At 38.4% G+C, this 72,089-nt stretch overlaps 4 protein-coding genes across 4 annotated transcripts; 2 read left to right on the top strand and 2 right to left on the bottom strand.

The window, feature by feature from the left end:
• Positions 1 to 19,930: 19,930 nt before the first annotated feature.
• LOC104211825 (8-hydroxygeraniol dehydrogenase-like) lies at positions 19,931 to 23,320 on the top strand. Its single transcript, XM_009760952.2, has 5 exons — positions 19,931 to 20,113; positions 20,259 to 20,375; positions 22,084 to 22,594; positions 22,709 to 22,862; positions 22,962 to 23,320. Exons 1-5 carry the CDS (start codon positions 20,016 to 20,018, stop codon positions 23,162 to 23,164), a joined length of 1,083 nt encoding a protein of 360 aa, XP_009759254.1. The 5' UTR covers positions 19,931 to 20,015; the 3' UTR covers positions 23,165 to 23,320.
• A 12,009-nt stretch (positions 23,321 to 35,329) lies between these two features.
• Positions 35,330 to 36,255, bottom strand: LOC138869691 (uncharacterized). Its single transcript, XM_070147333.1, has 2 exons — positions 36,103 to 36,255; positions 35,330 to 35,686 (listed from the first exon to the last, which is right to left on the bottom strand). Exons 1-2 carry the CDS (start codon positions 36,253 to 36,255, stop codon positions 35,330 to 35,332), a joined length of 510 nt encoding a protein of 169 aa, XP_070003434.1.
• Positions 36,256 to 49,983: 13,728 nt separating this feature from the next.
• On the top strand, positions 49,984 to 50,876 carry LOC138869690 (tropomyosin-2-like). Its single transcript, XM_070147331.1, has 2 exons — positions 49,984 to 50,178; positions 50,349 to 50,876. The coding sequence occupies exons 1-2, from the start codon at positions 49,984 to 49,986 to the stop codon at positions 50,874 to 50,876; spliced, it is 723 nt and encodes a 240-aa protein (XP_070003432.1).
• A 14,711-nt stretch (positions 50,877 to 65,587) lies between these two features.
• Positions 65,588 to 66,655, bottom strand: LOC138869689 (uncharacterized). The gene is made up of 2 exons (XM_070147330.1): positions 66,434 to 66,655; positions 65,588 to 66,328 (listed from the first exon to the last, which is right to left on the bottom strand). The coding sequence occupies exons 1-2, from the start codon at positions 66,653 to 66,655 to the stop codon at positions 65,588 to 65,590; spliced, it is 963 nt and encodes a 320-aa protein (XP_070003431.1).
• Positions 66,656 to 72,089: the final 5,434 nt, after the last annotated feature.

Genomic DNA, 72,089 nt, shown 5'->3' with positions numbered 1-72,089 from the left:
GGACAAGTCTTTTACTCGATATAATACCGAAATAGTTTTTTGACATGATTGTTGTTGTTTTAAATATTCTTGATGTCACTAGATATGTTTTACCGTTACTTGAATTTATTGTTATCGAAATGAAATTACAAGATTTGATAAGAACGGAAATGCCCTATGTTGTTTTAAAAAGTTTCTACGAGTATATACGGATTACAAAGACAAGTATAAATGGGAGTAGACATTGAAGGATCCCGTAGCTAACGGTGGATTCCTTAGACCTGGTGCACCTTATATTTACCGATTACAGAGTACAGTTATAGCCCTCGCTAGTAGAAAGGTAGAACTAACATACCGTTACCGATTTCCCTCGAGTAGGGACTACCGTTATATATGACTTCTTGCAAAGAAGTCCACAGTTATACTGATTACATGATCCGATCATTGAAACCTCCCAAAATGTGAATACTGATATTATACAGTGGTTACCGAGCTTATTATTGAATTATTAATTATATTATACTACAAGAAAGCGTGATGAGACTAAAAATTATATATTGTTTCTAAAAGGGCATTTTTATGTTATTTTTTGTTTTCGATACTAATATGTTTTCTGACTTGTCCCCAATAAAAATGGTTGTGGTTAAGTGTTATTACTCACTGATCTAGTGACTCATTCCCCGCTATTTTTTTTTCAGAGATAGTAGTTAACGCGGGCGAGGATTTCGTTAATTAGAGCGCACAGGTTGATAGTTCTCGGTGAGCCTTTCGCGTGGGCAGAAATTTTTATTTATTTTTATGGTCTTTCTTTAAATTCTTAGAGTCACTCCATAGTTATTATTTTAGTATTTCTAGTGGTTAGTTGGTGGTTTAGTTATGGTGGAGACTTATATTGGCTAATTGACAAGTTGTCAATTGTTGGTATGATATTAGGATGTTTTGGTTGCTGATTTGAGATAGGAATTTTTTTGGGATAGTCGAAAATAGGGGAAACTCTATCCGATTTTCTGTAAAATACCGGCGAGGCTTGCTTTGGGGCACTTGCTCCAAGGTGCCAGTCATGATCCTAAATTGGGTCGTGACAAAGTGTAGAACTAGCATGCCGTTACCGATTTTCCTCGAGTAGGGACTATCGTTATATATGACTTCTTGGAAAGAAGTTCACAGTTATACCGATTAAATGATCCGTTCATTGAAACCTCCCAAAATGTGAATACTGATACTATACAGTGGTTACCGAGCTTATTACTGAATTGTTAATTATATTATACTACAAGAAAGCGTGATGAGACTAAAAATTATTTATTATTTCTTAAAGGGTATTTTTATGTTATTTTCTATTTGAGATACTAACATGTTTTCTGACTTGTCCCAAAAATGATTGTAGTTAAGGGTTATTACTCACTGAGCTAGTGACTCATTGCCCGCTAATATTTTTCCAGTCACTAGTTGACGCATGCGAGGATTTCATTAATTAGAGCGCACAGGTTGATAGTTCTCGGTGAGCCTCGCATTTGTTCGCGTGGGCAGAGATTTTTATTTATTTTCATGGTTTTTCTTTAAATTCTTAGAGTCGCTCCATAGTCATTATTTTAGTATCATGAGTATTCTTTTGTTATTATAGTCTTATATTGAGTATCATTCTCATTTATCAAAGTTGGAGAAAAATTAATATTTCTAGTGGTTAGTTGGTGGTTTAATTATGGTGGAGACTTATATTGGCTAATTGACAAGTTGTCAATTATTTGGTATGATATTAGGATGTTTTGGTTGCTGATTTGAGACAGGAATTTTTTTTGGCATAGTCGAAAACAGGGGAAACTCTATCCATTTTTCTGTAAAATACCGGTGAGGCATACTTTGGGGCACTTGCTCCAAGGTGCCAGTCATGATCCTAAATTGGGTCGTGACAAAGTGTAGAACTAGCATACCGTTACTGATTTTCCTTGAGTAGGGACTATCGTTATATATGACTTCTTGGAAAGAAGTCCACAGTTATACCGATTACATTATCCGTTCATTGAAACCTCCCAAAATGTGAATACTGATACTATACAGTGGTTACCGAGCTTATTACTGAATTGTTAATTATATTATACTACAAGAAAACGTGATGAGACTAAAAATTATTTATTGTTTCTGAAAGGGTATTTTTATGTTATTTTCTGTTTGAGATACTAACATGTTTTCTGACTTGTCCCAAAATGGTTGTGGTTAAGGGTTATTACTCACTGATCTAGTGACTCATTTCCCGCCAATATTTTTCCAGTCACTAGTTGACGCGGGCGAGGATTTCATTAATTAGAGCGCACATGTTGATAATTCTCGGTGAGCCTCGCATTTGTTCGCGTGGGTGGAGATTTTTATTTATATTTATGGTCTTTCATTAAACTCTTAAAGTCGCTCCATAGTCATTATTTTAGTATCATGAGTATTCTTTTGTTATTATAGTCTTATGTTGAGTATCATTCTCATTTATCAAAGTTGGAGATAAATTAGTATTTCTAGTGGTTAGTTGGTGGTTTAGTTATGGTGGAGACTTGTATTGGTTAATTGACAAGTTGTCAATTGTTTGGTATGATATTAGGATATTTGGTTGCTGATTTGAGATAGAGAAATGTTTTGGGATAGTCCAAAAACAGGAAAAACTCTGTCTAATTTTTTGTAAAATACCGATGAGGTTTACTTGGGGCACTTGCTCTTAGGTGCCGGTCATGATCCTAAATTGGGTCGTGACAGATACTGAATCCAGGCTCGGTTAAAAGCTTAACAATAGCCTGCCTTCGGTTCGGAGCCAAACACTTATGAACAAATTAAAGATAATAACTTTGAATAACTTTAGACATAGAGAAAACATATGTGTATTGCCTTGGTATGCATGTTGCAATGTGTGTATTGAATAATAATCCTCCCTTTATATAGTAGGAGAGTTTTACCCTAAGAACAATTTTAAGAAAGGTAAAGATCTTCATTTTTTCTAATCACTAATCAACTGTTGATATGTGTCGAGATTCATGCCATGATATTTTGTCTAGCACGAATATGACGACTCTTTGTTATTCGTGTGCGGACGTTTGGCAATGCTCTACAAGGTCTCGTTATTTGAATCGGGGTCCGGAAGTATGGTCTCGATGGCTTCGGGGCCAGGTGCTTTGTTCGAGCCTTGATACATGAGGTTTCCACCTTTAATTTTGATTCCTTATAGTTACGTTCTCGCTTCGTTTCCCCCACCAGAAAATCGGAGTGCTTCTTAGCCCCGATTTTACCTGTATACATCCATGGTTTGCTTATTTCTTCAAAAACAAATGAGGCTTGTGAGCACGTGATTTTTGCCCTACAAGAGCTACTCCCACAAAAATTCAAAATAAACTAGTTTTGTGTTATGTGTGATTTATTTGTATTTTTTGTCCGTGCATGTTTATTTCTACTTTAATTAAGAAAAATACAAAAATATGTGTTACGTGCGCATTTAGGATTTAATTTTATGATTAGGAATTAATTAAATTGGTTTGTTTTACAAAATGGAAAAATCACCAAAAAATATGTACTTTGCATTTAATGTCCGAATTGTGTGATTTTATATTTATTTGATGTTTAATTTCATGTGATTTCCAATTTTATAATTAGGATTTTTAGTTGGTAATTAGGAATTAAAAATGAAATAGAAGAAAAGGTAGAAATAAAGAGAAAGTCGGACTGGGCAAGTTTTGAATTAAGTAGACCAGGCCTAAACCAAAATAACCCCTTTGCAACCCAGTCCAAATACCCTGTTTACCCTGTCCAATTAGGCTAGCAACACGACCGTCCAAACGACGTCGTTTTTGCCAGTCTCAGTCCGGGCCATTGATCTCACTGGATCAACTATCCAGATCACTCCGCCCTTACCCATTCCCTGGCCCGACCCACTAGCATCCGGATCGACCCCGCCCCAGTACTACTCCAAAATGATGCCGTGTCTGTTAAATAAATTGATCCAGGCCGTTGATCGGGCTTGATCCAATGGCCAGGATTAACCCCCCACCCCCATATATAACCTTGATTCCTTACCCCCACGCCCCCCTAAACCAAAGCCGCCCTCTTTCACCTTCGTCTCTGAGCTTCAAAGACCAAACATGTCCGTCGCCGTCAACCACCATCCTCCACCCATCGGAAATCGCCTCACGGTGGTTCCGGTGGTCCAAACAGCCCCAAAATTACAGCATGGAACCCCCCTCACCATCCTCTTTCTGAATCCCCACCCCATCACCCTCGAATCATCCCCGAGTTCTTCGAATCTTAGATCGAAGAACTGGTCCCTAACCCTAGTTCATCCAAACAGCCCCAAATTTACACCACAGCTTCCCCTCGACCTCCCCAACCTAACCCCTATAACCGTCACCCTCGAATCCCAGCCGTTTGTTTTGAATATCAGATCGAAAATCGGACCAGAACCCTAGTTCATCTAATTAACCCCGAAGTCACACCACTGAACCACCTAGCTAACCCCGTCCCAAATCTCACCCAGGTTCTGTCCAAATCTTGTCAAAGCCTTTCGAATTTCAAATCAAAGGCAAACCCTAGAGGAACCAGCTTCAGGCTGTGTACGAGGTTAAAGGTTTGAGGTTTTAACCGACTTTAGTCGAGTGTTCTCAGTCGAAAACAGTATTTCATGCATCTTGTTTGATTTAGAATTGGTAACTTAGTTAGTCATCCCCCTGTATCTATGCCAATCATGGTCTAAAATTTGACCTTGGTAGTTCAATAGGATTTTGTTCACATGCATTAGTCTTTATGCTATTTGATCTGACCTGAGTTCTAGTTTGAATTGTTGATTGGATTATTAACTGATTTGAATTGGATATAGCTATGGTAGTTAGTTGGATTCAGTTTAGTTAATGGGTAGGTTTGAATAGGTTATAGTTGAAGGTTTCAATGCAGAGTGAAAGGGATTGGGTAGGATAGTGATTCCAGGGGCTTTAGGAGGGTATTTTGGGGATTGAAAAGTTCAGAAATTGGCTAGTTTAAGTGGGCTGTCAGTAAAATATTAAAGTACCATTAAACTAATGAATTGTTTAGTATTAGTGGGGAACAAAACATAATAGCATGAGGATTAGTGGAATATTATAAGCTATCCATGCCTTTGGTTCAAGACACATGATAATGGGCTGTAAGAGAATATCATGGGCAAAAGGATGGTGGTGGTATTAGTTTAATTGCTTTTGAGAAGGGGAAGGGTCTGTTTTTTGGCAGATAAATAGAGCAAGGTTTAGACATTGAAAGGGACTTTTTTTTGGGAGTTTTGGGAGAGGATAAGAGGATTTTCTGAAAATCTGGATGAGAATCTGAGAGAAGGGGGGAGAGCTAAAAGGCATTCAGAAACAGTGAAGTCCTAGGGAATTTGAAGTCCAATCTCAAGTAAATTTGGGTGAATTCGAGTTATTTGTGGTTAAATTCTCATCTTCGTTTGGTTTCAAACTCTTTCTGGGCTGTGCATCTGCTACTGTTTGATTGTCTCTTGGTCTGCTATTGTACTGCTACTGTTGATCTTTGCCTCTATTAAAATTCCATTTTTCAGGTACACGACTCGAGACTCTGACTGTAGCTTCGCATGATTGAAACATAAAAATCAATGGAAATTGCAAATGTATTCTGTCGTTTTTTTAATTGATTCGTTGTCTATGATTCGAACTTAGACTCTAGTTCAATTGTGGAACAAAATTAGTTTTGTAATCATATGAACTAGATTTGAACAGAACTGTTGTATAATTTGAACTGCAATTGGACTGTGTTAGCTATCATCTGGTACAGACTGTTAGGTAGTATGAGAACTTGTGTTCCTCATTAACTGGGGATTTGCATGTTCGATAGTTCTGTTATTCTGAAAGTTTTTCTGTGATTCGTTTATTGTACAGTAGATGTTAGTTACATTTTGTGGACTCAAATATGGATTTCTGTAGTTAAGGTAGTTGTACTGGCGATTCTGCTGGGGACAGAACCTAGAATCTCTAGTTCAGGGTTCAGAATTCGAGCTTAGATAAATTGTTATATTTGGCTTTGTTTATTATCTGTTTTTTACATGTTTGAGCCTAATGTGCTAAATGCTGCTTTTACCGCTTTGATATTATTTGAACTGTATAAACTGTGCCGAAACCCTTCTCTTCTTACCTCAGAGGATGTGCTTGCTGGTTGAGACTCCCTATTCTGTTAGTGTCATACCTTGTAATAAGAAAGAGGCCGGACAAGTTACAAAGCCGGACGATCCCGCGGGTCCCCGGTACGTAGCCTCTCCTCAACTCGAGTCGTCCGCTCGGGTACACAATCTAGAACAAATACCCAGGTTACGAACCTAGAATAACTCAGCTTCATGCCGGATCCCTAGTAGGAATGTTTGTTTGCATCATGTGCATTTGACTTTGGAGGCTCAACACAGGGGTTGGGTCTGTCTAGGACAGGTGTACCCAAACGACAAAAGACAATTCTGATGCATCCAACTTGCTACATGTGCATTTGTTTGCTTCGGACTTGCATGCTGACCGGCTTTTGAATACTTTGAGGAAAGATTGATAGAGGTAGTTAATCACCTGTTTTGAAAAAATCAATGTCCAAATAGCGTCGAAACTCTGTTGAATTTTTGAAAAAAAAAGGGGGTTTTATTTATGAAAAATGGTTTTATTTGCCATTGAAAAGAGTCTTGAAAAATGGTTTTATTTGCCCGAACTACGCCGGTTTGATTCTCACAGGATGTGAGATACGTAGGCAGCCCTTATCGGGTCCAACCTCCCCTTTTACAAAAATAGCCAAAAACAAATGTCAAATTTTAATTATCAACATAAATAAGTTGGGTGATGCCGTTTTTGGCAAGAATAGCCGAATGTTCCCGAAAGGGACGCCGGAAGGCTGACTTTGCATAAACGGCCACTTTTAGTCATTTTTTTGATTTTTTGACCGGTTGACTCACCCAGCTTTAAGATCTTCGTTCCCGAAGCGCTAAAAAGCCGTGCGCGGAACCGGATCTTCCTTTCAATCTGTGAAAAATTAAAAATAGTCAATTTGTTGAGTCAAATAAATTTTAATTCTTAATCACCCTAATAAATGTGCAGAATGAGCACAAGTCAGAATTTCTACGTAACAATAGTGACCAAGATCTCTTTGGAGTTGCATATGTGGTGGGATGATTCAGGCGGATCAGAGCGCGACACGGTCAAGCCATACCTGGGAGACCTCACTGGGTTGCTGAAGATTAATCCTAGGGGAATATCATAAAAGCTTTGGTTACATGTTGGGACACAGCCCACAATGTAGTCCACTTCTCAGATTTCGAACTCACCCCAAAAGAGGTAGCAGGTTATAGGGACATTACTGAGGGGCTAAGGCACAAATACTTGATTGTTCCAAGAGCCGTCGATACGCACCTGGTCATGGATCTACTAAAGATAAGCAAGGGAGACCCGTACTCTGAGTCGGATAAAGTTTCTCTATTCTACAGTTTATGGACATATAAGAGAGTTCGATGATCCAAAAAGAAGGGTTTGCAGCAAAGGGAATCGGACAAAATAGGATAAACATAGGCGGTTCGCCTTCATGGTAGCATTCTGGGGCATTATGGTGTTTCCACGGAAAGATAGAAATATTGATTTAAAGGTGGCGGGAGTCGTCAAAACCCTGATTGCCAACAATAAAAGCACACTGGCCCCTATGATGATATCCGATATGTACCGAGCTCTCACAGCTTGTAAAGCCGAGGCCGATTTCTTCGAGGGGTACATTAAGCGCGAGAAAAGCATACGTGGCGAATAAAGAGGGACTCCGAAGGGAACATCACTATATTGAGCAAAACAATATCCATTCTCAAAGAGAGGATCCTTAGACAAACCCAAGAGGCCAAAACAGATAGGAAGTGCTGCTATGATCCGATGGCCCGGATGGAGAAACAGATGAATGGGTTTCAGGATTAACTCTTTTACTACGCTCAAAGTGTTGGGGATATAGAATCAACAAATAGAGTGATTGCTTTTGGAAAGGGACAGAATCAAGGTAAGAATCGATGATATCAGGCACTACATCTCCATAAAGTGCCTAGCTTGTGAGGATATGTCTCGTACCACCTTCTTTGCTTCAAAAATGATTCATGTCTACCAGGTTATGGAAGATTTAAAAGATCTGCAAAGAGGCTGTGCACCAAAACTCGCGGCGAGGCCGAACGACGCCCCGCGGGCGCCAAAATTAAAAACTCTAAGACATTCACAGTTTGAAGTCTGTATTTTCTTTGTCTTCAAAGTTTGTTGTCCGTTGGAGTGTGTAATTTCCCTTTTGCATAAAGTCGTTAGTCTGTGTCAAATTCGTCAGTTTCCTTCCAAAAAGTGTTTTGCCTCGTAATAGATCGTTTTGCTAATAAAGATTGAAAAATTCAAAAAATGGTGTCTTTGTTTTTTTCGCACTTGTGGTCAAAACTACGCACGGTCTGATTCATGCGAGGACGTGATACGTAGGCAATCCACATAAGATTCGACCACCATTAAAAAGAAAAAATAGAAAAAAAAAGAAGAAAAAGAAAAAGGGAGCACAATTACAAGAAGCCGGAATGACACACGTAACTGAAGCAAATGCATGATAGAAAGGGTTAATTGCCTAGTCGCATTGCATCCTTAATGTGTATTTTCTTATCTGTTGAAAACCCTAACGCTAACAGGTTGCTTCTATTTTGTCCTATTTCAATAATCAGAAAGGTGGTTGGTTGTGATTCTAAAGTAACGCTTCCCTGCAACACAAAGGCAAAAGACAATGGCAGAGAGCAACAAAACTGAGCGGGTTGGTACCGATGCCTAAAAGCAGTTGGTTGAACAGGACTACGGGTTGGTAGAAGAGGTAAGAATGTTGAGACAACATGTGGCAGACATGTATCAGGCATGGATGACTGGGAAAGCACCACCCCCGCCACCGCCTAGCTTCTTGAACTCTGTCCTTACCCAAGAACCTAACACAATAATGGATGATCCCCCATACTCTCCATATCTACCCACTTATGATAGCTTTCCCAGCCACCCGAGTAGCTCCATCACTCATCATCCAACTATATTCTCCCAACGCTACTCCCCTCCCCAACGCTACTTCTTTCCATGGGACTCCCAAAAACATGCTTCACTTTCCCAGTACCCAGCTCCACAAAATGCCTATCCACCCTCACAAGCCTACCGAAAGCCCTCTAGATCAGGTTTTCAGCCCAATCAAGCATTTAAGAATGAGAGGTTGCTGAAAAAGAAAAGGCTTTCACCCCTTTGGGAGGATCATATGCTGGTTTGTTCCAAAAGTTGAAGCAATTGGACATGTTGAAGCCGATTCATATAAAAATGCCAAACCCTCTGTCAAAGAAGTTTGATTTTTCTTGAAGGTGCGCATATTGCTCATATGCACCGGGGTATGACACAGAGAAGTGTTGTAAGCTGAAGAAAACAATTCAGAAGCTTATTGATTGCAGATGACATTGTCATGCCAAATCCAGATGCAACAGACACTAGCCAAAGTCCATCGCCTATTCGTAATGAGATGCATATGTTGAATATGACTTGTTTTGAAAAGGAATATGAGAATTCTTCTGAGATCCTCGGAGGTCCGCGCGTTGCAAAGTTTTCAGTACTATCAGAGGTTGCTCTTAAGAACGAGCCCGCAAAGGGAACCCAAAAGCAATTTGTTAAGAACAATGAGACGGAAGTTGGTGGAGGTCCCAGTAATGTTGATGCCGAATTCAGTTGCTAAGATGCCGAGCTTGGCAATTGGAAAAACACTCCTTTCTTGGTTGGTCAGGGAGGAGTTTTGGTGGTTCATTTTGTTTTCATTTCTGTTGTTCGGGTTATTTGCAGGGTTCTAATCTAGACATTGTCTTGTGTCAAACCCTCTTATCCTTCCATTTTGTCATAGTGGTTTGTTTAGTGTTGTCTAGGATTGTTTTAGGTTTGTTCCAAGGTTGTACCCTAGTTGTTTTGTTTGTTTCGTTATACGAACCGTTTCACCACTTATCTAATGCAAATTCCGGTCTTTTGTTACATCCAGTCATCTTCTTTGTTTAGTTCTTTTTTATCCCTTTTTTTGTCTTTGTTCAACGCCGATTCTAGTGGCATGACATATGCGCACAGTTTGGGCCTAATCTTAAAAGTTAATTATAAAGCCATTGGGAGATGATCGGGACACTTAAGGGAAATAAGAACAGCTTGAGATCATTTGCTGCCCGAGCCACGTGAAACTGGGGTAAGTAAAACATAAAGAAAACCATAAAAGCAAGTTAGTCATATTGACAAGGGGGCCGTTCATGGTAATGAAAGTGAGAGTATTGCCCAACGGTGCTTTAAAAATGACAAATGAAAAGGCTAATGTGTGGATATGGTTATTAAGTCCGGCACAATCAGAAGATGTGGCGAATGTTTAATTATGTTGTTTGTGTTTGGCATGTTTTGAAGATTGGAATGACGAAGGCATTTTATTCTTCTATCTAAACATTTTATCCTTCGTTAACCCTTTGAGCCTTATTGGTTTTCTTTCATACCCCTCGTTCGGAATCAGTAGCTAAGATTAGAAAACACAAACATGGAAGATAAAGAAAAGGAAAAAGAAAAAGGAAAAAGAAAAGAAAATAACGGAAACAACAAAACAACAAAAGAGAAAGGAGAAAGGAGAAATGAGCAAAATAGAAGAAAAAGAAAAATAAAAGAAAATAATAAATAAGTGGAAAGGAAAACAAAAAAAGAAGTGGGAACTACGTTTGACCTGATTCCTCAAAGAGGATACGTAAGCGCTTCACGGCTCGGTCATAGTGTAACAAAAAATAAAAAATCATCAAGCAAGAAACTGGGGCAGAAGTTGTGTTTGATGTAAAGAAATCTGGTTCCGAAGGTTGTAAATTTTGAACCCAAATTGATTCGTTTTGAGACGCTAATACCCTTTCTTTATAGCCCTATCCAAAACCCCACGTTACGGTCCAAAGAAAGACCTTTTGACCAGTCTTCGAAAGATGCCAAGTCATGCAAATGGAAGTCGAGAATAACACTCTGATCCCCGACAGAAAAGTAATAAAATGAGAGAGTCTTATCGGTGAAAACCTTCACGGGCACCTTGAGGCGGCTATAAGTTGAGAGAAAAAACCAAAATGAGAGAGGCTTGATAGTGAAAACCCTTTGGGCACTACAAGTCGAATAAAGATTGAGAATCATATAGGAAAGCACCAAACGAAGATTGTGAAAGGCGATTAACGACGGAGGATAGGCCACGTGTGCATGTCATGGCCAATAGAGTTGGTATCCATGTCTGATAGGTTTTACTTTGTAGTTTTCTTGTTAGGAGTCATCTCTTTCTTTTGCCTTTTACTCTATTCCTTTTACCTTTGTCATTTCCTCTTCTCGAGTCTCTTTGGTTAGAACAAGCGAGTAATGATTTCAAAATTTGCCATCAGCTTTCCAATTATGCAAGACGAGATCTGACTAGTACATCAAAGTGGTATAAGTCAGGAAAGAACAAGCGCAATGAGATGGTAATAGTCAACGTGCTTTGAGGTTGCGCAAAATACCCAAGATTGGTCCATATCAATTCAGGGACAGTTCAACGGCTTGAACCGAGGGTATATTCGATGATGAGATTGTCAGAAAGATGGACAAGTGTAAAGAAGGACATCCCCCGCAGAAATCGAGGGTTATAAGGCCAAGGCCAGTGGAAAATCAAGAAAGAAAAACGCGGAAAGCAATGGAAATATTTGGGAAATTCATTAGGAGACTCAAAGGTTGGGGAAATGCCAGTTCACGGACAGTACCTCAAAGAAAGATATTGGGTTTGCACCGAAAAAAGGTATTTCAGTAACACAGACGATGGAGGGACTGGTTAATCAATGAACATGCAAGATCTTCAAGTGAAATCAGTTGTCATGAAAATACACGAGGTCATATAAGGAGACTGAGAAAATGGTTAAGAGGTTTGTGAATAAGGAATCGTCAAGAAGGTCGGAAGGTATCAGCCAAGCTTCAAGATGGTCAGAGAACGCATAGATGGGAAAATGGTTGATAGCATCCCCAACAGGAGTATCACAACCAACCACCATGTTTTAAACTGACCAAATTTTCTTTGATTTGAAGCAGGGACAGGGAATGTTTCTGATGACGGAAAGATGCGCCGCAAGAAAGATTGTCAAACTGGGGCAGAAAATTTTCGTTCATTTCGAAATTTTCGGGAAGTCTAACACAAGTTTGGTAAAAAGTGGTATCCCCAACGGTTTTTCGGGAGAAGGCAAAACAAGCTTTAAGAAAAGCAATGTCAGGAGGAAGATAACACGAGTTTTAAGGGAGGTAGTCTTTGAAGGAGTAAGATGACATATTTTGAAAAGTGTTATCTCAAGTAGTTCGCAGAGAAATGAGACACCAGTTTTGAGGGAAGTAGTTCTGAAGAAGGAAGACAGTACAAGTTTTGAGGGAAGTAGTTTTGAAGAAAGATAATTCAAGTTAGAAGGAAAAATGGGTCAGGAGCCCGCCTGAAGAAAGGAATGACGCTTTATTTTTCGAAGTTGTTGTTGAGGTCAGGATCCTGCATGAATAAAGGAATGGCGCTTTATTTTTAGAAGTTGTTGTTGAGGTCAGGAGCCCGCCTGAAGAAAGGAATGGCACTTTATTTTTCGAATTTGTTGTTGAGGTCAGGAGCCCGCCTGAAGAAAGGAATAGCGCTTTATTTTTCGAAGTTGTTTTTGAGGTCAGGAGCCCGCTTGAAGAAAGGAACGATGTTTTTATTTCCGAAGTTGTTGTTGAGGTCAGTAGCCCGCCTGAAGAAAGGAATGACAATTTATTTTTCAAAGTTTTTGCTGAGGTCAGGAGCCCGCCTGAGGAAAGGAATGGCGTTTTATTTTCGAAGTTGTTGTTGAGGTTAGGAGCCCGCCTGAAGAAAGGAATGACACTTTTATTTTCAAAGTTGTTGTTGAGGTCAGGAGCCCACCTGAAGAAAGGATTGGCGCTTTATTTTTCGAAGTTGTTGTTGAGGTCAGGAGCTCGCCTGAAGAAAGGAATGGTGATTTATTTTTCGAAGTTGTTGTTGAAGTCAGTAGCCCACCTGAAGAAAGGAATGACTATTTATTTTTCGAAGTTGTTGTTGAGGTCAGGAGCCCGCCTGAAGAAAGGAATGGCGATTTATTTTTCGAAGTTGTTGTTGAAGTCAGTAGCCCTCCTGAAGAAAGGAATGATGATTTATTTTTTGAAGTTGTTGTTGAAGTCAGTAGCCCGCCTGAAGAAAGGAATGACGATTTATTTTTCGAAGTTATTGTTGAAGTCAGTAGCCCACCTGAAGAAAGGAATGGCGATTTATTTTTCGAAGTTGTTGTTGAGGTCAGGAGCCCGCCTGAAGAAAGGAATGGCATTTTTATTTTCAAAGTTGTTGTTGAGGTTAGGAGCCCGCCTGAAGAAAGGAATTGCGCTTTTATTTTCGAAATTGTTGTTGAGGTCAGGAGCCCGCCTGAAGAAAGGAATGGCATTTTATTTTCAAGTTTTGAAGTTGGGAGCCCACCCATATAACAAGGGAATACATTGAAGTTTGAAGTCAGAAAAGCAGAGGGTTACAACAAAAATCCCCAGCATAGGTTAAAATTCAGAAGTCGGAAGAAAGGCAACACTAATCAGAAGATGGCAGTTCAAGCTTCGAAGGAAAAATAATTTGAAGCTCACAAGAAGGAAATAAGCCGTTCAAATTCGGCAATCAAGAGAGAATACGAGTCAAGGCAGAAGCAAAGAAACATCAGAGGAAACACAAGACAGCAAGACAGCAAAGCAACAAGGCAACAACAGTCACATGACCAAGTTTGAGAATAAATCTTTGTAATTCATAGACCATAGCTTAGTATAACTTCTTTATTTTTATCAAGGTGTAACAAGGAGGTCAAGTAAGTAGCGGAAGCAGCAACAACAACAGTAACAGTAAATCCATAGCTCCATGGTAGTCCCAGCTACCAAAACTTCCCGAACTACATTGACCTGATTCCCTTTTAGCGAGGGATATGTAGGAAACCTTTGAAGCAGAGGTTCGGTCAAATCTTTCAAAAATGCTTCACACGAAGTAGCCGAACGGGCAAAAAATCGCTCGTATCCGCTCACTTTATCTTTGCACGAAAACTCTTCGTGTTTTCGGACAAAGAGGGGAAGCTGTGGGCACATGATTTTTGCCCTACAAGAGCTACTCCCACAAAAATCCAAAATAAACTAGTTTTGTGTTGTGTGTGATTTAGTTGTATTTTTTGTCCGTGCATGTTTATTTCTACTTTAATTAAGAAAAATACAAAAATATGTGTTGCGTGCCCATTTAGGATTTAATTTTACGATTAGGAATTAATTGAACTGGTTTGTTTTACAAAATGAAAAAATCCCCAAAAAATATGTACTTTGCATTTAATGTCCGAATTGTGTGATTTTATCTTTATTTGATATTTAATTTCATATGATTGTCAATTTTATAATTAGGATTTTAGTTGGTAATTAGGAATTAAAAAGGAAATAGAAGAAAAGGAAGAAATAAAGAGAAAGTCGGACTGGGCCAGTTTTGAATTAAGTAGACCAGGCCCAAACCAAAATAACCCCTTTGCAACCCAGTCCAAATACCCTGTTTACCCGGTCCAATTAGGCTGGCAACACGACCGTCCAAACGTCGTCGTTTTTGCCAGTCTCAGTCCGGGCCGTTGATCTCACTGGATCAACGGTCCAGATCACTCCGTCCTTACCCATTCCCTGGCCCGACCCACTTGCACCCGGATCGACCCCGCCCCAGTACTACTCCAAAACGACGCCGTGTCTGTTAAATGAATTGATCCAGGCCGTTGGTCGGGCTTGATCCAATGGCCAGGATTAACCCCCCCCCCCCGTATATAACCTTGATTCCTTACCCCCACGCCCCTTAAACCAAACCCCCCTTTCACCTTCGTCTCTGAGCTTCAGAGACCAAACATGTCCGTTGCCTTCAACCACCGTCCTCCGCCCATCGGAAATCACCTCACGGCGGTTCCGGTGGTCCAAACAGCCCCAAAATTACACCATGGAACCCCCTCACCATCCTCTTTCCGAATCCCCACCCCATCGCCCTCAAATCATCCCCGAGTTCTTCGAATCTTAGATCGAAGAACTGGCCCCTAACCCTAGTTCATCCAAACAACCCCAAATTTACACCACAGCTTCCCCTCGACCTCCCCAACCTAACCCCTCTAACCGTCACCCTCGAATCCCAGCCGTTTGTTTCGAATATCAGATCGAAAATCGGACCAGAACCCTAGTTCATCTAATTAACCCCGAAGTCACACCACTGAACCACCTAGCTAACCCCGTCCCAAATCTAACCCAGGTTCTGTCCAAATCTTGTCAAAGCCTTTCAAATTTCAAATCGAAGGCAAACCCTAGAGGAACCAGCTTCAGGATGTGTACGAGGTTAAAGGTTTGAGGTGTTAGCTGACTTTATTCGAGTGTTCTCAGTCGAGAACACTCGATTAAGGTCCGTTTTGGCTTCAAAATTTCAAGACAAAGTGTGAGTGAGAACGGAGTTCATTTGGGTTTCTGATTTTTGAGGCATTTCTCCTCTTTTCCTTTTTCTTCTCTAATTATTGTTTGTTGTTTCCTAATTAGTTTTCCTTGCTACGTTTGTCAATTAATTCCCCTCCTCTTTTGAAACTTTTCTTGGTCCAGTTTCCTGCTGTTGATTAACATGTGTTTTAAATAGTTTCGTCGATTAATCTATTTATGCCTGTATTTTAGTAGTTCTCTTCTAGTTGATTGGTGTCGTTTGTTTTGTTTTCAGCCGTAGGGTTCCATTAAGTATATCCTCAGGGTCCTTACATTTTTGTGTTTAAGGCTAATTTAGAATCATGAATATTGGTTCGAATTGCTTCATTTCTGTGATGTCTGATTCCTTGTTTGTTTTGTTATTCGCCATTTTACATTATAAATGCAGTTGTGCCCATCCAGTGTGTGACATTATTTCATGCATCTTGTTTGATTTAGAATTGGGAACTTAGTTAGTCATCCCCCTGTATCTGTGCTAATCATGGTCTGAAATTTGACCTTGGTAGTTCAATAGGATTTTGTTCACATGCATTAGTATTTATGCTATTTGATCTGACCTGAGTTCTAGTTTGAATTGCTGATTGGATTATTAACTGATTTGAATTGATTATAGTTGTGGTAGTTAGTTGGATTCAGTTAAGTTAATGGGTAGGTTTGAATAGGTTATAATTGAAGGTTTCAATGCAGAGTGAAAGGGATTGGGTAGGATAGTGATTCCAGGGGCTTTAGGAGGGTATTTTGGGGATTGAAAAATTCAGAAATTGGCTAGTTTAAGTGCGATGTCAGTAAAATATTAAAGTACCATTAAACGAATGAATTGTTTAGTATTAGTAGGGAACAAAACATAATAGCATGGGGATTAATGGAATATAATAAGCTACCCATGCCTTTGGTTCAAGACACATGATAATGGGCTGTAAGAGAATATCATGGGCAAAAGGATGGTGGTGGTATTAGTTTAATTGCTTTTGAGAAGGGGAAGTGTCTGTTTTTTGGCAGATAAATAGAGCAAGGTTTAGACATTGAAAGAGACTTTTTTTTGGGAGTTTTGGGAGAGGATAAGAGATTTTCTGAAAATCTGGAGGAGAATCTGAGAGAAGGGGGGAGAGCTAAAAGGCATTCAGAAACAGTGAAGTCCTAGGGAATTTGAAGTCCAATCTCAAGTAAATTTGGGTGAATTCGAGTGATTTGTGGTTAAATTCTCATCTTCGTTTGGTTTCAAACTCTTTCTGGGTTGTGATTCAAGTTCCTGGGATGTGCATCTGCTACTGTTTGATTGTCTCTTGGTCTGCTATTGTACTGCTGCTGTTGATCTTTGCCTCTATTAAAATTCCATTTTTCAAGTACACGACTCGAGACTCTCACTGTAGCTTCGCATGATTGAAACATAAAAATCAATGGAAATTGACCAAATGTCTTCTGTCGTTTTTTTAATTGATTCGTTGTCTATGATTCGAACTTAGACTCTAGTTCAATTGTGTGGAACAAAATTAGTTTTGTAATCATATGAACTAGATTCGAACAGAACTGTTGTATAATTTGAACTGCAATTGGACTGTGTTAGCAATCATCTGGTACAGACTGTTAGGTAGCATGAGAACTTGTGTTCCTCATTAACTGGGATTTGCATGTTCGATAGTTCTGTTATTCTGAAAGTTTTTCTGTGATTCGTTTATTGTGCAGTAGATGCTAGTTACATTTTGTGGATTGAAATATGGATTTCTGTAGGTAAGGTAGTTTTACTGGGATGCACCAACTGAGCGAATTATTTGAATTGGTCATAGGTAATCTGGTTGTTAATATGAATATAGGTTGATCCACCTTCACCTAAAGCTAAAGCTTGTAATAGTTATATCAATCAGCCACTTAGTTAATTGTAACCTCATATGATTAATACCTTAAAGCATCAATTGATATATCAGTTTGAAGTAGTATTTTCAAGTTAGTACAAGAATGTTAGTAAACATCAGAATGTGCACGTCTATTGGATTTGTCCATTAAACTTGATAAGTTCCCCTTAGCTATTAAGGCGTTAATCTGATCAACAACATTTGAATAATGCATTAGAACAATTGTTAACTGGTCATTTGCTCAAATTTGAACTACCGTGTTTGGCTTAGTCACGTGGGCTTAACCATTTCTTTCCCCCCAAGAGGTGTAGTCTCCAGATAAATAAACGAGCAGCCCAGGTCCCATTTTATGACTGTATGCGCTTGGGCCTGGGCTGAGACATACGGATGGCCAGTTTCGAAGCCCGATGTTTGGCTTTGGTACATCATAACCAATTAGTCTGCACCAACCCCGTAACAAATCGATTAGGACCTTTTTTACTAGAGATCAACAAAAAATAGAAATCATAGTTACTTTAGGATTTTCCCTTTAAAATAAATAATAGATGAGACGAGCCTCGCCAAATAAATGAATAAATTGCGGGGCCCTCAATAAAGGGGTAAAATAAAACATTTAGAATTCGGGACGGGTCGTTTAGTGAATTTCACGGCCTCGACCAAAATAACAACGCGTTAATCGCTTTAGGCGCGCCTTTAATAATTTACTTTCTTAAACCCGGGTGCACATTTATGTGACCCAAATTCAAATCTCAACGGAGTCGAAATGTGTCGATAACCACGAGTACATTGATGTGACGTGGTTCGAGATGTGTTTTCACAAAGTTGCAAATCTCCGTTAAATAATAATGATAATGATAAAAGCGGTTAAAAGTTAAAATTTGCACATAGGTTCATAATTGTAAAAAAATCATATAATTAAGCCGAATATGACAGTTGAGCGACTGTGCTAGAACCACGGAACTCGGGAATGCCTAACACCTTCTCCCGGGTTAACAGAATTCCTTATCCGAATTTCTGGTTCGCAGACTGTAATACAGAGTCAATCTTTTCCTCGATTTGGGATTCAACCGGTGACTTGGGACACCACAAATCTCCCAAGTGGCGACTCTGAATTAAATAAGAAATTTTGTTTCGATTGTCCTTTAATTGAAAAAATTCCCTCTGCGCCCCTTTGAGGTGGCGCGGGTGAAAAAGGAGGTGTGACAAGGCTCTAAGTCATTTTGTTGCATTCATTAGCTTTGTTGAATCCTGAAATATCTTGCATGTGTTTCCCTAAACAGTATACGTGCAATATCACTTTACGATAGTGATTTTTCACGCTATCGAGATCGTTCTTGAATTCTATCTTTCTAACAATTATAAAAGTGGACTTGTATATGAACATTAAAATGACAAGTATATTTAAAGTTATTTTGAGGTTTGGATCATCAATTCAGAAGCTGAAAATCTTTTCCGAGGGGAAAAAAATATCCCACCGACAAGTGGTAGGGTCGACGCTGCATTTATTCATTTGACACACAGTTAAGTCATTATAGTAGTAGTTTGTTTTATTTGATTTTGATTATTGTTTGTCACTTTTTATTTCTGATTGGTTTTGGAAGTATATTATGTATAATATTTCCAACAGAGGAAGCTATTATATAATAAGAAGCGAAGAAGAGTTGGAAAATGATTTTTTTTTTTCAAATTCCTTCCCAATTTAGAAGGATCTATAGTGTTTTCATACCTCCCCTCCAGTGCGACTCGAACTCAGGACTTAACGGTCGTGGGGGGAGGTGCAAATAATTGATTGCATATCGCACAATTTTGACTTCTAAAAGCTGTGTAGAATTCAAAGTTGGTTAACCCTAATTCAGAGGCGTATCTAAGATTTTAAGAGTATAGGTACAATAATATCTTTAGCAATATATGATTCGATAATAAGATTTTTTTTTACGGTGACCTAATTTAACGAGCAAACTCTCATTAATATATAACAAGCTAAAAACTATTAAAAATTCTCCATTCATCCTATTACGTAAATCTTTTTATGTATTTTTATTTTCCCGTAAATACGTGATTTGCATTATTAATGAAAACTTTCTTTTTAAAGAATAATGCGCACTTGTGCATGAGTTCACACATGCTTATTTAAGAATAAAAGTAAAAAAATATAAGTGCTATACATAATTTAGGGAGGGGAGCATAGACTCACGTGAATCCATCACCTCCCATATAGGTCCGTCCCTGCCCTAATTAACTTATATAGAGGAATATAATCACCTTTTTCTCCCTTTTTGATATATGTTCGAATCCTATTAAAAAAAGAAGATCATATGATTACTTGTGTCACAATCCATGCTCATGACACGTATTATTCGATTTGATCCAATAGATTTCACGGACTTGTCTCTCTGACTACGCCAGCTTTAAGCCCAAAAGCGAGTGTATCACGAGAATTTATGATATATCTTATAAAGCTCTTCACGCATATATTTACACGTAGCACATTTGCCACACAGATCGAAGGAAGATTGTCCCTTAGGTGATATCAAAGGCCTATATATACATAATATCCACAGCCAACCACTCCACTATCTATCTATTTCCTACTGTAATTAATTACTACTCAATTTGTTGTCATCTCTCTAAAAAAACAAAAGTTAAGAAAATGGCAAAACTATATGAGAATGAACACCCAGTAAAGGCCCTTGGATGGGCAGCTAGAGATGCTTCTGGTGTTCTTTCTCCTTTCAACTTTACAAGAAGGTATTATTTGATTCTTTTATCCCAAATTTTAGTTAGCCTTTTTTTTTAGTTAAATTTATTCAGCTTCTCTGTTTTATGAGTGGTGTTATGGCTATAGAAAACTCTAAAATGGGGGTAATTTGGTTTGGATTAATTATGGGTGCAGAGCCACGGGTGAGAAGGATGTGCAGTTCAAAGTTATGTATTGTGGAATTTGTCATTCTGATCTTCAGCAGCTCAAGAATATTGAATGGAGCACTAGCATATATCCAATGGTACCTGGGTTAGTTTCCATTTTCTTACTTTTTATTTATTTCCTTGCATATGAATTTAAGTTGTATATGATGATGTATTAAGATGTCTAATCTAACTCGTGATAATGTGTGATAGGACACATAGCTTTTAGTGACGAGCTTCTGTGACGGCTACTGTAGTCACCACCAAAAGTCTATATCGCCGGTTGGAGCGGCGTCCTGTGGCACATTATTTACCTTTTGGCGAACTAAGGCCATCTCCAAGCTGCACCAATTTGGTGTTTTTTTGCTTCAATGGAACACCAAATCTTGCACCATTATAGAGTATGATAGTGTTGCACCAAATTTGATGCAACACTATTCATCACACCAAATTTGGTTTATTATTATTTTATTCATCTTTTTATTTTTTGGACTTTTAATTTATCATATACTGTGTATATAATTAATTTTTATATTAAGATTTTTATAATTTTAATTTTATATCCTATTTTTTGATATATTAATTTTTGTATATATTATATTTATATAAAACTATAAGTTAATTTTATTATTATATTATTATTATAATTGTATAAAAAGAAATATAACCATTATTTAAAAATAAAAAATGCAAATGTAAGATATCTAATGTTGCTAAAATTAAAAAGTGAAACCTAAAATTTAAAAAACAAAATTAACAATACATAAAATAAAAATACATTATAATTAAAGTACATAAAAGGAGGATACATTAAAATTGAAATTGCATTAAAAAACATAAAACATAAGTTTAGTAATCCCCGATTTAAGCAATTTTTAGCTCGACACAAAACAATTAAGGATAAAGATGCGCATTTCGCACTTTGTAATGCATTAATCGAGCATTTATGGGAGAATAGAGGCGAAAATTAAATATTTATGTGGTACTTAAATAAATTTGACTATGATGTAATATTTATTTAATTATCTTTTATCAATGATTTCATTTTTAGTTGATTTATCCTTTAAAATAATTTTGTAATAAATGATTATATAAGTTGTGAATGTGAATTATATATAATGATTATGGAAAAAAAAAGATAGTATTTGTCTAAAGGAAATAAAAAATGAAATGTAAATAGAAGATAATAATATAATATAGAAGAGAGAGAAGAAATATTATTTTTTTGGTGTAAAAAATGGTGTAATGGTTGGTGTAAATTTGATGTTACACCATTTTGGTATGAAATTTGGTGTTAGGGTTGGAGATAGTCTAAGCCGACACAATCTAATTTTCTTATTATTAGCTTTTTGGCGGCGACTAATCCTGCCACAAAAGGTAAACAAGTGCGTCAAAATATAGATTTAAGGTAGGTCTTCATATCGGGCAACATAGACTTTTGGTCACTAAAAAGATTATTTTCCTATAATGTATAGTTACATTATAATTGATCTATCGTGCATATATTTTTGACATCGTCAATGCATTGAAATTAAATTCTTGCAAAACTTGTACTTTTCCTTTTGTTGCATCTTCTTATAATTGACGTGAAGGTTTCTACTTAAGCCAAATCAAGGTTTATAGGAGAAAACTAAAGTGTCTGTCTTGGCAAATGGTTACGCTAATTCCATTTTAATAGTTCTTTAATGGAATGGGAAAGATTGAATCATAATTGAATTTGCATTTATCTTTTTCAAGAGATCAAATTGCAAGATAGATATCAATACAGTTCATATCTAATACGACTGATATTTTGAAATTGTAAATTGTTCCAGATATGAAGTTGTTGGTGTGGTAACTGAGATTGGTAGCAAGGTGGAGAAATTTAAGGTTGGTGACAAAGTAGGTGTTGGATGTTTGGTAGGATCATGTCGCCAATGTGAAAAGTGTGACAACAACCTCGAGATTTACTGTCCCGATCATATAATGACATACAATAGTATTTACACCGATGGAACCACCACGTATGGAGGTTACTCCGATATCATGGTAACGGACGAGCACTACGTGGTTCATTGGCCGGAGAACTTGCCAATGGAAGCTGCTCCATTGCTAAATGCTGGAATCACAACTTATAGTCCTTTGAAATATTTTGAACTTGACAAACCTGGAATGCATATTGGTGTTGCTGGTCTTGGTGGCCTTGGCCATATGGCTGTGAAATTTGCCAAGGCATTTGGAACTAAAGTGACTGTTATTAGTACATCTGCTAGTAAGAAACAAGAAGCAATTGAGCGTTTAGGTGCGGATTCATTTTTGCTTAGTCGCGACCCTGACCAAATGCAGGTGAATATTATAACTCATGACTTTAGTATACATCGATCAATCAATCAACTATGCTTCAATATTAAACGGGAGTTTGATATAAGAATAGTAATTTTCATTTATACATGTACGCAGGCTGCAACGGGCTCGCTTGATGGCATCATTGACACAGTCTCTGCAGCTCACCCTCTTCTTCCATTAATTAATTTGTTAAAAACTCATGGGAAGCTTGTAATAGTTGGCGCACCAGATAAACCACTAGAGTTGCCTGTATTTCCCTTGCTTTTAGGTACGTTTCTTGAATCAACTGTTTCTACATATCCATGCATTCTTTTTAGAACCAACAAAATTTGATATTGATACAAAAGTTATATAATTTGATAAACAGGAAGGAAGCTAGTAGCAGGGAGTGCCATAGGAGGGATAAAGGAGACACAAGAGATGGTAGATTTCGCGGCAAAGCATAACATTACACCAGATGTTGAAGTCGTGCCAATGGACTATGTGAATACAGCTATGGAGCGTCTTGCGAAATCGGATGTTAAGTACCGTTTTGTGCTTGACATTGGGAATACATTGAACAAGAGTTAAGACACTGGACTTCTTGTTGTCTCATATCTCTGTATATTGGGGCAAGAAAACTAGAATTTGGCCGACCATGTGTACTGTTTGTTAGTCTATTAAGAATCGGATTGCATAATGTATTTTGCCATATATATAGGCTTATGTATTTGTTTAGTATGCACCTATTGGTATTTATTTCTTTATGTTTTGTGTATCAAAGAAAGGAGTCAGAAGTTTTGACTCTCAAGATTCTCTTGAGCCACAAATCTGCAGAATCTGTAGATCTAAAAAAAATTAAAAAATTAACTAAGAAATCCCCACAGACGGAGCCAATCTGTCTGACAAAAAATATCGATCTTAGTTTAACAAATTAAATTTAAATGAAAAAGAGATAATCATAGTTAAAAATAATATTCTAAAGATAAAGTTAACGGGACCATAATAAATAACTAGCATATTTGATCGGATGGTAGTGAGTATAACATTCAATGATCCACAAAGGCGAAATATGGCATTAAATAGTAATAAATGACAATAAATGCATTTAAGTAAATAAAGCATGTGAGTCATCCGAAAAGGGATGAGATCAGTAGATATTTTTTCTAACAATGATGAATGATTGATGAGCCTTTGAACATTTAGGTTGTTCTTGGACCCGGCGAAAAATGCTAGACAAGAATCTTAGCAAAAAAGTTATTTTTGTATGTTTGCAGTAGGATCAGATTCCCTCTATAAAGTTAATGTGTTTTTTTTAAAATGAATATCTCATGTGCCCCTATCATTGTTCTCTTTCTATTTATAAGGAACATGTTTCTAGAAAACCCTAATAGTACATGTGCAGAGAATATTCACTAGAATATTCTCCTTTATGTCTTATCTTAGAACTAGCCGTTATAACTATATCTAAGATGCTCGACCTCGACCTTGATCCACGGTAACTTCGCGACCTTAATCTTCGCTGACTCTTTGACCAAATCCTTCATTGCTTTGAGGCTACTTCGCCTCGAGGCCGATCTTTGTGGGGACCTTAGTGAAAGCACATGACAGTCGACAAAGGCTATAATAATGCTGACGTGGCTTACCCATATCAAAGATATCTTTTGGCCATACAAATCCATTTCCAAATTTTTGGTTTTCTTTTTTGTTTTTGATGTTTTATACTTCAATACCACACAAGAGGGGGGTGATTTTTGGATGTTATGGTTTTGGACTCAAAATACGTTTCTACTGCTAAAAAAAGAAGTTACATTTCTATATATAATGCGGTATTACACCGCTCTATTTTAACGGCGTTTCTGTCGTTAAAGTATAGCGCAATATAATACCGCATTATATATAGCACGGTATAATACCGCGCAATACCTGTTCCTTAAAATGCCATTCTTCTTCCCCAAACGATAGAACCAGTGCCTTTTTTAAAAAAAAAAATGAAAACCGCGGTCCCCCCTATTTTTCTACAAAAAATAATCCGACTGGACCCCACCCATCATATAAAAAGATAAGATTGTAGGTCTTACACCCTACCCAAGCCTTCTATTATTGTGCTTTCCTCATTTTGGCTAAAAATTTTAATTTATCGACTTTTCTAAAAACATAAATGGAGGTATTCCGATTTAGTTTATGTCGAAACTCGTATAATAATGCATATTAGTTGTCTTGAATGTGTTTCCATGTTATTTTGTGTTTTATTTGCGATTAAACTAGTATGTTATTTTTATCCGGATTAAGATATTAGTGTTTTAAAAAAATATTTAAAAGTTGAGAAATCATTTTTTGTTAATAAAAATGTTCATAAAATTTCTTTTTTACTGTTTTATATGTAATTTCGTGAATGTTATGTAATTAAAATATATTTATTATTTTTATTTGGTTTAGATTTTTTTTTTTAAAGACTAGTGTCCTTTTAGCGTAGTAAAATGTAGAGCCTTTTAGCGTAGTAAAATGTAGAGTCTTTTAGCGTAGAATACCTGTAGTTTAAGTATCTATTATATTGATAGATAAAATAAAAATACAAAATTATGAAAATATTAAAATTGACACAAATAAGAATTCAGGATAGCTTGGTGCTACTAGGCCTCAAATATCGAGCCTGGAACCCATAGGTATATACTCTATCCAATTAAAATTAATTATTTAATTTACAAAACAAACACACAAAATTATAAAAATATTAAAATTGACACACATAAGAATTCAGGAAAGCTTGGTGCTACTGGACCTCAAATATCGAGCTTGGAACCTATAGATGTATACTCCGTCCAATTAAAAATTAATTATTTAATTTACAAAACAAACATACAAAATTAAAAAAATATTGAAATTGACACACATACGAATTCAGGATAGCTTGGTGCTACTGGGCCTCAAATATCGAGCCTGGAACCCATAAATATATACTCCATCCAATTAAAAATTATTTATTTATTTTACAAAACAAACAGACAAAATTATAAAAATATTAAAATTGACACACATAAGAATTCAGTATAGCTTGGTTCTACTGGGCCTCAAATATCGAGCCGGAACCCATAGATGTATACTATGTCCAATTAAATTAATTATTTAATTTACAAAACAAACACACAAAATTATAAAAATATTAAAATTAACACGCATAAGAATTCAGGATAGCTTGGTGCTACTGGGCCTCAAATATCACGCCTGGAACCCATAGATATATACTATGTCCAATTAAAAAATAATTATTTAATTTACAAAACAAACACACAATTAATATTGTTTAATTTACAGTAGACGAAATGGACGTGCCGCATGTGCATCCTGGACCTGTTTCCGATGAGCTATTAGTGTTACAGGGCGGTTATAGGTCCGCCTACGTATAGGAGGGAGAGCTACTGGCCCAGACTCTCCGCACCAGGAGAGTAGACGACTTGTGGGACTTTATGAGGGGCAGAGATTTCCATCCCCGGGATTCTATAGGATTTTTGAGATTGGGTGGCTGCATCTCGATTGGTCTCTGATCACGACCTCGATAGAGCGGTGGCGAACGGAGACACACATTTTCCACCTGCCCATTGGCGAGGCCACCATCACACTGCAGGATGTTGAGGTTTTATATGGGATGCTTGCTGATGGATTGCCCGTTGCACTACCTCAGGGTATGAGATATATGTCGTGTGTCCAGTATTTGGACTTGCTGCAGCAGCTCACTAGTTTCAGGCCACAGGATGAGACTGTACATTCAAGGGCCAGTCACATGGGTTTGACAGCTATTAGACAACATTTGGAGATATTGCACCTCGACATCACTGACGAGATAGATGATCTACATATTCACCGGTACACGAGGTTGGTGCTGCTCCTTCTTTTTTTTTGGGGGGGGGGAGGGTCTTGTTCCCAAACACTTCAGGAAATCTAGTGAGTTTGCGATTTCTACATCATCTTCAGCTGCTAGATGCTTTACCCCAGTACAACTGAGGTGCTGCTGTTCTCGCTTACATGTACAGGCATCTGTGTCGGGCGAGCATGGTCACCTAGAGCGACGTATATGGTTTTCTACCACTTTTACATATGACAACATATTCGAATACTCTGTTTATTACTTCCAATTTTATCTAGTCAAAATTTATCTTAAACTTTACGTCAACTTTGTATGTTAGGTTTGGGCCTGGGAGCGGTTCCTGCAGTTGTAGCCACCTCTACCACCATTACCTCTGGATGTAGCACATTTCTCCCTTTAGCTAGGAGGTGGGTTCTCCGACGTGGAAATTACCGATTTATGATGCTCATCATAATCTCCCCCTTGTGATGGATGTGTTGGATATGCTGGAGGGCGCACATAGAAATGTGTACGTAAACTTACTTGGTATAGATTCACTTGTATTACGCATACTCACTTTTATGTTCTTATTTGATAGTTCATCTAGACACCATACAACGACGACTTGATAGGTGGCCTGCCCGATTATTGCTCGGTCGGCCGACTGATTTGGAGCACTTCCGTCCCGCTGATGTGCCTCGATATTGTGGAGCATCATGCCATAGAGCGGGTACTTCGCCAGTTTGGCCGTCCGTAGTATCTACCGAGGGGGCCTATATGGGAGGCTATACATTATCAACGGGATGATTATTCAATGGCGGACGATGCATTTGTAGCATGGCTAGAGGCACAGGTCCATACTTGGGACAAGCAAGCTGACCTGATTCCACCCCCACCTTCACTGATATACGATGACTATTCAGCTCTATACGTCGTGGTACCGCCGCGTTAACAGACTTTTCATTGGGAACCCCATTCATCAACCTGTCGGTCGGTATAGACCATACGACGGGAGGCACGAGGCACTGGTATGTTTTTGGTATTCTTACTTATAACTGTGATATATCATTCTATAATTAATATTTTAAATGTTGTGCAGACTATTGGTCATCATTAATTCTGCCAGTTGGGACTACAGATGCAGCAACATGCTGGCGATCCTGCGGTAGCTGAGTATGGTCGGCAGGTGACAGAGCTAGATATCCGGACATTGCAGCGAGCCAGAGAGGGCGAGCGCTTAGATCACGATCCTGATTATGTGGTTCCAGAGAACTACCATCAGGGTAGTCCTGTCGCATGCCCGAGGGGACGGGGATGATGCAGGGTTGTCCCACGAGGTAGGGAAGCCCCACGGGGTCATAGGGGCCGGCGAGGAGGTGATCCCCAGCAAGGGGGCGTTGAGGCACCTGTTAAGGCACCTGATGAGGAGGTTGGAGCTGATCTGCCAGGTGACATTCTTCAGCCAAACGAGCATCCCAGCAGCATGTCGTCGTACAGCCTTCAGCTAGCGCTGCCAGCATCACAGGTGAGCCCATCAGATCCATTGTTGATTATGGGCAGGAGCTTCACCGGATATTAGGAGCAGTTCTTTTCAGGCCTATCGACCGCAGCTGAGGATGGGCTGATCCGAGACGCGGATGGTGGGCGCAGGTTGAGTTCTGGATCATTGTCGTCGGGTGTGGCGGATCTATCATAGGCACAAGTATGTTTGTAGTACTATTATATTTTAATTTGTTTTTTTTCATTGATTTTCCATAAATTAATTTTTAATTTTCTTATTAAGGCTTCATCCCAGCCCATCACGGATGCCACTTTCTGCTATGCTGAGGACACCGTGGATGCTTATATTCAGGTGCCCGACGAGACCATGGTAAGAAAATATTTTTTACTTAACTCGTACATTACTAATATACATTTTCATATACTGAGCTTACTTATTGTTTTATAGGTTGCAGATGGACCGACGACCCCTTCTACCGACCCTACCAGCCTAACTGAAGATCATGCTGCAGCGCATACTCATATAAAGAGGTGACCTGATAAGGATGATCCTGATAGTGTATCCGGGTGGGAGGGGATGCGCCTCAGGCCAGCGGCTGCATCGAAGCACAAAGATTGTGGGATAAATTGATTTTTTTTGTATTTTATGTAAATAATAACAATAATTTTTTATGCTTACATAATATGCACATTATGTTTTTATTACCCCGTTTCTTCTTTATTTTAACACTACAACACAAACACAGACATAGAAACTTAACATAACTTAAATTTAGTACAACTAATAAAAACACATGACACGGGAAACATAAAGATACACTATTATGTTCAATACGTACATGTCATTGTTTAGTCACCGCCGCCTTGTATTCTCTGCTCCAACCACTTAAATTTTCTTCCAGCTTATTTTTTTCTTCTTCTACCTCTTTGAGTTTCTCCTTCAACTCCGCAACTTCTCGTTTGGAATGTCGCTCTCTTTCCCAGTGTTTCAAGGTCAAATAATGAAGATGCTGCAACCTTTCTTTGTAGTATTCCTGCTGACAGGGTTCATCAATCCATACCTCAAAATTGCAAATAGGTTCATCAGGAACCCTATAAAACTTGTTCATACACGCCCAGTAGCAGCGTCCAACTTCACCATCATCCCAACAATCTTGCATCATGCATTTTTTCCGCACTCACACCTTGGTACATAAAGGGGTTCAGATTTATGGAAATATTTGCTATTGGTTATTGTTAAGCGTAGAAAATAACTAGAATGCGCCTGTTATTTATAGGCAAGGCATCATAGAAAATGTATTACTTAACCGCGCTATACATATTGACTTTTTCTGAAATGAAACAACTTTTTTGTAGTTGTTCAGCTTTTCAGACCGACAAGACAACACACAAAACGCAGTATTTAACCGCATTATACATATTGACTTTTTCTGACTCAGACCAGCTTTTTTGCAGTCGGTCAGCTTTTCAGACCGATAAGACAACACACAAAACGTAGTATTTAACCACGCTATATATATTGACTTTTTCTGAAATGAAACATCTTTTTCGCAGTCGGTCAGCTTTTCAGACCGACAAGACAACATACAAAACGTATTATTTAACTGCGCTATACGTATTCACACAAAACGTAGTATTTAACCATGATATGCTATGCTATCTTCAATGTGGATGTGAAGGGAGACGTATATCCTGTTTGTACTAATCCATTTTTTACTTGGTACTAGGATGTGCTTGTCTTGATTTATCCTTTTATTATCTTTTATTTTCATGTATGTTACTTTAGTTATGGTTGTTGTGCTTTTTTCTCTTCAAGTGTTATGTTATGAAATTTCAATCTTCATATTGGTCTTCTTTACTAACACTAATAAGCTGAATGTTGGAACTATCATATCATCATCCTAATTCAAAAGGTAAAGTTAGATAATAAGATGTAACAAGGCTGTGGAACATAATTTTATTTGATACATCTTGCAACATAAATAAGTACCGACACTTATTACAAAAAATATTATGAAAAGAAAACACTAGGTGTATCCTTAATAGTTGGGCACATTAGACGAACTTACACTAGGAGCTAGATTACCACCGCCATCCAAACTAGATGAATGACATTTACGACGGTCGTGTCCTGTTTGCGAGCATATGCCACATTTACCCGCATAAACGGTATCACCAACATCCATTTGGTTCCGTATATGCGTTCTCTTTTGCACTTGCAGCTTGCACAAATAGTCCTTGTTACACAACATTTTAAATGGTTCTGGTAGCCAATAATGCTCAGCACCCAATTGCTGCAACTACCCACTATATGTGTTTACGTATGCAACAACACTGCATTGCCTATCACATAGTTGCTTGCCCTTAAACCTGTTTTTTGAAAGCACTTCATGGCATGTTCGCACGACATATGGTAGATGGTCCATTTCCCACACAAACACAACCTGTTGGTTTTATTCACGGTGTGTAGATTATTCCCCCGGTGTCTGCGGATAGCGGTGCGAACTTCAAAAACACCCCGGTCGTGATCATACTGTAAATATGAATGCCAATGTGCTCACCTCCTATATTTCTCAAATCTTCTCATCGATATTGGCATAAATTCAACACCTTATCCATCAATTCTGATGAAACTATGTGCCTTTCAACAAACCTCTTCACCATCTGTTTGAATGTCATTTGGACCATGGCAGTGACAGGCAATTCACGCGCAGACTTCAATAAGCCGTTGGATGACTCTGACATATTTGTAGTCAAGTCTCCCCATCATCTGCCACCATCAACATGCAATGTCCACTTGTGAAGCTCATATCCCATCAGCTAATTATAGGCTCTTTCATCTAACTACCGGATCGCTTCCATGCGCATCTTGAATTTGCACTGCTGGTGCTAAGTTGCAGCCATCCACATTAAATCATGCAATTCCTTGGTGGGATATTTCTTCTGTAAATTAGCTTTTAGGTGACTCACATAGTAATGATGGTATACATAGGGTTCCTTCCATTCAAGCAAATGTTCTACAGAACTTAATATACCACCATGTCGATCAGATATTAGACAAATACCTGAACGTTGTTTGACATCGTGCTGCTTCAAGTGGTTCAAAAGTAGCATCCACGTCTGTTCGCTTTCATTGGTGCAGATGGCAAAAGCTAGTGGAAATATTTGTCCATTGGCATCTACTGCAACGGTGATCAATAGCTTAATATCATACTTTCCATAGATATGAGTACCGTCTATAGAAATTACCGGATGACAATGCATAAAACCATCTATTGCTAGTTTATATACCCAGAACACGTATCTGAATATATATTCCGGTATTCTCGGACTTCTCTTATGCCTCCATTCAACAACAGTCCAGGGTTAAAGTGTTTTAGTGCGGCTATGTACCTAGGTAGAGATGAAAATGACTTATCCCAATCACCATAAATAATTTCAAATGCACGTTTGCGCCCGAGATATGCCTTTCTTTTGGTTATAGTACACCCATATTCCTCGTAGACGGATATAATACACTCTTTGATCTTGTACCTAATGGACACTTTCAAATGTGGAATCAAGACAAGAGAAATCAAGTCTACATCCAAGTTGAAGTGATTCTCATTGAATATGTCTATTTCACATTTGTGGGTGCTAATATATTTACCCATTTTCCGCAACCCTGTTTCCTTCTTGATTGCACACAACATCCAGTTAAAACCCATAAAGTATCTACGTCATTTGACCTTGTATACCTCCAGAGTTTCCTCCCATACCCTCATCTCATAGCACTCTCTTATGCTATACATTTTTATAGCCCTAGTTAAGTGAGATTTATCGGGAAATACATGCCCTTTTCCAGCACCGTAGGTCTAGACTCATCCCATATTGCTGACCAAAATTCGTCAGCATCCCTTATGAGGTCATCCACATCCGTCATACTTGGCAAACTATCAAGGTAGGGAATATTCTACTCATAAAACGACACGTGAGACTCGTACACTCTTGATCTAATGCGGAGGTGGAGGAGCATGCTCCCTCGTCATCTCAGGTTCGACATTCACTTCCTTCTCATCATCACCCTCGTTAGGGAAGGGTGTGTCATCTCCAGACTCATCGACATTGTTGTCATAATCACTATTATCTTCCTTACTCTGCGCATCTGCCAAATCACGAGTAAATACGTCGTCTACGGGCAACTGAGTGAGGTCAGGACCATCAAGTTGCTCGCTTTCACTGAACAAAAAGAACAAAATGATAAGCTACTCAAATTGATCAATATTTCACATATAGCTATATCACTTCACTTACAACTCGTATTGTGTTGACATTCCATGATGGACATTTTCCTGTTGGTGATGACTCCCCGATGGACCACCGTGATCCAACATGCCAGAACTACGCATATTCTAACTGGGCGTGGGGGTCATAACTTGTAAAATTCATATCCTAACGGTACCCCTTATGGAAAATATGAGTGTTAATACAAATTCAATTCAAGAAAAAATAAACATCGTAACAGAAAGGAAAATTTAAGTTTACCAGTCGTCTTATGGATTATGTAAAATAGGAGAGAAATTATTTCCTCGCTTCACATTCGCCTATGGAGATAAGTTACGATTCGGCCAAACTCTTTCAGCCAGAACCTATTAGGCTAAAATTGCTCTAGAATAACCACCCAATGATTGGGGGCTAACCCTACTTTGCGCAATCTCATCATTGCGAACGTCTTCAGCCTTGACGTACATTTCCAACAATTTTATTACAATAAATTCCTTGTATTCATCCAGAATCCACAAAAAATCTCTAAGTGTTTCATCATCTTCGATGTTAAACTCAGAATAACAAGCAAACCCCTGAGGAGTCACAGAACAGGGATATCTACTGGTTACTTTAAGGTTCACCTAATCGAACGTTTCTTCACACTCATTTTTTTACGTAACAACGATACCAATTTATCATACTCCATTGTAAGCGGCAATTTAACATGACATTGTGGAGATAAACTATACCTCACAGAGTTATTCTCCACTACAACCTCACCCCCAATATAATAAAACCCTTATTTTTAGCTCTTTAGACATTATAAAAAATGCTTGATAACAAGAAGAAAAGTTTGGAAGTTAGAATATTTTTTTGAATGGATTTTCATAAAATTCTAATGCCTTTAAATAAGGCAATGCCTAGCTCGAGGGGCTGAATTTTTTGATGTATAGCGCAGTATTACACCGCGCTATACCCATTTAAATTATTATTATGTCAGTTAACTGTAGGAGACTTATTGGTGGGCCCACAAACAGGTATAGCACGGTATTACACTGCACTATATATATTTGAATTACTGTTATGTCAGTTAACCGTATGAGACTAATTGGTGGGCCCACAAAAAGGTATAGCACGGTATTACATCGCGGTATTATACCATGCTATACTTTAATGGTAGAAACACCTTTAAAGTATTGCGCGGTGTAATACCGCATTATATATAGAAATGTAACTTCGGGTTCGCACACTTGAATCACACACGAATTGTTTGCAAAAGGCCTTGCTATTTTGGTCTCAACTCATGTTTAACTTCAGTGTTTGTGTGTACCTGTAAATGAGAACATCCTGCAATTTATAGAGTTAGTAGAATAGGAAATAACTAGAGTTCTAATGCTATTATCTTCCATGGTGGAAGAGTTATAGTTATTTTTAACTTCTAACTTATCTCGTATCTAGGATAGAGTTCTCTTGAGTAAGGAGTCCTTCTCCTTATCAATTATGCAACCTTTTCATTCAGGAGATATCAGATATAACCGCTTAATCTTATCTCCTTCACATGCATGCCTTGTGCCCAAATTCTGCCTATGTCTGTGTACACTGTGTATGGACCTTATTCATGCTTGAGTTTCTTTGTCAATCATCAAAATAAACTTCACTTGGGACAAGAAATACTCCCTTTTTGATGATGACAAACTCAATTCTTTTGATAAGCATACACCCTGTTACAACTCAACTCAACATCAACACAATGTTAGAAAACTTTTCATTTTAAAGTCACTAATCATCAATGACCAGGTTCATTAGGTTATAAACATCACAATCCAATGTAAAAAGCACAACCTATCTTCCCCCTTTTAGAATCATCGAAAAGTTGCATAATTATGTTAGATAACCAGATTTTACTAGATATTACTCATGGCCACTGAGGCTACCTCAAATGCAATTTTGGAGTCAAGCATCATATATCAATCTAATGATATTAACTATCTAAGAAGCATCCACAAATGGTTAGATCACAAAAATAGTTGATTAACATTGATACTAGTCATCCACAAATCATACAGAATAATAAAGATACTGGATCATGAGCAAAAAGAACAAAAGAAATCCCATCAGGGTCACTAGTTTTTCTAACTAGGCTAGGAAGGTTTCAAGGTTGGGAAGGACCAGGTTCTTGGTTTCTGCCTGAAGTAGCTTCAGCATATCATGAAGAATGCCATCACTCTTCTCTTTCTCCTTTGTAATCTCTACCCTGAGAGCATCCCTCCCAGTTTCTACTTCAGCCAACCTCTTCTTCAACCTCTCAATCTCAGCATTCTTAACCCCACTCTCCTGCACTAAGGCTCACATTTTTTTGTTATAGGTACCTTCTTGGATGAACTAGGTTCTTTGGGAGTAGTGTGGACTTCATAGTCACATACAGTCAAAGCATTTGCCCCAAAGTGATCCTTGCTAGTACCAACTTCTCATTTCTTGAGGGGTACCTTGAAGTTAGCAAGTACAACCATGAGAATAAAACCATAGGGTATGGCATGAGTTTTGGTGCTAGTTATAACCCTATCAAGAAGCTGCATGATAAACTTAAGCCAGTTGATTTGCCTCCCACTGTCTAGACATTCCATAAAGACCAGGTCCATGAATGTGGCAATGTGCCTTCTTTCCTGGCTGGGCATCACAACTTTGTTAACAAGTTCAAACAACACTTTCTGAGGTGTCTTCATCTCACTTTTGTATACAGCCTTGGGCTAAAGCTCTTCTTCATTGTCACCAAACATCCTTGTAATGGCAAGTAAGGTGGGGAGGTTTTCTAGGCTTGGCCATTTTAACCTTTTGTAGTCATTGTACCCTTCAGCAAGCATTCCTAGAAAATCTTCCAACTCCTTGTCATCAAAGCTCATAGTCACCCCCTTTACCATACTAGTGACTACCATTTTTGGTCTCACAATTTGCTATGAACTCCATAATCTCAGTTCTGGCAAGCATTCCATCCATCTGAAGGACCATGTCTTTCCAACCCTGCATTTGTAGTTTTGCAGCAGCATCATCATGTCTTTATCCTCCAAGTCCCTGAGGAGTCTTCCTTTCAAGATGGTTCTTTTCCCAAACTTAACCATTTTTTCTTTCTCTATATAAGATTCTTCTTCTTCTTCTTTTTCTTTTTCTTCTTATTCTTCTTCTTCACTCTCTTCTTCCTCCACCACTTTCACTTTTCTAGATTTTATGGCAAACCTGGTTCTTCTTGCCAAGGTAGAAGGTTTTGCTGACTTTGTTTTCGACGGAGACTTCTTTTTGGAAGTCTTGATTTTCTTTGCTTTTGGAGTCACATCCTCCACCTCTTCTGCATCCTCTTTATCATGAAACACCAATTCCATCTCCTCAATTTCAACTACCTCAACAGGCTCAACCATCTTCTTATTTCCCTTTGCAATATTTTTTATTTTACTTTCTTTCAAGTCCTTCAATTTCAGCCTCACTCTGCATCTTTTTACTCCTTGTAGCTCTTCCTCTTGTGGGAGGAGTCTCTACAGAGATAGAAGAGGCAACATTTCTCTTCTTGTTTGCCATAGCAGTTCCAGGGATTTTAACTCCTAACTTTTCTTCCTTTTTGGATTATAGATGTCAAACACCCAGTTCCCCTTTTTTTCTCTCATTCTTTCTTCTTATCCAGCAGATTCCTCACTCCATACTACGAAAGCCCCTATTTTATCAGTCAAACTAGCAGGAGTGGGTGAAGATTCAGCCACTCTTTTTCCCATTCCCCTCACGTCGCCTTGATCACCCTCACTTTATTTTTCTTTTTTCTTTTTATTTTTACCACCAAATTTCCTAGACTTAGTTGTTTCAACCCCATCCATAGTTCCTACCAAAATAAACCTATTTCTAGATTTTTAGCAATCTCAAATATAGTCTCGGATGTAATATTTGGACCAGTTGTTACCTGCTCTATTTCAGATGAAACAGTTTCTTTACCCTTACCTGCAGACTTGAAAGAATCTAGAGATTTGTAGGGTTCATCTGCCTGACTTGCCTTCAGTTGCTCATTGATTTTCTTGATTTGTTCTCCTTCAATGACTACTTTACGAGCAAGCATCTTGAATCTTCCTTTCTTAGAGATAAGTGTGGTTGAAGGAGTGGATGTGGATTCTTTGGGTAGTGATGGGGGATTTTAAGATGTGTTAAACATTGATAGTTAGAGGATGAGAAAAGATGATTATGTGTGTTTAGAAGATGAGAGCATACAGAGAGAATTGTTTGGTAGTTGTAAATTAGAAGTGAAGAAATGACTATGGCCAAATCAATTTAAAGAGGGATAATTTGATTGGGTAATGGCAGCTTTTTCGAAAGCTCAGGAGTCTATCAAACTGGGAGTCAGTTTGAATAGACGTTGAGGACTCTCCATAGAATCTGAGAACTTATTGCATTTTGGGACTCTCTTTGGGTGAAACTGGTACATTTCGTAACGGATAAACTTGAGGAGGTTAGGATTAAATAGGACTCTCCTTTTGATCATGATCCAAATATAATTATTCCAAAATATGCAGAGTGGAGAGTATGTACCATGCAATCTTGATGAACCATGTTCTTCACTAAGGAAATCCCTTGTGTAAGTCTAAAATTTCCAAGAAAATAAAGATAATATCATTAGAGATTAATGAGAGATTTTAGCACACGAGACAAGAGTATACTGATGAACGTATGACACTGAACAAAATCTAATCTAATTATGTCCAAAATTCACAGATATTCTAACAAATTTTCGAGCTAGAACTAGTTCCTTTTAGGTGATCTTAATCATACATAATTCTAGAATGTCCTTTCAAAGTGATCTGTACTTAGAGCTTTGTGAATATGTTAGGTAGTTGCTTGAAAGTATCACAAAATTCCACAGTGATCAAACCTTTTTCATAGTTGTTCCTCAAAAAGTGATGCCTAACATCTATGTGCTTAGTTCTTTTGTGATGAACTGGGTTCTTGGTCATACTAATTGCACTAGTAGTATCACAAAAGATAGGGATACAATCTACATCAATTCCAAAGTCCATTAATTGCTATTGGATCCATAACAATTGGGCACAACATGAGGCAGTGGCAACACACTCAGCTTCAACGGTAGATAAGGCCATGGAATTTTACTTTTTGGTGGCTCAAAACACAAGACATGAGCCAGTAAAGTGTGCCATACCCAAGCTGTTCTTTCTATCCACAAGAAAACCTACATAATCAGCATCAACATATCCCACTAAGTTGAAATTACTGCATTTTGGATACCATAAACAAAGGTCAGTGGTGCCTTTATCTCAAGATCTTCTTGATAGCAGTCAAGTGAGACTCCTTTGGATTTGCCTTAAATCTAGCACAAAGGCCTACACTGAAAACAATGTCAAGTCTGCTAGCAGTAAAATATAACAAAGAGTCAATCATTCCCCTATATAGATTATGATCAACAGATGAACCAGGTTTATCTACATCCAATTTTGTGGTTGTTGCTATAGGAGTGTCGATTTCTTTGGAATCTTCCATTTAAAATCTTTTAAGCAACATTTTTACATACTTCTACTGATGGATCATAGTTGTATTTAAATTTTGTTTAATTTGTAATCCTAAAATCAAATTAAGCTCACCCATCATACTCCTTTCAAATTCACTCCTCGTTATTTTAGCAAATTCTTTATTTAACTTATCAGTAGTTGATCCAAAGATTATATCATCAACATATATCTGAACTACCAAGAGATCTTTACCTTTTTCTTAAGAATACAGTATTGTCAATTTTACATCTCTTGTAGCCATATTCAAGCAAGAATTTTTATCATCTTTCATAGCATGCTCTTGGAGCCTGCTTGAGCCCATAAACTGCCTTGTCAAGCTTGTACACATGATTAGGACATTCGTCGCTTTCAAAGCCCGGAGGTTGCTTAACAAACACTTCCTCCTTTAGATAGCCACTGAGGAAGGTACTCTTTATGTCCATCTAATGGAGAGTGAATTCCATGTAAGCAACAAAGGGTATAAGGAGTCTAATTGCTTCCAATCTTGCAACTGGAGAAAAGTTTCATCATAGTCTATGCCCTCCTCTTGACTATATCCTGAACCACCAATCTTGCCTTGTTTCTTGACCCATTTTGTGCCAATTGCTGTTCTTTCCTTGGGTCCTGGTACCAGATGCCAAACTTAACTTCTTTCAAACTGGTTGATTTCATCTTGCATTGCATTCACCTAGTCTGCATCCTGCAAAGTCTCAACAATATTTTTAGGTTCACTAAGAGATAGAAAAACATCAAAATCACAAATATTTTTTCAAGAAATATTTGGTTTTGATTCTAGAGGTTGGATTAGTAATTATGTTTTCAATGGGATGAGAACTTTGATACTTGCAAGGTTTCATAACCAGCTGGTTTCCCCTAGATGTTACTTCAATGTTTTGTTACTGAGGAACAAGTTCATGGACAGGTTCCCTTGATGTTTGAGAATTAGTTCCTCTTTGTTCATTTCCCCTCTATCAAGTTGTCCTGGGTGAAAGGACATGTTCCATCACCTGTTCCTTCCTCTAGTGCAGCTTCAGTCTAGGTTGTGGTTTCATTTGAGTTTCTTACTAGCCCAATTGCTTCATCATCATGTTCCTGCCTCTCAGAAAAAATGCCAGTTTTGTCAAAAATCACATGTACACTTTCTTCTAAGCTTTACTATGTGAATAATATCCCAAGAATACTCTCTCATCACTTTTGGGATCAAACTTACCTAGGGAGTCCTTACCGTTATTGTGCACTAAGCACTTGCATCCAAATGTCCTAAGATGGGGTATATTTGGCTTTCTCCCTTTAAGTAACTCATAGGGAGTCTTTTCAACAAGAGGTATGGTCATACACCTATTTATGATGTAGCATGCAGTGTTCACAGCTTCTACCCAAAACTATGGGGCAGTTTACTAGAAAGAAACATAGTCCTAGCCATTTCTTCCAATGTCCTATTCTTTCTTTCAACTACGCCATTTTGTTGTGGAATCCTAGAAGCAGAAAAATTATAATTTATACCATGCTCATCACAAAATTCAGCAAATTTAGCATTTTCAAATTCAGTAACATGATCGTACCTAATTGATGCAAGTTGATTATTGAGTTATTTTTGAGTTTTTCTAACAAAAGAAGTGAACATGTCAAATGCTTAATTCTTAGATGTTAAAAATAATGTCCAAGTAAACCTAGAGTAATCATAAACAAGAACCATAACATATTTCTTACCACCTCTACTCAATGTTCTCATTGGTCCACAAATATCCATATGGACTAGTTCCATCGTCCTGGTGGTGCTTACCATTTTCTTGGTTTTAAAAGAGGATCTTACCTGCTTCCCCTTGCACAAGCCTCACAAACTTTATCTTCCTTGAACTTATTGTTAGGCAGCCATATCACTAAGTCCTTAGAGACTAGTTTGTTGAGTTGACTTAGACTGGGATGTCCAAGTCTCTTATTCCAAATGAAGGGATAATTATCCAACACACTTAAGCAACTGAGTTCATTATCTGAAAGTGTGGACAGATCAACAACATATATGTAATGACTCGATCGGTCATTTTGGAAATTTGCACCTCGTTCGGTAGCTTAAGGTCTTAAGAAGCTTCATAATGTGTATTATGACTTGCACGTGTGGTCGAGATTGGTTTTAAGATGATTTGGGATTTAATTGCTAGAACAATTCTTATTTTTGAAGCTTAAGAGTTGACCAAAATTTGAATTTTGTATAAACTACTTCAAAATGACATTTTAATGATTTCAATAGCTTCGTGTGGTGATTTTGGAGTTAGGCGTGCGTTCGGATTTGGATTTGGAGGTCAGTATGGTAATTTGATGCATTTTGGCGAAAGTTGGAAAAGTTGAAGCTTTGGACGGTTAAGAGATTTGATTGGGAGTTGACTTTGCTGATATTGGGCTTGGATTGCGAGTTTTGGTGCGTAGGTGCATGACCACTTCTGCGAGATTCTTGGTCGCTTCTAGGATGTTGGTATAGGTCATGTTGTGCCGCTTCTATGGAGAGGGGAGCACAGGTGCAAGCTCGCATCTGCGGAAGACCGATCGCAGATGCGCGATATTTGTTCTAGGTGGTCGTCCACTTCTACGGTGTTTTTCACGCTTCTGTTCAATTGCAGGTTCGAGCTCTGGGCTCTCAATTGGAAACCGCAGGTGCAGTGTTTTCCTAGCAAAAGAGAGGCTGCAGGCGCGACATTTTTTGTGCGCAAATGCGAAGAGCGCTCGACAGAACACATATACGTCCAGGGTTTGATATTTTCAACTTATTTTGAATTGTAGAGCTCAGTGTTTGGAGATTTTCCGTGGGTTTTTGAAGAAACTCATTGGGGTAAGTATTCGCTACCCGAATCTTGTTATATTTCATGAATCCATTGTTATTTTCATCATTTAATTAGTGAATTAAGTTGGAAAATTGGGAAATTCTTTAGAAATCTTTCAAAATATAAAATGATGATTTGAAGGACGAATTGCTATTGGAAATTGGTAATTTTGGTATGGTTGAACTCGTATCGAAATAAGTATTTGGGTTTTGTAAATTTTATCGGGTTCCGAGGTGCGGGCCCAGGGATTGATTTTTGGGTTGACTTTTAGTTCTTATTAAAGATTGAAGCTTTATTATCCGAAATTGTTTTCTATGAGTTTTATTTATGAATTGAAGTTATTTTGGTTAGATTTGAGCCGTCCAGAGTGTGTTTCACTCGAGAAGGTTATTGTAGAGTAACGATCTAGCTTCTTTGAGGTAAGTATCTTACCTAACTTTGTGTGGGGGAACTACCCCTTAGGATTCCAGTGTTTTGTGCTAATTTTGTCTCTGAAGGTCGAGTATGCGAGGTGAAGAGTATGTGCTTAGACTTATTTGTGGAAATTTGACTGTCTAGTGCTCTTAGGTTCTTATATCCATTAAATATGAAGTTGTTTTGTCATGTTAAATTACTCATTTACTAAATTCATCCTTATGTGTCTTAATTGGAATTAATTGCTTCATGTCCTACCCTTATTGTCGATTAAACTCATATGTTCTTTAACTGAAGTTGTTGCCTCTTGTATTGTCATGCTATCCTTTCTGTAATTGCTTAACCTTAATTGAAATCATTATTATCTCTTCTGTAATTGCTTAACCTTAATTGAAATCATTATTATCTCTTCCGTAATCGCTTAGCCTTAATGGAAGTTTGTTACCTCTTTCATTGTTGACGTATTCTCATTTGGGCTCATTGATTCATGATATCTCTCGTGCTGTCGAATTGCACTTTCATGGAATCCTTGTTACACATTACATCCTCCTTGTTGAACTATTCTCGTTGAGACTATTATTTCCTTATTATGTTTTTCTTTGTAAGTTCGTTCTTCCATTTTTTTGTGTTCTGAAGTTCTTATGTTGATTTACTTGCAAAATTCTCGTGTTATTGTTGTTGTTGCCATTGTATTCAGTGTTGTTGAGCCGAGGGCTATACGTGGGTTTGAGATTGAAACTATGTTGAGGAAATGTTGTGAAATTCAATTATTTGAGTTGTTATGTTTTTGGCATACATGTTTTGTTGAAAATTGTTATGTGTTTGCATGAGGTTTCTGTCGTGCAGTTATTATGTGTTTGCACGAGGTTTCTGTCGTATGGTTGTTATATATTTGCATGTGGTTTCTGCCATGCGGTTGTTATATGTTTGCACAAGGTTTCTGATGTATGATTGTTATTATGTTGCACGAGGTTTCTGTCGTACGATGGTTATTAATACGCATGTGATGGTATAAGGTATGGGTGTTGAAATGCATGCAGTGATATAAGGTGTGCTTGAAACGTGTGGCTAGTAGGAGAACTACAAGAAGTCATGCGGTGTGATAAGGTGGGCTAAAATACGGGATGCTCTTTTAAAAAAAATGATTTTCAAAAACTAAATATAAAAGCTCCCGCGGTGATATAAGGAAAGTTGTGATTCATTTATGATTTGAGACTACGAGGTAGTACCTCGGGAGTGCTCTTGTTGTCATTTCCTCTTTTCTGTCACTTGTGTTTGATTTTTGTTTTCCTTAGCATACTATTAATTATTTTCCTCCATGTTGCACTATTTACTCAGCTCTGTGTAGCTAATCTTGTTATGCTGGCTGCTGCTTCAAACTTCATTGTTGCTTCTGTTTCACCGTACATTTCATGGTGATTGTTGCTTATATTCCATTCATTGACTCTACTCTTATTTGTTGACTGGAATTATGATAGAACAAGAGGGGTTGCTCTGATGGTAAGCAACCCCCACTTCCAACCAAGAGGTTGTGAGTTCGAGTCACCCCAAGAGCAAGGTGGGGAGTTCATGGTGGGAAGGATGCCGATGGTCTATTTGGAAACAGCCTCTCTACCCATGGTAGGGGTAAGGTCTGCGTACACACTACCCTCTCCAAGCACCACTAGTGGGATTATACTGGGTTGTTGTTGTTGTTGTTGTTGTAATTATGATAGAACACTTGCACAAGCATACACATAAATAAATCACCCATATCTGTTTTAAAAGATGAATCCTGATGAGATTAACCATTATACATACTCTTGTCTTCTGGCCTTCTGTGTGAGGATTGTTCTATTGGCATGTGAGTCATCTATGCGATTATGAGTTGTAATGTGGGCACAAGATGTCAAGTGATTAGGGTCAATGAATGGGACCCGTGAGCTGTGATTATGAGGCTAGGTACCTCGTGAGAATGCTTGAACAAATTTTGTATGAAAGAGGTTGTTCCTATTGAGTTGTTGCTGGTTTTCCCTTTATTTGGTTTCCCCGAACTTAGACTGTTATTAGTTACTCTACAACATTATTACCTGATTGCTTCCTACTGAATATTGTTGTTACTAGTGTATAATTGCAAGTATTGTCTTGTATTCCTTATCCTGCTTAGCTTTATATTAATATTGTTTCTCTGTTAGTTCATCTACACACTTGTTCAGGTTGTTTAGTTTGGCATCTGTCTTGAATGTTCTTTATCACTACTCCACCGAGGTTAGTCTTGATACTTACTGGGTACCACTGTAGTGTACTCATACTATGCTTCTGCACTTTTTTGCAGATCTAGGTGCCTCAGTTGTTGTTGATTATTAGCTGGCTGGTCGAGCGGTGGAGACTCAAGGTAAACCTGCCGTCGCATTTGCATTCCTCGGAGTCACCTTCTGATATTTTCTTTGTACTGTTTAATTCCATCTGAATAGTTGCATTTAGAGATTTTCTAGCAAACTCTGTAGGGCTTATGATTTGTACAACCGTTTTTGGGAATTGTAATTTGTATAAGATTTTTATCTCGTATTTATCATTTGATGGTTGAATTCTTCTAATTATTTAAGTGTTATGCTTACCTAGTCTTAGAGACTAGGTGTCGTCATGATATCCTACGAAGGGAAATTAGGGTCGTGACAATTTATGTTATTCACTCTTTTTCCCTGCAAAACTATCTTGTTAGTGGTAAGGTTAATCACAAAGCATTTTGTAGAGATAAATGCTACCATGTTACCTCTATCACATAATTGTGATACACTTATTAGACTGTACTTCAGTACATCTATCAAGTAGACACTCTCAATAGAGTGAGAATCAGTCTTACCTACGTTTCCAATCCCAATGATCTCAACTTTCTTTCCATTTCCAAAGGAGATATTACCTCCTTTAAGGTCCTCAAGAGAAAGGAACTGGTTTTTGTTTCCTGTCATGTGCTTTGAGAAGCCACTATCCATGTACCATATTTGCTTGTTCCCCTTCATTTGGACCTGCAAAGGGAAATTAGGGATTAGTCTTAGGAACCCAAACTAGTTTGGGTCCTTTTTTATAAGCAAAAGGATGAATCATATTGTTTTTAGCCCAAGGATGAATTATATTCTTTTTAGCCCAACTTGGTAGCCTATTCTTCCCTTGAACAAATTCTTTATTCTTTTGACTTTCCTTTTCTTTTGCAGTGCATTCACGTTTATAGTGACCTATTTTATCATAGTGTATGCAAATCTTGTTCTCACAAAGTGTGAAATACTTGCTTTTGGGATCCCACTTAGGTGTCAGGTTCCCAAAGCCAAGTCCTCTTATGTTGCTACTATGGTGTTCTTGTAGCCATGAAAGTGCATCGGAGGACCTGTTCCATTTACAGGTTCTGTCTAGCTTATGCTTGACCTTGCTTAGATCCTCCTTTAGAATTCTTACCTGTTCATCCCTTTTGTACAACTCATCATTCATTCTTCCTACATTTTCTTCTAAAATGATTTGTGCGTGATCAGTTGTATTTTTGCTTGTTCCTTGTTTCAATTTTAGATTTTCATATATAAGCTTCAGGACAATTGAGTCAAGTACATGAACCTGGTTCTTCAACACAGTATTTTCACTTACAGTTTCACTAACCCTAAGTTCCAGGTTTTTGCACTTAGCCTTCAAAATCACACATTCTTTCGACAGATATTCCTTTTCGTTACTTACATCCTCAGATTCATCAATTAGCTCTAGTAGTAACTCAGTTAACCTTTCTTTAGACAAAAATTTAATCTTGTCTTTGAGATGAAGGAGACTTACCTCAGTTTCTTCATCAGATTCTCCAATGGCAATAAGTGCTCGTTCATTATCATCATCATCATCTAAGCTTTCTCCGCAAGCAATGACCATAGCCTTGGTTGATCCTTTGTTGTTTCTTTTCTTGGGTTGAACATGTTCCTTCTTCTTGTTTCTTCATTCAGCTCTTTCCTTCTTTCATTCAATTTCCCACAAATGATAGTTCTTGATGTGGTGATCAGTCTTTCCACACTTGTAGCAGCCATCATTGGTTTGTTTCTCATGAGCTTTTAACTTGTTATAGCTTCTACTTCTTCAAGAACCCTTTCCTCTCCTCAGTTACTCCTTAAAGTCCTTGGTGATCATATCTATTTCATCATCTTCCATATCAGAACCTTCAGTGATTCTTAGTGCCAAGCTCCTTTCCTTCTTAGGCACATCCATCTTCATGGTTAAGTCCTTGGTGATCATATCCATTTCATCATCTTCCATATCAGAACCTTCAGTGATTCTTAGTGCCAATCTCCTTTCCTTCTTAGGCACATCCATCTTCATGGTTTGTCTCCTTATAATTTCATAGGTAGTGAGCTTTCCAGTTAATTCACCCAGTGGGAGAGTGGCAATATTCTTTGATTCCTGGATGGCAGTGATTTTGCTCTGCTAAGTGATAGACAAAATCCTAGTCAGTATCTTCTCGACTCTATTTTCTTCAGGAATAATCCTTCCAAGAGATTATAGCTCATTTGTTAGTGTAGTCAACCTTCTTTACATTTCTTGAATGGTTTCTCCTTCCTTCATAACAAAGTTCTCATACTGATAGTACAATAGAGTTCCTCTAGATCTCTTCACCTGAGGTGTTCCTTCGTGAGCCACTTGCAGTGTGTCCCAAATTCGCTTAGCAGTGGCACAACTTTGGATTCTGTTGTACTCATATGGACTAAGTCCACAAATAAGTCATTTCTTGGCTTTAGAATTCTTCTCCCACTTTTTCAAGTCTTCGGCATTGCAATCTGCTTTTGTATTTGGCACATCTATTCCTTCAGCATTTTTCTTCAAAGTAGCCAGTAGACCATCGGTGACCATGTCCCATAACTCATAGTTCTCTCCTATAATGTGATCTATCACCCTGTTTTTTCACCCAGAATAGTACTGGCTATTAAAGAGTGGTGGCTAGCAGTGGATTGTCCTTCCCAGTTTTCAGGTGGTGCACTCATGTTGATCTTCTCCTAAGGTGTAAGCCTCTTCAAGGATAACCTGCTCTAATACTAATTGATGTATGGTGTCCAATTTTTCGCGTGCATAGATTATTGAAGGACATGGTTCTTCTATATGTTCCTTATACTACTGTTGCAGAATAATAAATGCAAAAAGTAAAGAACACAAGGATTTAACTTGGAAGACACCTGACACAAAAGGTGAAAAAACTACGACCTACTACAATGAAACTAGAGTAAAAGGCAAACACTTGGAATTGATTCTTCTATCTGGTTTATGTAGCTTCAGGTTCCCGCACTTGAATCACACAAGAATTGTTTACAAAATGCCTTGCTATTTTGCTCTCAACTCACGTTTAATTTCAGCGTTTGTGCATACTTGTAAAATGAGAACTTCTTGCAATTTATAGAGTTAGTAGAATAGGAAATAACTAGAGTTCTAATGCTATTCTCTTCCATGGTGGACGAGTTCTAATTATCTTCAACTTCTAACTCTTTCCTTATCTAGGATAGAGTTCTCTCGAGTAAGGAGTCCTTCTTATCAATTATGCAACCTTTTCGTTCAGGAGATATTAGATACAACCACTTAAGCTTATCTCCTTCATGTGCATGTCTTGTGCCCAATTTATGCTTGTGTATGTGTACACTGTGTATAGACCTGGTTCATGTTTGAGTTTCTTTGTCAATCACCAAAACAAACATCACTTAGGCCAACAGCTTTCTTTCTAAAAATTTAATTCTGAAGTGCCATTGGATTATGTGAATATAGCTTTAGAGCGTCTTGTGAAATTAGAAGTGAAGTACTGCTTTGTGCTTGGAATTGGCATTACATTGAACAAGAGCTAAGATGAGATTTCTTGTTCTTGCCAGTCTTTATTTTTTTAACACTAGTAGAAAATTGGCATTTTTCATCCAAGGCATACTGACCGAAATCGGTCGAAAATTAAGTATCTGATTGCAAAAGTCAAAAAAAATAATTTTGACAACGAAAATAGTGGCCTCATAGCAAAACAAAAAAAATCTGACCTATTTCGGTCGAAAATTGAAAATTAAAATAAAATAATTGGTACCGATCGAATTCGGTCGAAAATTGAAGTTTGACAGTCAGTCAATGCTTTGAAATTTCTGACCAACTTCGGTTGGTACACGTTAGCAATGATCATTTTTCCGACTAATTAAAAATGGTCAAAAATTGGTCGATTTTTATTAATTTTTGACCGATTTCGGTCGGTTTTGGTGGACGAATTTACACAGTTTTTTAGTAGTGTAATTTGGGCAAGAAAATGAAGAGTTTGGCTTGATGATGTATGTTTGTTATTCTAAAAAAAACAGAATGCACCATACACTTTGCCGTAAGTAGATGATTTATCTTAAGCTGCAACTATGGTGTCTACTTCTTATGTTATGTGTGTATAAAAAAAAGAGCTAGAGAGTTAAATACATTAATGTGTTTTCTAGTTTTGGCTCTCAAAATTCGTGTAATATTATGTAATTTCACCCACGTACTTGGACACATAAAATAAATATTGAATTCTGAGTGTGACTTATAGGTCACAGGTTCGAGCCGTAAAACCATGTTGTATTAGGGTAGGCTACCCATATCACACCCCTTTGTTTAACCAGAAAATAGGGATTTTGGTCAAAGTGTAGTTTTAGAAAAACTCAGGTTACTGATAATCAGATAAGAAAATAATTATGTAACCAGAGAAGAAAAATTGGACTGAGAAGTAGCTGAGTAGTCAATTTAAAGCAATGTAAATAAGTATTCCAATACTAAGCAGTGTATCCTATACAAATGTCATTTCTCTCCTTTCATAGCTATTTCTAAGTACTACATTTCTTTCCTCTCATAATAGAGTCATTATGAGCAATTAATGACATTAATAAAATGTTATAATTGGCAATCGTAACTGTTTCATGAAGATTCTATAACGTTCCCCATCATTTATGCTCATTAATTGCAGATATTACGTATTTGTACTTTTTGCTGTCTTGGTTTATTCTATCGATGTCTCTTTAAATTATCAAGAGATTCAAGTAACTGTTCCTTCTTGTTTTCTTAAACCTTTGCTCGTATCTATTAAGACCTGCATCTCTTTGCATACTCTTTGCCAACTGTCAGTCTTTTATTAATCCACGTGTCTTGACATGTCAGCCACATAATTAATTTCAAATGTTAACTTGATTTTCCCCTATACAGATAGTCTCCCCACTTGCTATTTATTGATAAATTGAATATTTGGGAAGTGGATCTCATTAAAGTGGGAATTTTTGCCGCCATTCCCACATATCATTATACCTTTCTAGAACTGACGCTTTGCATATCACTTCCATTTAATGCATGTGACATGTGGTGGCGTTTGATTGGTTCTGCAGTTCCTCAGCGTCTTTTAGGGCTTTTTACTGCTACATCAATCAGGAAGTGACAGTTTTCATTATGACGTTTCCATCATTACCTTTTAGTTTGACGGTTGCTTCTGAGATAAATATATACCTTGTCTTTTCTTTCATGGAAAAGTTTTCCATCTTTGGCCATTCAATTTTCTCTTCTTCTTCGTACAACTATGTCTTCTTCAAACCCTGATCCTCAAAAGGCTCTTATCGTAGATGAACTTCCCCTTGCTCCTACTAGAAGCAGGAGAGGGGGTAGGATGTGTAGTTTAGGGTCAGTTTCCATTCGAGTGTCTTCTTCTTCTCAACCTAGTTCCACTCCTCCTTCATCTTCTAGAACTAGGGCATCTCTTCCACATAGGTCTTCTGCTAGAAGTAGAGATTCCAATGAGCCAGTCCGTGAACCTACAGTTGACGAGATTATACCTTTTGAACTTTCTTTTTATACTAATAGAGAATTGATTAGAAACCAGGTTTCTTCTATGTCCTCTCATGATCGTGCTGATGTTTACCCTTCACAGACTACTAAAGGTTTGATCTCTGTTGTTCGTAGAGATTGTCATTGGAAGTTTGATTTCCCAATTCTGATCCCTAATGCAAATCAAAGGATCACTTCTTTCAAAGCTGGTTTTTCTTTTGTGTATACATATCCCTTTACATTGAACTTTATACCCCCTATTGATCCAGTCATTATTGAATTCTGCCGCTTCTTCAATGTGTGTTTATGACAAATTGTCCCTATTGTATGGAGGTTTGTTGCATGCTTATGATATTTGGCTTATTTGGCTCAATTTCTCTTTCACCTTTTTTCATCTAATTCATCTCTACTCTGCTAAGTTATTCCGGCATGGGGTTTTTACTCTGGTGGCGAGGAGCAAGAGAGTTTTAGTCAGCCCTGAGAACGATAAAGATCGTTGCTGGTATGCCCGATTAATTTGTTGTTGCTCCTATGATAGGGTTAGTAGGTGAAGAGAATATGCCTTTCCCTGAAAAGTAAAATTTTTCACGTAAGTTTTCTTTACAACTTTCTCTCTATCTCTTTTTTTAAAGAGTTTGTACTTCCCGTGACTGTTTCACTTTTCCTTTTTCAACAACTTGGGAACTCTTGAAGAGATTCCCAACTTCCGTTGTTGGGTAGAAAAATTGTTGACCATTGTTCCGATGGAAGTTAGATCTTGGAAGCACCTCTCAAATAGGTTTGGTTGGAAGGTTAAGACTCACGGTAAAAAATTTATTCATTCCCTTCTATTTTTTATTCATTCTTTTATTAGAATTTATTTAACCCTTCTTTTTATCAGGGTTTCCTATTTGTGGCATAAGTGCTGAGTCAATCGTAGCTTCTAGACTTTCTTTGGCGAGAGCTCAGGAGATAATCTTGAGTTTTTCAACTAAAAGAAAAGCTGACAGACCCCAGGATTCTGAAGATGAAGAGGATTGGGATGGAAGCTCTTTGGTTAGAAAGTCGCGGGCTAGAAGATGCGTCATTTCGGATGACAAAGTTATTCCTTCTCCTTGTTTTGTTCCTGTGACTGAGCCTGTTGAAGCCACTTTAGTGAGTTCTGATGAATAGACACCCATAGCACATCGTGACTCTTTTGACCACCTCTTTTCACGTAGGTTTGATAATGAAGGCTTTGACTTGGTGTCTGAGGAAGTACCTCTTGCCTCCTTCCCTGTATCTGTCCCAATGGAATGCCATTTGCATATTCTTACTGCTGCTATTTCTGCTCTGCCTGAAGCCATTATGACTTCTTCTATTGTCCCTGCTGCCAATATTCCTCGTACTGAAATTGGTTCTTCAAGTGGAAGAAGGGTAATGAATCAAATTACCATTGAAGTTCTTGCTGATGGAAATCTTCTAAAGAAGTCAGGCCAGTCTGGCGTATGGTTAAAGCCCTTGATTGGCCAGGCTGAAAAGTCCAAGTTAGAAAGTCGTAGTTCTTTGACTTAGATGAATGACATCGTGCAATCATCATTGAAGGTATAGACTTCTTTCTATATCTTATACCATTTTCCTTCTATTAGGATTCTTATCCTTTTCTCTTTATGTAGATCAATTTCATCGGCACAGAGATGATGAAAAGGGTTTTCCATATGGAGAAATTGATGCATGATTACCAGATTGAGGTAGATAATTGGAAAGAGCAGTATGAAAGTCTCCAGCTTGAGATGGAAGTTTTAGAAGAGAACAAATGTACCTTGGAGCAGCAGCTAAGAGTCATGGCAACAGAGCTAGCTGATGAGAAAGCTTCTTCCAACCACACGGGCAAGGATAAGAACCTTCTCGAGTCGTCTTTTGCTGAACAACTCTCCAAAGCTACAGAAGAGATCAGAGCTCTGAAGGCCCTGCTGAATGAGAAAGAAGTTTATGCTGGTGAGCTTGTTCAAACACTCACCCAGACCCAAGAAGATCTCCGAGTATCTCCCGATAAGGTCAAGTTTTTGGATATTTCACTTACCCCCTTACAGACTTCTTACGATGTTGTTTTAGCTGAGAGGGAGGAGCTCAAGAGGGAAACTAATCATTGGGAAAGAGACTATGAAGCTCTTGAGGACAAAGCCGTTGTTGAAGCAAATTAGGCCATTTTGAACACGCGCTATGATACTCTTATGGAGGTAAGCCAGGAAGGTTTTAGCTTGGATGCTGAGTTAGCAAAGATTAAGGAGACAATTGAAAAAACTCAACAGAGCCAAATTTTTTCTTCACCCATGGCTGATACTCCCGAAAATGTTGAAGCTAATCCTGGTGCAGTGGATGTCTCAGCTCCTTCTGATCAAGTCGAACCTTCTGTTGCTAATAGTGCCATCTTGAATACTGGTTCAGAACCTGCTCCATAGTGAAAGTTTGATTGTGAAGTTAACTAGTTTTTTTTGGTTTTGTTGATGAAAAATTGGTGGTTTTACCCTTGAACCCATTTAGAGGTAATGTTTTTTGGTAATAACATATCCCCAGGTCTTTTAGGGGATTTCTATAATGATAATCAAGTTAGGACTAAGTTCATACTTAGTTTTAACTAAATATTTTAGAATATTATAAAGTTTTTGTTTCAACTTTTTGTGATGCCTTTGACTTGAGTTTCTGTTATACTCTTTTAATGATTTGCCCTTACCTTGTTTCTTTATAAGTTTAGGGTCTTGCTTCCACTTCAATTTTAATATGTGGCTTTTTGTTTTACCCTTTTAACTTTTGTATTTCAAAAATGCTTAGTTAACTTCATGGATTTTTAATCAAGCATGAATTATAAAAGAGCCCATTTTTATATACGACACTTAATGAAAAAGACGTCTCAACTTCATAATGGTATAAACATACGAAATGATAAATAGGAACAAACATGTTTCTTGGAATAACTTTGAGAAAAGTTTTATTCAAACATGTCAAGCTAAATAATACCTTACATGTATTTAAATATCTTCTATAACTGTTCCGTAACTGTTTTCTTTACAACAGGATTTGTAAAAAAGAAAATCTAAGGGTTTCTTTATGACACATGACTAAATGTTGCATTTAACCTAAACATTCGTAAGATTTTGAAATTTATATCCACGAGTGTATTCTTCACAGGTTTTTAAATCAGGCTTGCGTTTTTGGCTCATGACTTTGCTCTGAACTTGATATTTGCTGAGTAGACTTTAGGCTTAACTTGAAATTTAATTGTTTCAGCCTTCTTTGCCTTCCTTATACATATATTATATGTATATTATATAGTCCCCCAAGTGTTTGAGCTTTGAAGTATGAAATCTCGAGCACTTAATTATTCTTTCCATGCAGTCCTTTTCTTGTAAAGGACAAACATACTATACTCTAAGGTATAATTTAGATGAAAACTGCTTAACTCGTTACATTTCCATCAGAATAGTTGTAACCCTAGACCGGGAATTATGTTTCTTTCACGTGTCTTTCAGGTCTAAATTCATCATTTGGTGTGAGCTAGCTTTTTTCTATCATCTAAAATTGATAGTATAACTTTAACAATTCAAAAATAAAAATGGTAAGTGGGGATGCATGACCGTTGGTATTTCCTTCCCTTAGAAATATTACTTCTTCACATGAACAACATTCCAACTTGAATGTAGAATCTTGTCATCCATGGTTTCAAGCTCATATGCACATTTTCCTGCGATACCATGAATCTTGTTAGGCCCTTCCCAATTTGCACTTAACTTTCCCACATTGGTTGCTCTTGTGGATTGGAAAACTTTCTTGAGTACATATTCCCCAATAATGAAGTTTTTGAGATGAGCTTTTCGATTATAATATCGCTTAATAACTTATTTTTTCATTGTCATTCTTATTAGGGCAATTTCCCTCCTTTCTTCAAGCAAATCCAGATTTACTCGCATCTCTTCTTCATTTGACTCTTCAGTAGCTTGAGTATATATTGTACTTGGTTCCCTTATTTCAGCTGTAATTAAGGCTTCAGCACCGTATACAAGTGAAAATGGTGTCTCTCCCGTACTTGTTTTTGATGTTGTTCGGTAAGCCCACAAGACTTCAGGTAGTACCTCTGGCCACTTGCTGTGATGACCCGGCCGGTCGTCTTAAGAATTAATGCACCGATCCCCTATTAACTTATTTCCCTGAGTTTATTTCTGCTATTTTGATTTTCTGGAATGTTCGGTTTTGAGTTTCGGAGAGTTTTGGGACACTTAGTCCAAGATGAGAGCTTAATTGTTAGAAAGTTGACCGTAGTCGGAACAATGTGAAGACGGCCTCAGAATGGAAAACCGATAATTCCGTTAGCTCCGTTGGGTGATTTTGGGATTAGGGACATATTCAGATTGTGTTTTGGAGGTTTGTAGCTAATTTAGGCTTGAAATGTCGAAAGTTGAATTTTTGAAGTTTTCGGTTCGATAGTGAGATTTTGATCAAAGGGTCGGAATGGAATTCCGAGAGTTGAAGTAGTTTCGTTGTGACATTTGGGATATGTGTGCAAAATTTCAAGTCATTCGTTTTTGGTTTGGTTGGATTTTGATCAAAAGCGTAATTTAGAAGATTTTGGAATTCTTAGGCTTGAATCCGATGCGAATTTGGTGTTTTGACATTGTTTTGAGCGTTCCGAAGGTTGGAACGAGTTTGAATAAGGTTGTGGGGTATGTTTGGTTGAGGTCCCAGGGGCCTCAGGTGAGTTTCGAGTGGTTAATCAGACCATTTCATGATGTTTGGAGTTGCAGAAAAATTGCAGATCAATGCTGCAGAGAAATGACATTCGCATTCGCGAGTGGGTCCTCGCGTTTGCGAAGGGTCAGCTGATGAAGCTGGGAATTTAAGCCTTCGCATTCATGAGGAAGGCTACGCGTTTGCGAAGGGCTGGGCGTTTGGTCATCGCGTTCGCGTAAGGTGGATCGCGTTCGCATAGAGGAAAAATGGTCAGCTGGGTTTGAGGTATTTTATTCATCGCGTTCGCGAGATGGGGAACGCGATCACGAAGGGTGGTCTGAGTAACGAATCCGGTTTGCAATTGGAAGGTCGCGATCGCGAAAGAGGAAATTTGGTAAAAGTTTTTTTGTGCTTCACGAATGTGAGGCTTTGACCACGTTTGTGAAGAAGGATTTTAGGCCTAGGCAGAAGGTTTAAATAGTCGTTCATAACTCGTTTAGTAAACGTTTTTTTGTACTTCATAACTCGTTTATATGTGATTAAAGACCTAATTAGTAGTGAAACATTTGGGGAAAAGGGTAATTAGAGCTTGAGATTAAGAGACCTTAAAATGGGTCTTTGAGAGACCGATTGAGGTCTGATTTTGGTAATTTTAGTATGCATGAATTCGTGAGAGCATGAGGATTCTGAAAACATAAATTTTACCAGATTCTGAGATGTGGACCTGTCGGGTATTTTGGTTATTTTTACCCAATTTCACGTATTAGCTTATAATTTCTTTGTAGAATCAGTTGCTTCAAGTGTTATATACATTATGCAATTGAATTGAATAGATTTGGGTCATTTGGAGTCGAGTACTCGTGGCAAAAGTGTGGTTTCGGGTTGATTTTGAGCCGGTTAGAGATAAGTGGCTTGTCTAACCTTGTGTGGGGGACCTTCCCCTTAGGATTGGTATATTTGGTAATTGAGATGCTTTGTACGTGAGGTGACGAGTGCATACTTTTGCTAATTGTTGGAAATCCAGTTTTCATTAAGTAATAACTAGTATGTTTCCTTTTCTATTTTTATTACGTGCACTGTTAAGCCTGTTGTTAGCTTAGAAAAGCATGTCTAAGTGACTTAATAGCCTTATTTGCTCAACCTGCCTTACTTGAATTCGGTGCAACATGCTAGGCTAGAATCACTTGTTGCCTTAATATGAAATTTTGCTATTTCTGTATTTTTTCATGTTGCTGCTGTGTATTTATTTTGGGACTACGGATGTGGCATTCCGGTAGCGCCCCCTTGTCTGTTTATTTTGGGACTACGGATGTGGGATTCTGGTAGATCCCCCTACACATTTATATGGAACTACGAGAATGCACCTGGTAAATTCCCCCAGTACTGGGTATTTATATTTGGAACTACGGAACAAGATTTCGGTAGATCCCCCCGTACTATGAGTTGGACTATGGGACGGGATCCCGGGAGATCCATTGGATATGTACATATGGGACTACAGGACGATATCCTAGGAGATCCCCGGTTGTTATTTTTGTGCTAAGTCGCATTTTTTTCTGTGTTTTGCCTTGTCTCTATAATTGTTGTTGTTGCCCTTTTTATATCATGTGTTACTTTTACCGCTGTATTCATTTATACTGTTCTATTTTACACTGTCGAATTTTATATTTTCTTTAACCTCAGTAGGGCCCTGACATTCCTCGTCACTACCCGACTGAGGTTAGGCTTGGCACTTACTGAGTACTGATGTGGTGTACTCATGCCCATTCTGCGCATGTTTTTCATGTTCAGATCCAGGTACGGTGACTCAGTTCTATCACCCTTGAGGCGAGGCGATTGCTCCAGCGACTTTGAGGTATATCTGCCGCATCCGCAGATCGAAGAGTCCCTTTCTATTCTAGCTTTTAAACATTTGCTCTTCTGTATTTCTTTCTCTTGTTAGATATTCTGGAGTTAGACATTGTAGATATCTAAAGGCTTGTGGTTCCGTGAGTTTCTGGGTTTTGGGATAGTGTACTTGATTTTGAGAATGTTGTGTGGTATATGTCGAGCAGCACTTTTAAACACTATTTTATCATTCTTCATTCTGTTTTTATTCCGCACTTTGGTTATCTTCCGCAATTTAGGCTTACCTAGTCGTAAAGGACTAGGTGCTGTCACGATGGTTCATAGAGGGCGAACTGGGGTCGTGACTAGTTGGTATCAGAGCTCTAGGTTCATAGGATTCATGTATCACAAGCCGGTTTATTAGAGTCTCACTAAACGGTACGAAGACGTCTGTACTTATCTACGATAGGCTATGTAACCTTTAGGAAAATCCCACTTCATTTGATTTCCCTGTCGTGAGAGATTTTTGATGTCACGAATTCTGAACTTCTATCTTCTATTCTCTCATCGATGATGATGACACGCGCTAACTGAAATGATCAGGCACCCGCGCCCCTACAAGAGTTGCTAGAAGTCGGGACTGGAGTAGAGGCCGAGGATGCACACATGGTGCAGCTAGAGCACCTGCGCGAGCTACTACCAAAGTGCCACCAGCAGTTCCGGATGGAGTCTTACTACTATTTCAGCACTTTAGGAGGCTCTGGCACAGTTCATGAGCATGTACACCACTTTGGCTCAGGAAGGGTTGCTTCCCCTTGCTGCAGCTACATCTCAGGCCGGGGGAGGAGTATAGACTCCCGTCGCCCACACTCCAGAGCAGCGAGATCTCATTGTTCAAGTTCCAGGTGTCATGGCGACTCAACCTATGGTCCTAGTTCAGCGGTTAGTGAGGACCTCTCGCCGAGTAGAGGACATGTGGGCCCAAGAGGGAAGGGGCAGACGAGGTCAGGAGAGAGAGTATAGGGAAGTAAGGAGACCTCGTAGATTGGAGAGACCCACTGGTCCTTATTTTGGAGGAAGAGTACGACATGGTAGAGGTTTTGTGGGTCAACTAGCTCAGTTTGCATCTCAAATTTCACATAGTGTTTCATGTGTTCAGGGGTCTTGGAGTACTCGTACTGCACAGTTCCCACTGCCACGTCCTCCCAAGGCTTGTTTTAAGTGTGGTGATACATGCCATATGGTAAGGGATTGCCCTAGACTTGGGAGGGGTGCACCTCCACAGACTTCTCAGCCACACCGTGTCCCACAGAGTTCTCAGGCTATGGTTACAGCTCCAGTTGCTACCCCACCTGCTCAACCAGCTAGAGGTGGAGGTCAGGGAGGTAGAGATCGCCCTAGAGGGGGAGGCCAGGTCAGATACTATGCCCTTCCTACCCATACCAAGGTTGTTGCCTTTGATTCTATCATCAAAGGTATTATACTGGTTTTCACAGAGATGCATCAGTTCTATTCGATCCAAGCTCCACTTACTCTTATGTGTCTTCTTATTTTGCTCTGCATTTGGGTGTACCCCGAGATTCATTGAGTTCCCCTATTTATGTTTCTACTCATGTGGGAGATTCTCTTGTTGTGGACCGCGTTTATCGGTCGTGTTTGGTTTCTCTTAGTGGTTTTGAGACCAGAGCCGGTCTATTATTACTCAGCATGGTAGATTTTGACATTATCTTGGGCATAGACTGGTTGTCGCCCCATTATGCTATTCTTGATTATCATGCTAAAACCGTGATGCTGGCTATGCCAGGTATACCGCGTATTGAGTGGAGGGGTACTTTAGATCGCACTCCCAGTAGAGTTATTTCTTTTCTTAAAGCTCAGTATGGTTGAGAAGGGGTGTGATGCGTATTTAGCTTATGTGAGATATGTCAGTATTGATACCCGTTCAGTTGATTCGGTCCAGTAGTACGGGATTTTCCCGATGTGTTTCTAGCTGATCTTCCAGGCATGCCACCTAATAGAGATATTGATTTTGGCATTGATCTGTTGTCGGGCACTCAGCCCATTTCTATTCCTACATATCGTATAGCTCCTCTTGATTTGAAGGAGTTGAAGGATTAGTTACAGGAATTGCTTGATAAAGGTTTTATTCGGCCCAGTGTATCACCTTAGGGTGCTCCTGTCTTGTTTGTGAAGCAAAAGGATGGTTTTATGCGTATCTGTATAGATTATCGCCAGTTGGACAAAGTTACAGTGAAGAACAATTATTCTTGCCTTGTATTGATGATCGGTTTGACTAGCTTTAGGGCGCACAGGTGTTTTCTAAGATTATTGTGCTCAGGTTACCATCAGTTGAAGATTCGGGAGCCAAATATCCTGAAGACTGCTTTCATGACTCGGTATGGTCATTGCGAGCTCCTTGTTATGTCATTTGGGCTGACCAATGCCCCAACAACCTTTATGCGTTTGATGCATAGTCTATTCCGATCGTATCTCGACTCGTTCGTCATTGTCTTTATTGATGATATTATGGTGTATTCTCGGAGTCGGATATCATGAGAAACACTTGAGGACTGTGCTTTAGACTCTCAGAAAGAAGAAGTTATATGTTAAGTTCTCGAAATGTGAGTTTTGGTTGGATTCAGTGGCATTCTTAGGCCACGTGGTATCGAGTGAGGGTATTCAGGTGGATTCGAAGAAGATAAAGGTCGTGCAGAGTTGGCCCAGACCATTCTTAGCTACCGAGATCCATAGTTTCCTTGGCTCAGCGGGCTACTACTGTCATTTTGTGGAGGGGTTTTCATCGATTGCAGCCCCTATGACTAGGTTGACCCAGAAGGATGCTCCGATCTAGTGGACGGAGGAGTGTGAGGCGAGCTTTCAGAAGCTCAAGACAGCTTTGACTACAGCCCCAGTTTAGATATTTCCTTCAGGTTCATGGTCTTATACAGTCTATTGTGATACCTTGAGGATTGGCCTCGGGGCGGTGTTGATGCAGGACAGTAGGGTGATTTCCTACTCGTCTAGACAGTTGAAGATACATGAGAAGAATTACCCTTTTCACAACCTTGAGTTAGCTGCCATTGTTCACACCCTGAGGATTTGGCACCATTACGGGGTTCCCTTTGAGATTTATACTGACCATCGAAGCTTGCATCACTTATTGAAGCAAAAGGATCTAAATTTGCACCATAGGAGGAGGTTAGAGTTGTTGAAGGACTATGATATCACTATTTTGTATCACCCGGGCAAGGCCAATATGGTGGCCGATGCTTTGAGTCGCCGGGTAGAGAGTTTGGGGAGTTTGGCATATTTACCAGCATTAGAGAGGCCTATGCCGATGGATGTTCAGGCCTTAGCCAGCCAATTTGTAAGATTAGATCTTTCAGAGCCTAGTCGAGTTCTAGCTTACGTGGTTTCTCAGTCTTCCTTATTTGATCGTATCAGGGAGTGACAGTATGATGACCCTCATTTGCTTGTCCTCAAGGACAAGGTTCAGCACGGTGATGCTAGAGATGTGACTTTTGGTGATGATGGGGTATTAAGGATGCAGGGTCATATTTTTGTACCCAATGTTGATGGGCTTCGGGAGTTGATTCGGGAGGAGGGCCATAGCTTGCGGTATTCCATTCATCCGGGTGCCACAAAGATGTATCACGATTTGAGGCAGCACTACTGGTGGAGGCAGATGAAAAAAGATATAGTTGTACTTGTAGCTCGGTGTCTCACCTGTCAGCAGGTGAAGTATGAGCATCAAAGACCGGGTGGGTTGCTTCAGCAGATAGAGATTCCGGAGTAGAAGTGGGAGTGGATCACCATGGACTTTGTAGTTGGGCTCCCGTGGAATTTGAGAAAGTTTGATGTTGTTTGGGTGATTGTAGATCGGCTGACCAAGTCCGCTCACTTTATTCCGGTGTGTACTACTTATTCATCGGAGCGGTTGGTGGAGATCTATATCCGGGAGATTGTTCATCTGCATGGTATTCCAGTTTCCATCATTTCAGATAGAGGTACTAAGTTCACATCATGGTTCTGGAGGGTCGTTCGGCATGAGTTGGGTACTCGGGTAGAGTTGCGTACATCATTTAACCTTAGACGGACGAACAGTCCGAGCTCACTATTCAGATTCTTAAAGATATGCTTCGTGCATGTGTGATCGAGTTTGGAAGGTCTTGGGATCAGTTCTTGCCAAGGCAGAGTTTGCATATAACAGTTATCCGTCCAGCATTTAGATGGCATCGTACGAGGCTTTATATGGTAGGCGGTGTAGATCTCTGGTGGGTTGGTTCGAGTCGGGCGAGGCAAGATTATTAGGCACAAACTTAGTTCAGAATGCTTTGGAGAAGGTTAAGGTGATTCAGGATAGACTCCGCACAGCCCAGTCCAGACAGAAGAGTTACGCAGACCGGAAGGTTCGTGATGTTTCCTATATAGTTGGATAGCCGGTTCTGCTTCGGGTTTCGCCTATGAAGGGCGTTAGTAGATTTGGGAAGAAGGGAAAGTCGAGTCTGAGGTTTATTGGTCCTTTTGAGATATTGATGAGTGTTGGGGAGGTTGCTTACGAGCTTGCCTTACCTCCCAGCTTGGCAGGAGTTCATCTGGTATCATGTTTCGATGCTCCGGAGGTATGTCTCTATGCTCGTGCGAGGACGAACGAATGTTTAAGTGTAGGAGGATGTAATGACTCGGCTGGTCATCTTAAGAATTAACTCCCCGATACCCTATTAACTGCTTTCCTCGAGTTTATTTTTACTATTTTGATTTTCCTGGATATTCGGTTTTGAGTTTCGGAGAGTTTTGGGACACTTAGCCCCTAGATGAGAGCTTAAGTGTTGGAAAGTTGACCATAGTCGGAACAATGTGAAGACGGACTCGAAATTAAAATCTGATGGTTTTGTTAGCTCCGTTGGGTGATTTTGGGCTTAGGGGCGTGTTCGGATTGTGTTTTGGAGGTCCGTAGCTAATTTAGGCTTGAAATACCGAAAGTTGAATTTTTGAAGTTTCCGGTTCGATAGTGAGATTTTGATCCAAGGGTCGGAATGGAATTCCGAGAGTTGCAATAGTTCCGTTGTGTCATTTGGGATATGTGTGCAAAATTTCATATCATTCTAAAGTGGTTTGGTTGGTTTTTTTTATCAAAAGCATAATTTAGAAGATTTTGAAATTCTTAGGCTTGAATCCAATGCGAATTTGGTGTTTTGACGTTGTTTTGAGCATTCCGGAGGTTGGAACGAGTTTGAATGAAGTTATGGGGTATGTTGGTATGTTTGGTTCAGGTCCCGGGGGCCTCGGATGAGTTTTGGGTGGTCAATCAGACCATTTCATGATGTTTGGAGTTGCAGAAAAATTACAGATCAGTGCTGCAGTGAAATGACCTTCGCGTTCACAAAGGGTCAGCTGATGAAGCTGGGAATTTAAGGCTTCATGTTCGTGAGGAAGAATACGCATTCACGAATGGCTGGGCATTTGGTCATCGCGTTCGCGTAAGGTGGATCACGTTCGTGTAGAGGAAAAGTGGTTAGCTGGGTTTGAGGTATTTTATTCATCGCGCTCGCGAGAGGGGGAACGCGATCGCGAAGGGTGGTCTGAGTAAAGCATCGCGATCGCGAAAGAGGAAATTTGGTCAAAGTTATTTTGTGCTTTGCGTGGCTTTGACTGCGTTTGCGAAGAAGGATTTCAGGCCTAGGCAGAAGGTTTAAATAGTCGTCTTGTCCACGATTTTGGGGTTTATTTCTTCCATTGGTGGCCGTTTTTGGAGCTTTTTAAAGAGGATTGAAGAGGAATTCGAGAGGAATCATTTGGAGGTAATATTGTTGACTTCATAACTCATTTATATGTGATTAAAGACCTAATTAGTGGTGAAAATTTTGGAAAAAAAAAGGGTAATTAAGGCTTGAGATTAAGAGACCTTAAAATGGGCATTTGAGGGACCAATTGAGGTCCGATTTTTGTAATTTTGGTATGCATGAACTCGTGAGAGCATGGGGATTCTTAAAATATAAATTTTACCCGATTTTGAGATGTGGGTCCGAGGGGCATTTTTGTCATTTTACCTAATTTCGCGTATTAGCTTAGAATTTCTTTGTAGAATCAGTTACTTGAAGTGTTATTTATATTACGCAATTGAATTGAATAGATTGGGTCATTTGGAGTCGAGTACTCATGGCAAGAGCGTGGTTTCAGGTTGATTTTGAGTCGGTTCGAGCTAAGTGGCTTGTCTAACCTTGTGTGGGGGACCTTCCCCTTAGGATTGGTATATTTGGTAATTGAAATTCCTTGTACGTGAGGTGACGAGTGCGTACTTGTGCTAATTGTTGGAAATCCGGTTTTCATTACGTAATCACTAGTATGTTTCCTTTCCTGTTTTTATTACGTGCACTATTAAGCATGTTGTTAGCTTAGGAAAGCATGTCTAAGTGACTTAATTGCCTTATTTGCTCAACCTGCCTTACCTGAATTCGGTGCAGCATGCTAGGCTAGAATCACTTGTTGCCTTAATATAAAATTTTGCCATTTTTGTATATTTTCCTGTTGCTGTTGTGTGTTTATTTTGGGACTACGGATGTGGGATTCCGGTAGCGCCCCTTGTCTGTTTATTTTGGGACTACGAATGTGGGATTTCGGAAGATCCCCCTGCACAGTTATATGGAACTACGGGAATGCACCCGGTAGATTTCCCCAGTACTGGTATTTACATTTGGGACTACGAAATAGGATTCTGGTAGATCCCCGTGCACTATGAGTTGGACTACGGGACGGAATCCTGGGAGATCCATTGGATATGTACATATGGGGCTACAAGATGGTATCTTGGGAGATCCCCGGTTGTTATTTTGGTGCTAAGTCATATTTCTTTCCGTGTTTTGCCTTGTCTCTGTAATAGTTGTTGTTGCTTTTTTTATATCATGTGTTACTTTTACCGATGTATTCATTTATATTGTTATGTTCTACACTGTCGAACTTTATATTTTATTTAACCTCAGTAGGGCCCTGACCTGGCTCGTCACTACCCGACCGAGGTTAGGCTTGACACTTACTGAGTACCGATGTGGTGTACTCATGCCCCTTATGCACATGTTTTTTATGTGCATATCCAGTTACTGCGACTCAGTCCTATCACCCTTGAGGTGAGGCGACTGCTCTAGCCACTTCGAGGTATATCTGTCGCGTCCGCAGACCGAAGAGTCCCTTTCTATTCTAGCTTTTAAACATTTGCCATTCTGTATTTCTTTCCCTTGTTAGATATTCTGGAGTTAGACATTGTAGATATCCAAAGGCTTGTGGTTCTATGAGTTTTCGGGTTTTGGGATATTGTACTTGATTCTAAGAATGTTGTGTGGTATATGTCGAGCGGCACTTTTAAACATTGTTTTATCATTCTTCATTCTGTTTTAATTTGTTTTTATTCCGCACTTTGGTTATCTTACACAATTTTGGCTTACTTAGTCGTAGAGGACTAGGTGCCATCATGATGGTTCACGGAGGGCGAACCGAGGTCGTGACACTTGCCTTTCGATTCTTCTAGTTTTTTCTTCAAGTTGTTGATAATAACTTTATTTGTTGATTCAGCTTGTCCATTGGCCATTGGATGATATGGTGTTGAGTTAATCCTTTTAATTTGCCAACTTTGGAAGAATTCTGTGATTTGTGAACCTATGAATTGCGGGCCGTTATCACACATGATATCTTTTGGAACCCCAAACCAGCATATGATGTTTCGACATATGAAGTCTCAGACCTCTTTTTCTCGTACTTGTTTGAAGGCTCCTGCTTCTACCAACTTAGTAAAATAGTCAGTGAGTACTAACAGAAATCTTACCTTGCCCTTAGCTTGTGATAGTGGACCTACGATATCCATACCCCCACTTCATAAAAGGCCATGGTGTAACAATCGGATGTAATAATTCAGTTGGTCGATGCATGTTGTTACCATATCTTTAGCACTTGTCACATTTAGCCACAAAATATTCTGCCTCTTCTTCCATTTTTGGCCAGTAATAGCTAGCTCTAATTATAGTTTTTACCAAGATCTTCCTCCAGCGTGATTTCCAAAATGTCCCTCATGTATTTCTTTTATCACATATTCCGCTTGAGAAGGCCCGAGACATCTTGCTAGAGGGCCACCGAACATTTTTCGATATACAATTGCCCTGATCTAAACAGTAACAAGCAACCTTTTGGCGAAGTGCTGGAGCCTTTCTCTTATCTTCAGGTAGTATTCCATACTGCAAAACATTGACAATCTTGTTTATCCAATCCCAAGTTCGATTATTGTAATTTACCTTATTTTTATCTTGATCAAGCACTGAATTAAAAAAATGTATTACAGAAGCATTTTCTTCATTTGTTACTTCTGCAGTGGATTCAAGATTAGCCAAAGCGTCTCCCTCGGCATTCTCTTCCCTTGGTATCTGCGTGACTTTCCATGTTTGGAATTGTTCGACTAAGTCCCGTGCCTTTTCTAGGTATTGTTGTATCCTTGCCTCTCTAGCTATATAAGTCCCCTACATTTGGTTAACTACGAGCTGCGAATCGCTTTTGATTATGACCTGCTCTATCCCGAGCTCTCCTGCCAATTCTAAACCTACAATCACAGCTTCATATTCTTCCTCATTATTAGTAATAGGATGACATTTTATGGCTTGTCGTATGGTTTCTCCCGCATGTGGTACCAAGACAATTCCTAGACCTGCTCCTTTTACATTTGATGAACCATCAGTAAATAAGGTCCAAGTGCCTGGATTAGACCCGTTAAATACCTGTAGTTCTTTTTCTGCATCTACTTGTATCCCTTGGCTAAAATCTGCCATAAAATCTGCTAAAACTTGTGACTTTATTACATTTCTAGGTTGATATGTAATGTCATATTCTCTTAGATCTATATCCCACTTGGCTAATCTACCTGATAACTCTTGTTTATGCAATATATTACGTAAGGGTTAGGTAGTTACTACAGTGATAGGATGACACTGAAAATAAGGCCTTACTTTCCTAGATGCCATAATTAATGCTAGTGCAAGTTTTTCTAAATGAGGATATCAAGTCTCAGCATCTAATAAAGACTTGCTAACATAATAAATTGGAGATTGTTTACCTTGGTCCTCTAGAACTAATACGACACTTACCGTTACTTCTGAAATAGCAAGGTAGATGGGTTGTTTTTCCCCATCTTTTGGTTTGGCTAGCAATGGTGGATTTGACAAGTACGCTTTTAAATTTTTAAGCGCTTGTTGACATTCTTCAGACCATTCAAATTGATTTTGCTTTTTTAGGGTTAAAAAGAACTTGAAGCACTTTTCCGATGACTTGGAAATAAATCTTCCCAAAGCTGTTATTCTTCCTAACAACCTCTGTACTTCTTTTTTGCTCGTAACTATATCCAGAATTTCCTCAATAGATTTATTCTGCACGGGATTTACTTCAATGCCACGGTTAGAAACAAGGACTCCCAAGAACTTACCCGATGACATGTCAAATGCACATTTCTCAGGATTTAACTTCATGTTAAATTTGCGAAGAATCTAAAATATATCTGACAAGTGTTGAATATGATCCCCTGCTTATTGTGATTTGACCAGCATATCATCTATATACACCTCCATGGTTTTTCCTAGATGTTCTTGAAATATTTTGGTCACTAGCCTTTGGTTAGTGGCCCCAACATTCTTTAGGCTGAACAACATGACTTTGTAATAGTAAGTCCCCCTGTCTTTGATAAAGGAAGCTTTTTCTTCATTTAGAGGATCAATTTTAATCTGATTATATCCTGAATAGGCATCCAAAAAACTTAATAATTCATGTCCTGCAGTAGCATCAATTAGTTGATCTATGTGCGGTAACGGAAAAGAATCTTTAGGGCAAGCTATATTTAGATCAGTATAATCTACACAAACTCGCCACTTACCATTCTTTTTGGGTACCACTACAGTATTAGCCAACCAATTTGGATACTATACCTCGCGGATGGACTCGATTTTTAAAAGCTTTTGCACCTCATCTTGAATTACCTGATTCTTGAAGGAGCCTTGTTTCCTTTTCTTTTGTTTGACATGTGGGTATGATGGATCTTCATTTAATTTTTGGGTCATTACTTCCGGTGGTATACTTGTTATATCTGAATAGGACCAAGCAAAACAATCTACGTTAGCCTTTAAAAATTCAATCAACATACATTTCATCTCTGGGCTGAGGTTGGTCCCAATGTAGACTTTTCTGTCCGGCCAATGTACAAATAGTACCACAGCTTCCAGTTCCTCGATTATTATTTTGATGTTTTCATTTTCTTCTGGTTCTTGAATAGTGTCAGGCCTTGAGTCTATATCTGTTTTCCCGTCTTCAGTTGAGGCTCGTGTTGCTGCATCCTCAATTAAATTCTGTGATATTTTTTGTCATTTTTTGTGCTTGAATCTGCCACGGAGTTAATGCTTTGAGAAGCTTGTTGGTCACCACAGATTTGTTGTATTCCCCATTGTGAAAGGAAATTGATAACTTGATGTAAAGTAGATGGAACAACATCCATTTCGTGAATCCATGGTCTGCCAAGAATCATATTGTAAGCCATATCCTTTTCTACTACTTGAAATTTGGTGTCTTTGACTACTGCTTCTGCGAACGTGGTGAGTATTATCTCCCCTTTTGTTACGACGCTCGAGTTGTCAAAACCAGACAAGGTGTGTGCCTTGGGTATCAGCTTATCATTGGCTTGCATCTCGTTTACCACTCTCAACAGAATGATATTCACAAAACTACCTGGGTCAATCAAAACTCGTTTTACATTAGTGTTATGTACAAGTAAAGATATTACTAGTGCATAATTATGCGGGATCAACACGCCATCTGCATCTACATCATCAAATGTTATACTATTTTCTTCCAAAACCTGTCGAACTCGCCTCCCATGGGTGATTGTAACTTTTGACACATTCTTTGTTGTTGTATATGTTACACCATTGATCTCTTCCCCTCTACTTATGACATTAACCGTCCTTTTTGGTGAAGGAGGTTTTTTCGGTTCCTGCCTATTCTTCATATATGCTTGCTTTCCCTTTTCACTGAACAAATCAGTTAAGTACCCTTGTTTTAGTAAATGCTCTACTTCACCTTGTAACTATTTGCAATTCGCCATTTTGTGTCTGTGATCGTTGTGAAACTCGCACCAATAATTGGGATTTATCCTATTTGGGTTTGATCTCATTTATTTTGGTCACCGTACCTTGTCTCCCATGCTTCTTAAAACAGCCACCAACTCAGATGTGCTAACATTAAAACTGTAGCCAACGATTTTTGATTTTGAGCTTCTGTCATCATCTCGCATATCTCGCATGTTTCGTTCTTTTCTAAACCTTGATAATGAACTTGACTCTCTATCTCTTAATCTAGGATCATACCTTGGGTTTTCCTTTTTTGACCATGAATCTCTTCTTGTTGGTCCCATATAAGGTTCGTACTTGTTTTCATTGGACCTTTTTCAGTTTCAGCTCTTCTTGATCTCCCTTTTTCATCTTTCCGGGACTGAAATAATATCTTCTTTTATCCACAGCGTTGTACTGTATCTATTATAAATATCATTCCAAGTTGTTGCTATAAATTCTCGTAAGCTTTCTTTGAGTCTCCTCATGGCTTCCGAACTTTTTTCATTTAGATTATTGGAAAAGGCCATAGCCGCCCAATTATCAGGTATACGTGGCAACATCATCCTTTCACGCTAGAATCTGTCTACGAATTCCTTGAGCAGCTCTGTATCTCCTCATTTTATTTTGAAGATGTCCTCCATTTGATTTTCAACTTGTTGAGCTCCCGAGTGTGCTTTGATAGATGAATCTGCAAGATCAACAAAAGAATCAATAGAATTTTCAGGTAAAAGGGAATACCATGTCAATGCTCCTTTCGTGAGTGTTTCTCTAAATTTTTTTACCAACACTGATTCAATTTCTGGCTTGGTCAAATTGTTTCCCTTTACACCAGTTGTGAATGCAGCTACGTGATCCCGTGGATCAGTTGTTCCATCGTATTTCAAAATATTAGGCATCTTGCATTTTTTTGGAATTGGTAAAGGAGAGGCACTTTGTTTCCAAGGTTGTTGAGAGTATTTGTCCATATCTATCCCCTTGATTACAGGCGGCACTCCAGGTATCTGTTCTATGCGATCGCTTTGCTCCTTGAACTGTTTCTGCAAAGTTAGTACTAAACTTTATAAATCAGAAAATAGGAATTTTTGTTAGTACGGATTTGTTTGAGTTAGTACGGAACCAATTTTTTAATCCAGAAAATAGGAATTTTGGTCAAAGCATAATTTTAGGAGAACTCGGGTTACCTGACACTCCCTCACAAGATTCGCTGGGAGTCCTTCACTGCCTGAGTTAATGAGCCCTGAGCGGGGATTTTCTAAGGTGTTGTTTTTTGGAGTTGGTATTGGTGGTACATCCGGAAACTGGTTAGAAAAAGCCTGAAGAGCATTGCTGACCTATTGAGCGATTAATTTTTTCAAAGCTTCATCAATAGCCTGATCATTCTCAAACTGCTCGTTCATATTTGATTCAGATCCGTCAGGAGACCCTTCTCGAAATTGTCGAGGAGAGTTTCGTTGTGAGGGGACTGGAGTTCCATCACCTTGTTGATTCTCCTGATGTTGCTAATTTTCTTGGTGCTGTAAACTTTGTTGGTTGTTGTCGTTGACATTCGATATGATTGTTTTGACAAAAGAGTTGATTTAGAAAGTAAAAGATTATCAGATTCCCGATAACGAAACCAATTTGTTTAACCAGAAAATAGGAATTTTGGTCAAAGAGTAATTTTAGAAGAACTTGGGTTGCTGATAATCAGATAAGGAAATAATTATGTAACAAGAGAAGAAAAATTGGACTAAAAGTAGCCGAGTAGGCAATTTAAAGCGATGTAAATAAGTATATTTCAATAATAATCAGTGTGTCCCATACAAATGCTATTTCTCTCCTTTTATAGCTATTTCTAAGTACTACGCTTCTTTTCTCTCATAATAGAGCCATTATGAGCAATTAATGACATTAATGAAATGTTATAATTGACAATCGTAACTGTTTCGTGAAGATTCTATAACGTTCCCTATCATTTATGCTCATTAATTGCAGATATTACGTATTTGTAATTTTTGCTGTCTTGGTTCATTCCATTGATGTCTCTTCAAATTATCAAGAGACCCGAGTAACCGTTCCTTCTTGTTTTCTTAAACCTTTGCCCATACCTATTAAGACATGCGTCTCTTTACATACTCTTTGCCAGCTGATCCTGTATAAACGCGAAATACTTTGTGCATCAGGCTGCCCTTTTCTTTTGAATGAACACATTATTGGCAAAGAGACTAGAATAATAGTCGAGTGGTTTCTTTTTTCTTGTAATAATCTATCACGACTAGGACAGATGGAGTGACAAATTAGTAAAGAAATTTAAAGTCAGTTGTTTAGGTCAAGGATGCGACGTTTGTTTCTAAGTTTAGAATGTAATGTTCCAAAAATGGGAAGTGAAGTTAACAGATATATAAAATACTTTAGTTTGCAGACTAAGTGGTCTTCCTTGTTTTCCTCTTCTTTCTTTTTCTTTCGCAATCTTGATTCTATTCAAAGAATTAGAAAACAGAGTAACCCTTGAGATTTACGTTCCTTTGTCTTGTTTAGTTATTCTAAGCAATTGTTCATGGGATACCTGACAAAATAGAGTGATCGGTCCAAAGAGTTGGGACTTTCCATCAAAAGAATCATGCAAATAAAATAGTACTCCCTTCGGTACACAATAAGTGACCAATTTGCTTTTTATTTTGGTACAAAATAAGTGTCCATTTATATAATTAAGAAAAAATTCAATTTGTTTTCCCAAATTTACCCTTTTGTATGTATACCTAAAAAGTCATTTACTCCTCACATTTGAGAAGAGAAGTAAGTACTACTATAACTATGGTGCAACATTTAATGAAGGGTAGTTTAGTCATACTAACTATTTTCGTATAGAATTTAGTATTTCCTTAATGGGTGTGTCCAAAGCAAATTGGTCACTTATTGTGGACCGAAGGGAGTAATTGGTTTCATATCGCATAACTTTGACTTCCAAGAGTTGTGTAGAATTCAAAATTGGCAACCTAAATTAACCTATATACATCGAGGAATGACCTTATATTTTTTTCCTTTTTGATATTCGAATCCTTAAAAAAATATTATTGAGATTATTAAGATAAACTGCATTATTTATAGCTCTTTAGAGTAGTTGTACTTATAGCATTAAGAGTAGTACCAAGTAGTTAGGTTGTTAGTTGAGTTAGTTACACTTCCAAAAGTTAGTTAGTCAGTTAGTTGGGAGTTGGGCTCCGCTAGTTTCTTTATTCTCTAATTGTGTATTGTATATATAGAGATTTGTTGAGATAATGTGATTGACATTCATTTCCAAAATTCATTTTGCTCCTTTCTCGAAGATACTCTCAATTTCAGTCTTCCTCTCTAAATCTATATTCACACCATTGGAGCTCTTCTTGAGCTTAGTTGTTCCTTTGATCTGCTGAATTTGATATGGTATTAGAGCGCAGTTGTGTCATGCCCTGAACCTGGGCCTGGACATAACACGACACTCGACACCTGACTATATATGACCGAGCGAACCAACTGGCTGGCTGAATCAACATGTGATATCATAACATACTAAATGCGGAAGATAAAATAACACATGCTGATATACTGAAAGTCTGAATGATATAAATTAAAGTGCGGAAATACTAATACAATTCTGAAACATATTTGCAGCCAACATAGCTTAATATGAAAAGCCTGAGACTCTGTCTAACCATTACTCTAGTCTATGAAGCCTCTATTGAAGTACAGGAAACACTAACAGTCTATAAATACTGAAAGGCTGTAAAGTAATGATAATACCCCAAAAGAACTGGGGATCACCAAATAGCTGGTATGAGAATCCTAGCGCTCTGAATTGTCGACCTGTAAATCATTACCTGCATTGTGAGATATAGGCCCCGGACAAAAAGGATGTCAGTACATTTGAATTACACTGGTATGTAAAGCAACTAAAAGAAAGAATTAAAAATGCTAAAACTGAAACTAAGCTGATAACTGCGAATTGATAATTGGTAACTGAAATGATAACTATCGAAACTAAAACTGAAATGATAATGGATAACTAAACTGATAACTGATAACTAAACTAATAACTGGTAACTGAACTGATAACTAATAACTAAAATGATAAAGGAAGTAAGGATATGAATACCCCTTCTTCTGAATGATGAACAACTTGTTTATCTGAATAAGCTACAGCCTCGGGCCCAATATATATGTGCACAAGCTATGGCCTCAGGCCCAAGTATACGTATACATAACTATAGCCTCAGGCCCAAACATGTATAAAGCATAAACTACGGTCTTAGGACCAAGTATGAATAAAGCATATAAACTATGGCCTCAGGCCCAAACACAGGTGTTCAACATTCAGGGATTTATAAGCAGGAACTGAGAATCATACTGCAATACATGATAGTGAAGTACTGAATCACACTGAGTTACATGATACTGGAATACTGAATCACATTGAGTTACATAATACTGGAATACTAGATCACACTAGGTTATATAATACTGAAATACTGAATAGGACTAGACTGAGATATGTATTCTTGAACTGATTATGAACATTTAAATTTCAACTATTTATGGCATACCGAGTAATCTATACTAAGACTCGCGTGCATCAAACCCAAGTCTATATTGAATACGCATTGAGCTCACACCATTCAGAATGAAAGTCATAAATGAGTTACAAAGCTAGAGAATAGAAGTTCTACAATTATTCAAGGAACTAGGCTAAACTCTATTTTTGAGGCAATTAGTAACGTCGTAAAAGAAACGTAGTGTAGGAAGAATCATTAACATTCCCAAACATAGAGAGTTAGCCCCACATACCTTAACTTCTTGTCCTTGAGCATAATACAATATTCGCCAACCCTTTCAACTTTAATCTATATCAATTCAAGTCAAAGGAATTCCAAATTAGTAACAATACTCATGTTTTGGTCACTTGGGCATTTTATCAAACACTTGGTGGCATAAAGCTTCATAGCCCTTATTAATGGTGTCTCTACACCCAATAACCTATTCTCTTGTGTCTAGATAAATTCTAAAGTCTCAAATGATTATAACCAATATCATTCTTTATCACTCATAAGGTAAACAACACCCTTAACCAATAATCAATAATCAACAGCCCAAACCTATAACCGTTCATGCTTTTCTATCAAACCCATCAAATCATATCTCATGAACTAGAGTCTATAATCATTAATCCAATTCTAGAATCAATTAGAGGGTAAAGACATTACCTTTTTGAAGTTCAATCCCCTTGAATTCGAGTTCTAGGATTCCTTCTCTCAACATGATGTTCCAATCGAATATCTAATGATATGGAGGGTTTACCTATGTTAATAAGATGTTGGAAAATTGAAATTAACTTAGAATCACCATTAGAACTTACCTTGGGTGGTAGAGGTACCCTAAAGGAGTTAGGTTTTTTGAGAGCTTTCCTTTCTAGAGCAAGTTTTTATGTTTTGGGGCTATGGGGGATGAAATAGGGCTAGAAAAATGACTTCCCAAGTCGACCACCGCGTCCTGGTAGGCCTGACCGCGGTCCCGACCGCGGTAAATAGCTGTAGCACTACCTCACGACCGCGGTCGCAATCAAACGTGGTCGAACATGGTGGTTACGCATTGTTCTGTAAATTGGGCATAACCTTTTTCACAGAGCTCCGTTTGGGCTCCACAACATATCATTGGAAATATATTGCAAAGGCCTAGAACTTTCATGCTTTGAGTTGTCCCAAATTCCTTATGCTTTATCACTAA

The sequence above is a fragment of the Nicotiana sylvestris genome, chromosome 5, assembly GCF_000393655.2.
Source record: "Nicotiana sylvestris chromosome 5, ASM39365v2, whole genome shotgun sequence".
NCBI lineage: Eukaryota > Viridiplantae > Streptophyta > Magnoliopsida > Solanales > Solanaceae > Nicotiana > Nicotiana sylvestris.
The sequence above is the reverse complement of the archived record's forward strand: the minus strand, read 5'-3'. Positions and strand labels throughout refer to the sequence as shown.

Excerpts from the sequence above, each read along its gene's own strand:
- LOC104211825 (XM_009760952.2), top strand. The coding sequence starts at position 20,016 with ATGGCAAAACTATATGAGAATGAACACCCAGTAAAGGCCCTTGGATGG. Across the intron at positions 22,595-22,708 it reads GCGACCCTGACCAAATGCAG|GCTGCAACGGGCTCGCTTGA; the intron begins GTGAATATTATA and ends ACATGTACGCAG. Across the intron at positions 22,863-22,961 it reads TGTATTTCCCTTGCTTTTAG|GAAGGAAGCTAGTAGCAGGG; the intron begins GTACGTTTCTTG and ends TTTGATAAACAG.
- LOC138869691 (XM_070147333.1), bottom strand. The coding sequence starts at position 36,255 with ATGCTTGCTCGTAAAGTAGTCATTGAAGGAGAACAAATCAAGAAAATC. Across the intron at positions 35,687-36,102 it reads TTTCATCTGAAATAGAGCAG|AGACTCCTCCCACAAGAGGA; the intron begins GTAACAACTGGT and ends CTATCTCTGTAG.
- LOC138869690 (XM_070147331.1), top strand. The coding sequence starts at position 49,984 with ATGGAATGCCATTTGCATATTCTTACTGCTGCTATTTCTGCTCTGCCT. Across the intron at positions 50,179-50,348 it reads AGAAGTCAGGCCAGTCTGGC|ATCAATTTCATCGGCACAGA; the intron begins GTATGGTTAAAG and ends CTCTTTATGTAG.
- LOC138869689 (XM_070147330.1), bottom strand. The coding sequence starts at position 66,655 with ATGGGACCAACAAGAAGAGATTCATGGTCAAAAAAGGAAAACCCAAGG. Across the intron at positions 66,329-66,433 it reads TAAGAAGCATGGGAGACAAG|TTACAAGGTGAAGTAGAGCA; the intron begins GTACGGTGACCA and ends AATTGCAAATAG.